Consider the following 72,089-nt stretch of genomic DNA (forward strand, 5'->3'; position numbering starts at 1 on the left):
AGAAAAAACTTGGAGGTGTCACAATTGCAGACTTCAAATTATATTACAAAGCTGTAGTAATCAAAACAAAATGGTACTGGCATAAAAAGAGACATGTAGATCAATAGAACAGAATAGAAAACTCAGAAGTAAACCCACAATTATATGGTCAATTAATCTTTGACAAAGGAGGAATAAATACACAATGGGAAAAAGACAGTCTTTTCAAAAAATGGTGTTGGGAAAACTGGACAGCCATATGCAAAATAATGAAACTGGACCACTTTCTTACACCGTACACAAAAATAAACTCAAAATGGATTGACGACCTAAGTGTGAGACCTGAAACCATAAAAATCCTAGAGGAGAGTGCAGGCAATAATTTCTTTGACATTGGCCAGAGCAATATTCTTCTAGATACTCTCCTGAGGCAAGGGAAACAAAAGCAAAAAACTTTAGGGACTATATGAAAATAAAAAACTTCTGCACAGCAAAGGTTACAGTCAACAAAACTAAAAGGCAGTCTACTGAATGGAAGAAGATATTTGCAAATGACATATCCAATAAAGGGTTAGTATCTAAAACATATAAAGAACTGATACAATTCAACAACCAAAAACCAAGCAAACCAATTTAAAAATGGGCAGAAGACATGAATAGATGTTTTTCAAAAGAAGACATACAGGTGGCCAACAGACACATGAAAATATGCTCAACAGCACTCATCATCAGGAAAATGCAAATCAAAATTCTAATGATAATGAATCGTTGAACATTACATCAAAAACATGATATACTGTATGTTGGCTGATTGAACATAATAAAAAAATAAAATACATAAGTATTTAAATAATAAAAAGAACTCTAATGAGATACCACTTCATACCATATGTCAGAAAGGCAAAAATCAAAAACACAAGAAACAAGTGTTGGTGAGGATATGGAAAAAAAGGAACCCTCATGTTCTATTGGTGGGAATGCAAACTGGTGCAGCCACTCTGGAAGACAGTATTGAGGTTCCTCAAAAAGTTAAAAACAGAACTATACTATCATCCAGTAATGGCACTACTGGGTATTTACCCCCAAAATACAAAAACATTAATTCAAAGAATACATGCACCCCTATGTTTATTGAAGCATTATTTACAATAACCAAATTATGGAAGCAGCCCAAGTGTCCATTGATAGGTGAATGGATAAATAAGATGTGGGGTGTGTGTGTGTGTGTGTGTGTGTGTGTGTGTGTGTAATGGAATATTATTCAGCCTAAAACAAAGAATAAATCTTGCCATTTCAACAACATGAATGGAGCTAGAGGGTATAATGCTAAGCGAAATAAGTCAGAGGAAGACAAATACCATATAATTTCACTCATGTAGAATTTAAGAGACAAAACAAATGAGCAAAGGAAACAAAAGAGAGAGATAAACCAAGAAATAGACTCTTTAACTATAGAGAACAAACTGATGGTTACCAGATGGGAAGTGGTAGGGGGAATCGCTGAAATAGATGATGAATATTAAAGACTACTCATATCTCGTGAGCACTGAGAAATGCATAGAAGTGTTGAATCACTATATTGTACACCTGAAACTAATGTAACACTTTATGTTAATTATACTGAAATTAAAATAAAAAGTATTAAAAATAGGCAATGTCATGTCAGAAATGTTTCAGGAAGTAGTTAGGAAAGGAAAAATGTGCAGAATAGTTTGAAGCATCAGAGGGAAATGTGAAAGATGGTAAAACTTTGTTAAATCAGGCAGTTTTGCAGCAGATCAAATGGAGGCATTGGATAATGCCTTACAAGTGTCTAGCCACTGGGTGAGTCTGTATACATGCATAGCACTCAGAATAGTACCTGGCATAGTGTAAGTGCTCAAAAAAGGTTGAAATGTTTTGTTTCAAGTAACAAAACAAAATAAAAATTAATTCCCTTAGAAGTTACCTTGAAAATAAGTGTTTTCTCCTTGTATTTTGACATTTGAAACAAGCCTTTATTATATTCACATGCCTTTAATGGCATGAAACATTACAGATTAAACACAAATGCACATCTGCCACCTTTTAGCCAAACGGTCCACAAACTGATGATGAGAACATAATGAGATAGATAGATAGATAGATAGATAGATAGATAGGTAGATGTATGTGTGTGTGTGTATATATATTTTTTTTCAAGATTTATTTATTTTAGAGAGAGAGTGTATGTGAGTGCATGGGCATGGGAGCAGGTAGAAGGGCAAAGGGAGAGGGAGAGAGAATCCCTGTTGAGGCCAAAATCAAGTCAGACACTCAACCGACTGAGCCACCCAGGTGCCCCTACAGTGATATTTTCTGTTCTCTCTCTTCATTCTTCTCCTTCTTCATGTTTAGCATTTTGACAGTTACTCTTTGTGGGAAACTCTGCCATGACCATGGAAGATAAGTAGATGTAAACTTGCCCTGCCCTCTTAGTGTTGAGACTCTGGTGTTTGCTAACCAGACAGGCAAGAATGTCATGAAGGACAAATGAGTAACAGAGCAATCATTTCTAAAAAAAGAGAAATTGTAAGAAATGGGAGGAGTGTTTCATTTTAAGTAATCTTTCTCATGTACAATTAAAAATTAATTTGGGAGGTGTGGTGGACAGAAACCTGGTTGGGAGTCAGTTGTTTGCTTTCTAAATAAGAATGTAGTGGATTGACATTGTTCTTAGCCCTCTGTTGGAACACTGTACTTTATCTCTGTAGATTAATCTGATGGTAGCTCAAAGGCATCTTGGGTTTGGGGAAGACTGTATTCTGCTTTTGCCCCTTTGGATACCTAGAACCATATCTGTGACCACATTCAGCCATTGTTTACATCCTATTCTGTTTATTTTCAGTTCTCTTGTCTTACATCTGTAAATTACGTTAAATCCTTATTTATGAGATGTAGGCTGAATGACTAACTAATGAAGACTATAAGGAAGTCATTTATCTTCCCCACCTCTCAGTTTTCTCAATTATAAAATGGAAGGCTTGAATTAAGTTAAACTGAGCTTATTTTTTTCCTGATATTAATGCTTAAGATTACATGAATGAAGGCAAGACTTTCCAGGAATGAAGAATAGATTTATTTAGTCAATACTTAAAAGCACTTAACATGGAGACTTCCAATGTAAGAGCATAAATAACTTGATTTAAAACCATGAGCAGGGCGCCAGGGTGCCCTTCACCCTGCTTGTGATCTCTCTCACTCACTCTCTCTCTCAAATAAATAAATAAAATCTTAAAAAAAAAAAAATCATGAGCAAAGTCAGTATTTTACAGGGTCTCAATTGTAAATGCTTCCCACATGCTGGAAATCCCCAAATAAGACATTTATTCAACTCTAAGGATGGTTGGAGCATATAAATGCATAAATAAAGAAAGGCATTTAAATAAATACATTTTAAAAGTACATATATCATCATCAAATTTATCATTAGCATTATGGGACATCAAATTAATAATTTCAGTTGGAGAAACTTTTTAAAAAATATTTATTTATTTGATAAAGAGCGAGAGAGAGCATGATGGGAGGAGGCAGATGGAGAGGAAGAGGCAGACTCCCTGCTAAGCAGGGATCCTGATGTAGGGCTCGATTCTGGGACCTGGGATCATGACCTGAGCTGAAGGCAGACACTTAACCTACTGAGCCACCCATGTGCCCGTAAATTGGAGAAACTTTAAAAAAATACCCAGTAATTTTTAAGGTTTTATAGACTGTATCAAACATATATTCTTAGAGAAAAAAAATGAAGAATGTATTTTTCTTCCTTACCTGAAACAAACAAGCAAAACCCTAAGGAGTGCACCAGTCTTACATGGTTCTCTATTGTCATTTGGTAGTCAAAACCAACAGGGAAAACTTCACAAAAAGAAGCATTTGGTTTTTCTTGGGGATGGTAGGGAAGAGAAATGTAAGGTGACAAGTATGAAGAGGCAAGATTTCATCTAATGGTTGATAACAATAATAATAGATATTGTTAAGCAATTACTAGACTGGACTGGACGGCAGAAGCAATAAGTTTCTGAGCTGTTCTCATAACAACCTTACTGTAGATTCTGGATGAAGTACATTTCTGGGCTTTTATCAGTTTAATTCAGTTAAATTTAGTCTGATGATCTCTAAATATAAGACTAAACAAATCTAAACGAATATTGGAGTACAAATGCAGAATTGCTAAAAAATAGAGAACCATAAATTAAAGGTAATTGGGAGGCAGAGAAAAAAAAATAGAAGTTTTACTCTGACATCTAACTCCAGCTTGATGTTATTTTATAAATGATTCGGGTAAGCATGTTCTTAGCACAAAATTAAATTTACAGTGTAGTATAATCACAACTGAAATTTAAAATAAACAAAGGAAGTTTGCTTCTAAGCAATGAGTATGGAATATATTCCTCTAGGAATTAACTAATTTAATCATTGCAGATACAATTATCAAGCACCTCTATGTCTCATAGTTCCAAATGCTTCACTTCCATAAAACAAAAAGGTGATAAAATGTTTGAGACAGAAAAGAATCTATAATTACTTTGGGTAGAAGCTCTGATCTGAGATTTTGGTAGATCAGTAAAAAGAATCATCTTTCTGGGTAGGAACATCACAGAGAAGAAGCATAACCTTAACTGCATCAACATTCACGTTCAAAGGGGGCTGAATTTGGAGAGTATGATAGATGTTTCCATAGCTGTGGTTCTTGAGAATAAATGAAAACACTATTAAGCTACGTCAGTGGGGAAAAGAGCAATGAAGGTATTCGACAACTCTAGTTATCTTTGGCTCTGGAACTTATTTGTGTGTGTGTGTGTGTGTGTGTGTGTTTTCTTTTCCCTAGTAAAATTGTCTTTTGTTCAATCTAATACTTAAACTTGTTGCAAGCCTCAATGAGTAGTGCGTATATGGTGGGTTTCCAGAATTAAGCTAAGGGGCAAAATGCAGGCAGACTGGTATTGCTAGATAGCATATCTGTAGGTGGTAACTAATTCAATACGCTGGATTTCAACCGTGTACTGAGTATTGGATACAACCAAGGTGGGAGGACACGTATGTGTTTTAAGGTCAAAACTCTGGTTGGTCCTCATTTCATCTCCAATGATACCACCAATCTAAGAGATAATTCAAATTAGGAATTATTTCCTTCCTCTGTATGGCCAAAAGTCTGTAATCAAAAATCCAGAGAAGTAAGATCATTCTTCCAAAGACTCCCATTTTCTGGTAATCCCTCTGAAATTTTCTCTCCTGGACAGTTGGAGATTCTGCTAAAATAAATCATTTGAACCACCTGTGGGTAAATGGCGAGCGACAGCCAAGATGAAGTACCTGTTTTCTAAACTAACCCCTTTTTCTAAGTCATACCACTTATGCCCATTTCCCAGTGGCCTGAAATATGGAGTGTTCATGTGAATGTCTCTTTGCTACTGAGAAATCAGGGAGGTACGAAGGGCGTCATACATTCTGACATTCTTCTAGCAAGATGAAAACAAGCCAGCCCCCTAGTCATAGTGGACCACCCAGACCCACGGGGAAGGGAGGCTGCTTTGCTTGAAAAAAGTCACCGTTTCCTGGAGGTTAAAGGCGGGAATTTCTTCTAAAATTCCCTTGCTGGCTCAGCAGCAAAGGCAATAAAAGTCAGTAGTGGTGCTTGGCTCCTTTTATTCTGTCCCTTTGTTTACTTTTGATTAGCATTTTACATTCTTTTATTTATTTTGGACTGATTTAAAAAAGAAAATAGAACCATCAGCTCCCACCCTAGAGGCTGAGGGGGAAGTAGCAGTGGGGATTTTTGATTGGATATATCTTTGTTCAGGGATTGGCAAACCAGCGCATTGCTAGGGGGTTTTCAGAAAGGTCTTGTATCTTCCAAGTTAAAAATGGGTCACCATCTCCTATGACTAAGTGAATTAGAGGCTACATAGATTTTAACTCATGTCTAGGCTTTGATGTAAAAGGGAAACCATGGTCTTCACCTTGAAGGGGTCTTCAGGCTAGTGGACAGACTTCTTGTTTCCTTTGTTGCCTTGCTTCGATCTTATTTGCCATACAGAAATGCTTTTCGGCCCTGCCACTTCTCTGCTTAACCTTCCCACATCTCCTCCACCCAGTGGCTTCCCATCTATTGGGAAATAAAATCTGCACCTGATGTTAGCCTCTCAGACTCTATGTGACCTGACCCTTGCCTACATCTCTCACATATACCCAGTCCATCCAGCTCAATCCCACCTTAAGGCCTCGGACTTATAGTTTCTTTTGTTTTGGAATATTCTTTCCCCTGATCTTTGAAAACCACAGCTCCAAAGTCACCTTTTTGGTGATGGTTTTTTGTCCCCATCCCTCCTATCTAAACCATCCAGACGATCACAGCACCTGTTCTATTTCCTTTCCAGAATTTATACTGTCATTTTCTTATTTATTTGTTGTCTCCCTCAACAAGCAGAATATAAACTTCAAGATAGCAGGAATATCTCATATAAATAGCTATATCTTTGGTTCTTGAAACACTTCCTGGCACAAAGTCATCACTCAGAAAAGATCTGTTGAATGAAAGAGCAAGTGAAATATTACTATCATATCATTCACACAATTTAGACAGAACGAATGGCGTCAAATAACCTTTTTTTTATAAATAAATTCTGTTCTCTTTGCTTGTAGTATTGTCCCTCACTCCCTGCTATGCCCTCACCTATGCGTACTTTGTCCACCTTGCCCTTCAAAACTCCATTTACATATCATCATCATCATCCCTCTTGGCCATCCCAGAAAGGATGTAGTGCTTCCCCTACTCTTTTTCAGGTTAGAGCACTAGTTACACTGGGTAATCATGTCTCCTGGAAGAGATGCAGTTCTGTTTCTTTCAGTATGTAGAGTGTCGAGGGAAGGGCTCTCCTCAGGAGTCTTAATGCCTATTTGTTGGATACGGAATGTGTAATCAGAATGTTTTCAAATATATCAACTTTATTATCTTTCCATGTTGTGCATAAAATGCCCATGATACCTATTTGTTGAATACCTGCATGTGTAATGAGAATCATAGAATGCTTTGAAATATGTCAACTTTATTACCTTTCCACATTGCCTTTCCAGATGCCCATGATGTTCCACAGGAAAGGCAGAAGTCATCAGCCTCTTTTTTTATCTCCTTGTTTAACCTAGTAATTAACACCTTTAGAGCACTTATGTTTGGTCAGGCTGCAGCTGAGGCCTTGGCCTGGCTAATCTCCCTCACAACTACTCCAGAAGGTAGGAGGTGTTGGAACTGCTACCATATACTTTATAAAATCTAAAGCCGAATTGCCTGGCATCACACAGTCTGCAAATGCTGGGTGCAGAATTTGAACCCAACTAGTCGCTGGTGGCAGAGACCTCACTGTTAGCCTTAGAGCAAGTTTGATATAAATGCTGCCAGCATCTTTTTCTCCCCTTATAGACTCAGTATGGTTGCCAGTATTTTATTTAAAAATCTGATTATGTTACTTCTTTAAAAAAAATCTCTGTGACTTCATGAAGACCATTATTCTCAGCCCCCTGTTGTAGCAGTCAGGCCCTTCTCCCCTGCATACTTTCCCCACCATTCCTCAACATAAGCAGCTCCTCTCCCGCAGCTACTCACAGCCTTTTGCTGGTCACTAAACACACTTTGATTCTTTCTGTTGTTGCTTATTCATCTTTTCTGCTGGGTTCTACTCATCCCTTTAGCACCAGCTCACATATCCTTTATCACCTCCTCTGAGGAGCTGGTTGTGCCCCCCTTGATGCATCCACTGCATTTGGTAGTACCTTTATTATATCTCTCACTACTGTGAATTGCATGTGTTGTTTTCTTTCTCTCTCTTATAAGGCAGATTTCTAAGATCCAGGTCTGGCTCTTTGCATGTCTCCCAGTGCTTAGGACATGCTTTGGAACATGCTATGTTCTCAAAAACAAACAAAAACTTGCTAAAAAGAAAAGAATGCACACGCCAGAACAGCTAACACGTAAAGATGAAAAAACACCAGTGTATAAGCTCTTCGGAGGACTGGCCATATTTACTCATGCTGAACAAGCCATGTGACTCAGCGGTTCTACTCCTCAGTATATACACTAAAGAAATAGGTGTTTATGATCACCCAAAGACTTGTTCAAGAAGATTTAAAATAATACTACTTGCAATAGGTCAGCACTGGAAATCACTCAAATACCCATTAGAAGTAGAATGCGTAAATTGTGGTATGTGCATACAAAGGAGTACTACTCAGCAACGAGACTAAAAGAACCAGAACTTGAATATCACAGCTGAACGCCGTGGGTGAATATTGCAAACGCTGAGCAGCACCAAGATGCCAGACACAAGAGGACATCTATGTAAGTCCATTTATGTAGTGCGTAACGACTGGCAAAATGAATCTATGGAGTGAGAAGTCTGGAGAGTAGTTACCATTAGTGGAAGTAGTAGTGCCTGGAAGGGGACACAAGGAGTCTTCTTGGGTGCCGGTAATGTTTTGTTCCTAACCTGGGATCTGGCTATACAAGTGTGTTTAACGAGCAAAAATTAGTCAAGCCGTGATACTTTTTCTCTGTCCGTTATGTGCTTCCGTAGAAAGCAGAGACCATATGAGGAAGGGAAGAGAGAGGAATGAGGGAAGGAAAGAGAGAAGGGGAAATTTTATGAATCAATGAAGTTGTCAATCAAATGAAATGAATTTTTTAAAAAAGCTCTGCATTTTTATGAAATCCCAAGCCCTACAATTTACTTCAGCTTTTTATTCAATAGACTCATAAGAACTACACCCAAGTTGGCACAAAATCCTATTTAGTTAGCTGGGGAATTTTACCAAGCTTTATTTTATATTTAAAATTATATCCAAGTGAATTCCCCATGTTTGTAAAGCCCAGTGCGGCACCTCTGAGAATGGATGTATCCTTTTAAGCATTCACGTAGCCACTAGGGAGCAAATGAGCAATTCTAACTCATTCAGCTTAAAACATACTTTTATTTAGCTTGCCAGGGGATTCCTGACTGTCAATTATACTTGAAGGAAGTGGGCACGATTAGGTATAGACATTTCTCCCTTTGCAGATGGTGGAAATGATGGGTGCACACATCTCCTGCTAATTTGCAGTGACTGGATTTTATTCACAAGCCAGTAGTTCAGTCTGACAATATTCACATGGCAATGGCCACATTCAGACTTTTTCTTTAGGAAGTCCCGAGGTTCTGTTTCTTCCCCATGTCACATAAGTGCAATTGATCTGTGTGTGTTGGCCGGGGGTAGACACGTGAAGATCAAACATGAGCTTTGTCAAACAGATGGTAGTCCTCCGCTGAGGAAAATGACTTTTTTCCCCTTTTCCTAAGGCAAGTAAGTGAGGATTGTAGGAGTTATGATAGTGTTGAATTTCAGATCAGGTAAACCGACAAAGAGCCCTGCTTGTGATTCAGAGTGTTTCATTTTGTAAGTTTTGGCAGCTCCTTGAAAGCAGAAAATAAGCCTCAGACTGTCAGCTGTTGTGTTTGATATTCCTTGATGTTGATACTGGATATGAAAGAACGTTGTGCATTTGATTTGAAAGGGGTGTGTGTGTGTGTGTGTGTGTGTGTGTGTGTGGTGTCACTACATTAGAAATAACTTGAGGACAAACAACCACTAAGAGAATCACAGGTCATAAGTCAGCAAGTAAAAATACTTGAATGACATCCCCTAGCTGCTAACCTTTTCTAGAAAGGTACACACCTTTACTTTTATAGACAGTTAAAAGCAATTGTGTCTGTCCTATATGCTTATAAGATTTATAATTGTCTTTGGTGTGCATATGAGGCTATGTGTTCACATATAAATTCAATTGTCAGAGCCTCATCTATGAGATGAAAACATTCAGCAATGTTTTATTAGTGGAATGCTCATTAGTTGACCTGACGCTTTTCCCTTACTACTTTGATTAAAATTTCCCCCCTAAGGTATTTGGAATGATTTGGATTCCTTATAAGTATAGAATCTTTCTCTTCTGTTTTGTGCTTCAATACCACTTCAAGTAAAAAAACGTTCCTAGGAATTATTTGCCCTTAGTTGTTATCAGTTAGAGTGCATAAATTTAAGATTCTTTCTTATAGATTGGTTTTAACTGCAAGGGAGTAGTAGTGATAGGCTTGTGGGAGGAGTGAACTGTAAGGAGGAAGGGAGAAGGAGATTTTCAAAAGAGTTAAAAAGTGTGTTAACATATTCTTAATCATTTGTGAAGAGTCACCGTCTCCTTTTAGAATCTGAGTAAGACTGTGGATCCCTTCCTCAGAAAAATAACACATGCATGTATGTAAATACAAATATTGATAACTGTGTTAGTTTGGATTCCTCCAGAATTAAACCTAAGGCAAGAATTCGAGGGCAAGAAGTTTATTTGGACAGAACAATTAACTGAGCTGAAGTGCCCGGAAGGGTTGACACGAGGAGGCGAATAGGCAGGCATTACATGATGTGTTATTAAGGTACTTTCCACAAAGGTGACTGAAGCTTAAGTCCATGGAGAAACTCTGAAAAATGGTGCAAAACAGATACGTTAGTGTTTTCCCAGCCAAAAGACCCCAACACTCATCAGTCCTTGGTTAGGGTGGCCCTTGGTAGAACGTGAAGTCATATGTACATCTATTGGCAGTGTGTAGGGCAAAGTGGGTTCTGGCAGCCCAAGGACAGTCCTGTGACAGAGATGCAGCTGTTAGCCATGGGATATCAGGCTGGTGTGCACAGAAATGGTGAAAAAGAATGAGGAGAGTATAGATAGATATAAGCCTTCCTGGACTGGTTTCTTAATTCTGATTGTGAGGAAAGGACACCTAACGGTAAGATGGCCAATTTGGAGATGACTTTACCTATTCACATCTTTGAGAAGGGCCAAGTTATATGCTCAGCAGTATTTTTAAATTGTAAAATTATTCTAGAAGAAGATTCAGTGAGTCAGTGGATACCTTCAGAAAGATTGTGAGGAGTCCTGGGGACTCTTTAAACTCCTCTGACTCACTGTGTCTCATAAGGGTCAGTCACATGACTTCTCTTTATGAGAAAGTCTCCATCTAGGGAATGGTATAACAATGGCCTTTATCATTCTGAAGACGAAGTGTGCCCAGGCCCATGATGCCATGAGACTAGTAGCTTCTGCATCCCTGTGTGATGCTCTTCCTATTTGTAATCTCCTTTCCCCCAAGCAATGAATTGAATCAACAGGGCAATCCTATCTCAGACTTTAGGAAACTGAATCTGGAACATCAAGATGATGTACCAGAATCACCCAGTGAGTCACTGTCACAGTAGGAATTAGACACTGGAACATCTATATTCTAGGGCATTCTTCAACTCCCCAGGCCTCACCATCTCCTCCTGGAAATGGGTGTTAATAATAGCCTTGGTCCTCCCATGAGCCAGAATGACTTATTCACAACCTGAGGACAGAGTCATCCAGGGGAGGTGAGTTAACTCTTTCAGGCCATCATTCCATGGCAAAGGCCAGTCGAAAAGCCCTGGAAAATGGTGGTGGTACATACATGCATTATTCCTGTGTTCCCTGGACTGAGACTATGAATTGTCTGATGTATTTTATACTCATGTCACTGGCATTTTGCTCCCCATAATGTTTTTGGCATTAATGGACAGGATCAGGGACCCTGCTTAGGTCTTTTGAAATGTTTAGAGGAATGAAGAATTGGCAAATTATCTTTGGAAATGTTTGGCAATTTCTTATAACCTCTTATATATTTGTACCCTTACCGTATGACCCATAAATCCTGATCCTGGGTATTTATGGAAGAGACATGAAAATTTAAGTCCACACAAAAAGCTGTATACAACTGTTTATAGCAACTTTACTTATAATTGCTAAAATCTAGCAACAGTGAATCCCCGGTATACCAGTAATATACTGTGGCCTACCCAATAGATAGGCTACTGCTCAGAATTTTTAAAAAATAACAAACCACTGATACATGCAATAACATGGGTCAATCTCTAATAAATTATGTTACATGAAAGAACCAGACACAAAGGGCTATATACCATATAATTCTGTTTATATGATATTCTAAAAAAAGCAAAACTATAAGGATAGAAAACAGATCAGTGGTTGCCAGGGCCTGGGGATTAGGGAAGAAGTTGACACAAGGGAGCAGTAGGAGAGGTTTTTGGGTAAGGGAACTGTTCTGTATCTTGACTATGGTGACGTTACATGACTGTATGAATTTGTCAAAATTCAGAGAATTATACTCTAAAAAAGGTAAACAAATTATAAACTCAGTAAATCTGGCCTGCTCCCCTCCCCAATGGGAAGAAATGGTAAATCCATGCTAGGACATGAAGGTTGTGGTGACATAGGGGAGGGGATTAGAAATAGAGGAGAAGTGTCCTAAGACCCAGAGAGAGCTTTGACGGTAATATAATAATATGTCATGGTATCTCTTTCAGAGCCAAAAACCATATACAGCAAGAGCCCAGGAGCTTAGAAGCCTTGGGCTCGACCCATTCTGGCAATTATTATAATATTATATTTTCTCAAAAGCCAAGCCTCCTTCTCTCTCTCTCTTTTTCACACACACACACACACACACACACACACACACACACACTTACACACTCTCACACACTCACACACACAGAGCATAACAAGCTTTGCAAAGTGCAAACATTTCCATTGCTGCCAAAGGTCAGGCTGAGGATGAAGCTCGAAACCTCGAATTTGTCCAGCTGTCATCTCCCAGCTCCGTCAATACTGTGAATGTCCAGTTCTATCCCGAACATACCTACAAATACATCTACGTGGAAAATACTGGCACATAAATTTAGAGAGGTTTAAAGTGGGAATGAATACCTCAACCTACGGAGTGGAAAAAACCTGTGCCCTGCTCCTTGTGGGCAACCCAACCTGTTTGAACTGCTAAAAACACTCAGGGCAAAACAAGGAGAGCTGAAAAAAATAAGCTTTTAAGAAAACAGTTCTCTCAATATTCCTAAGTTTAATGGCTCAATATTTAGCATGTGTTTCATAACTCCAGCTTTTTTTGGGCGGAGGTAGGTAGGGGAAATGGGAATATAGTAAAGGGTTTTCAAAACACTTGCTATTTGTAAGGCTTCTTTTTTTATGTACCATAACGCACGCAGCCTTCTCAGGCCTGGGGTCAGGATGTTTCCTTGCAGTGGAATGGAACACGAAGGAGGAAGAGTGGGAAACTGGGTTATAGGCTACCATGGAAAATATGAAGAGTCCTGGAAGATGTCAGCCCAGGGTCTGACAGCAGTTCCAGGGTTATTGGAAGAACTCCTTTTCCCTCTTTCCTCCAAGTACCTATCAGGATCCCGGGGCTAACAATGAATTATCAATGGGCCCTGCACCCAAGAAGCTTACAATCCAGTGGGACAGATAAGACAGGCAGATCGATAAACAGGGAGACCAAATGTCACAACAAAGTGAAAGGAGGGCTGCTGCAGAGGCAGCTGATTATAGCAGAGGCAGACTGTGTCTCTGTTTATCTTTAGTTCTGTTACTTCCTGGCTGTGTGGCTTTGGACAAGCTACTAAGCCTCTCTGAGCCTCAAGTTTTTCATCTGTCAAGTGGAGATAATGGCACCATTCAAAAATGTGTTGGAGGTTTAATGAGAAATTTATGCAAAGCACTTTGAACAGTGCCCAACATGTACTAATTGGTCATAAGTGTTAGCCATGACAGTGATTTCACAGGAAGGGAGGGGGCTGGGTGGAGTCTTTACAGCAGCAGGAGTATTTCAGCTGAGTCTTCAAGAAAAAGTAAGCACAATGCAGATAGACACAGAGTACCTGCTTGTTGGACTAGAAGGATGATTCAAACAGGGGAAGAAAGATATGAAAAGGGTTATAGGTGGGGAGGAGCCAGATATGTTCAGGGTAAGACCAGAGGAAGACGTTTTGGGGACCTAAAAGAGTGGTGGGACCACAGTGTGTAACCCTTCCCAAACATAATGTGAAATTAGTGTTAAACCGTAAAGCAAGTATGAGCGATGTTTCTGATTGACCTTTAACAACTAGGTTAGATGCTTTATTTGAAATGCTAAACCTGAAGTTTCTTCAAGAGATAGTTGCTTTTGTTGTTGCTAAGAGGGCTGAATCTCCCTATAGGGTCCTCCAGGGACCTCATCATTAGCCGTGGATGGAGTGGTTGGGGATTTGGGAAGATGAAGATTGAAGTGTCGGCAGAGGCCAAATTGTGAAGAGTTGGTCTTTGGAAGCTTTAGAAGAGGTGGGCAGAGAACATTTGGTAAAAAATTTCATGTTGGTGGAGTGACATGTACAGGGAACTGTGGTGGCCTTGTGAGTAATGAGTTTCAGTGGCAGGTCCCATTGGGAATGAGGTATTTGGTGGGAGAGCAAAACTGCCTGAGAAGCCTTTTACAAATACATAGTAACCTTTGACTCTTAGGATGACAGGGTTGGGGATGGGTTGGGAAATCCAGTGAGGAGCTAGAATGAAAAGAATCCTGAGACAGAGATTGTTAGGAGGCTATTAAAATATCACTTTGTTAACCTTCTTATTTCCCCCTCACACATTTCTGTCAGGTCTAATTTCACCCTGTTCCACTAAGATAAATAATATAATAAATTTCAGAATGTGTACAAGGTTCTGAATGGCTGTTTTACACTTACATCAACTCATACATACCTTCTCTGATCAAAAACCAGAGAAGCTAATCTCCTTTTCATTCTGTGTGGAATCCAGAATTGACAGAATATCCAGGTGAGGGGGAGAGACTTCCCATTCTTCACATGCATCTTAGTGCTGTGGGACCTTCAAGCCAGCCTTCTGGTCCCACATGTGCCCAGTAAGAAAGCTGCAATCTCATGTTAGTGTGAAGTCAAATCTCTGCTGGGTTTTGGTGTCTAGAATTTCAACTTGTTTTCACCCCATGTTTGTTTAGTCAGTCAGACACACACCCACTCGTGAGCATGTGCACACGCGCACACACGCACACGCTCACACACACTCTCTCTCTCTTACAAAGCAGGAGTGAGATCAGATTCAAGGGAGTGTGGCCACCCAGAATTTCAGGGCTGGGTAAAAGCTAACAGCAATGTATTGTATCTGTGATTGGGTGTGTGGTTGTCACTTTTCCTTTTTGACATGAAGCAATACGTGGTATTGCTGTTTCATGTTTAATGATTCTCAATTGAACAACCTTGGATTTTTAATGGAATTATGGTTTAATCAGTGAATGTTTTTCAAGAGCCAGGAGCATATTTTTGGTACCCTCAGAACTTGATCCAAGACCTGCTTCAGATACCAGACATCCTATCACATTCTATGACAGCTCTCTTTGAAATTCATATTGCTTTTTTTTTCTGAACTTTTGTTTGCTTTGTGTTAATTTTTTGTGAGTTTTAATAGCTTGCCTTCTCATTTTCATCATTATTGATAAATATTTATTTAGTATCTGCTACATACAAAACATCATATAAGTGTTCTGTGTGTGTGTGTTCCATTTGGAAGCTTCTTTTTAATTCAGAAAAACACAAGAGAATAGTATAACAAAGACCCATAGAGTAAGGCTCCAGAATTAACATATGTTAACATTTTATCATATTTTCTCAAAATAAATAATGTATATGTCAAAATAAATAAACATTGCTGATAGAATTAAATTCCTTTCACTTCCTGTGTTTTTATAGGTGGGTCATAGTTGAAGTTTTTTGAGAGACAGATTCAAGACCTAACATGACTTCCAAAAAAAAAATGTATAAGTTTGTGTCTTTTTAGGCAAGTTACTCTTCCTAGGCCTCAGTTCATCTGTAAAATGGGAATAAAAATTGCATCTGTCTCATAGGGTTGTTGAGGGACTCAACTCAGCTCATACACATGCCTGATGTCTAATAAGATCTGAATAAATGTTGGCTAGTATTATTTCTTTTTTGTTGTTATTGTTGCTTTTAATTAACACACTTCCTCACGGGTTCACAGTCCAGTGCAGAAGCAAACAGAAATCTTTACAACATAATGATAAGTGCTGCAGTAGAAGTTAGTGCGAAGAAATGTAGATAAGAGAGTGAACAGGGAGGTGAGGAAGGCTCACAGAGAGGAGGGGTGAACTTTGATCCATTTCCTGGAGAAGAAATCTTGTTTCATTAGGTGAAGAGAGGAGAAGTCATACAGGCAGAAGGAATAGCCAGTGCAAAAGACAACTACATAGAAATGGGCTGATGATGGTGTGCCCGTGGGGTCCAGTGTGTGGTGTAGAGAGGGGCAAGAGATGTGGGCCGGGTTGGGTGGGGGCACGTAAGTTTCCATGGAAAGCATCGTAGACCACAGAATGTACATTTCTGTGTGTTTGTGGCTATCTCAGCCTGTTTCTTTCTGGGAACTTAACATTTCAAAGTTGAAGGTTATTACATTATTTATGAAAAGACTTACATGTCTTGCCCCTCCACCCCCGTATGTCCATTCCCATAACATTGGTAACTTGCTGATATGCCTACAGGGGAAAGACCCTCAGATGCAGTCAGGCTACTATGAGTTGTGATGCCATGAACACTGACAACCGGGCCACTGAGCACTGGCCATGAATTTAGGTTTCTGCCATCTGCAATGGCTGTATTATAGTCCAGGAGATACAGTGTTGCTTCTTAGGCATCTACTATCCAGCTTGACCTAGTGAGAAGTTGCAAGGTCTCTGGACTCAGGGTCTCTGGACTCTTGGCTCCACTCTGCTTCTTTTGGTCCCCTGGTCCATTCTCTCTTCTTTTCCGCCCTGCTCTTGCATCAGGAGTTTGAACCCTGGGGACTGTGCTCCAGTCCCCTTGACCTTCTGGCTCTTGTTGGGTTCAGGCAACCAGAGGGTCTCACAGGAAGTCAGAAGGCAAGAAGAGACTGAGAGGTTGGGATATTTATTCCTCTCCCTCCGTCCAAGCTTCTCTCTAGTTCTGGTGGTGGCTGTGCTCCTCATGGCTAGAGCTCCTGCCAGGTGGCCCCTCTCTTCTGCTCCTGCCCTCACCAGGCTCCATTGACATCCATTTCTGCCACTGCCCCCTTAACCCTCCACTCTTGCCACTTCCAGGCCCTGGCCATCCGTGGCAGTTCCTTTAGCTCTGCCCACACTGCTGTAAAGAGCACCTTTAATAAATTCTTCTCAGTGAAACTCTTTTGAACGTGTCACCTCTTTTCTGCTGAGGCCTTGACCAAATCAACTCTATACTGGTTGTGCAGGACTTTTACCTTTTGGACTCTCCGATTCTGCATGTGCAAAATCAGGATAGTGATGTGCTCTACTTTGTGAGGTTGTTTGGAGGAAATGAGGAGATTGTATGTTTTGATAATAATATTTTTAAAACCTCAACGTGGTGCCTGACACACAGAAGGCCCTCCATGAATATTATATACAATTGTCATTGTGGTTATTACTAAGATTGCTATTACTATTTTTCACTTAGAATCGAAGGATGTCAGATCAAGAAAATACCTGAGACATTGTCAAGGACAACCCCCTCATTTTATATTTGAGGAAACTGAGGCCCAGAATGCTTGGGTAAATCCACACAGCTAATTAGTGGTAGTACTAAGGATAGTAGCAGCCTACATTGAAAGAAGGCCAGCTGTGTTTATATCAATTCTGTTTAACTTAATGAAGGTGTTGATTCCTTCAGTGACGTCGTCCACTTGTTTTAGAAATGAGTTACATAAGCCCGACTCCCTCCACTAACACTTTATTTGCTCCCTCTGAGAAGAGCATCATACTGTCCCAAAATAAGCAAGAATTCAAGAGAAAACCCCTGTTTCATTTGCTCCTGCTCTCCACTGCTGACTCATTCACTCCTGGGCCTCTGAGCTCCAGCACATCAATCATCCATCCTCAGAAGAGCACTGGTCAGCCTCACCAGCTCTGGCTCTCCTGGAGCTCAGCAGTGAGCTCTCCTGGGGGCTCTGCTGCCCCTCGGGGGAGGCCACTTTCAGCTTCTCCCTTTGGCACAGAGGGTGGTACCCAGCTAATGATCACAGCCAGCAGCTGCCCTTTCCCTTTTTAGAATCCCTGTCAGGCCATCCTGCTGGAGACAGAACCCAAGCAGATATGCCTTTTAACCACATACTTTTGAAACACTAGATAAACAGTGAACTTTGGCTTCGTCATCCTATTACTAGGCATTCAGGTCTTTCTAAATTTTCAACAGATAACACAAATTTCCATATGTTTCAGGATGATGATGTCTACTCCCAGGGTGAGTAAAGAATTCTCTTCCCAAGCTCAAATAATACATGCTTAATTGCCTCCCCCCCTCCAAAACAGTAATAAACTTTAAATTACCTTCTTCTCATTACTCCCCAAACACGCCTTTGCTCATTCTGTGTGTGTCTGTCAGTGCCGAGCTGACATTACCTGATCCTGTTGCACAGAAAGCCTGTGTTTGCAAGATGCCCAAATAAGTGGTTGATTCAGGGAAAAAAAATATTAGTCAAACCATTTGTTTCGCTGAATTAATGAATCAGTTCAGGTAAAGCAGGCGAGCTTGTAGCCCAGAGTAGGCAAAGCTTCGTGTCCCGGGATGATCTCTCCTGTCTGCATTACAGGGAGGGCTGGGCTCTCGGGGCAATCCCAAAGGAACTGCTTTGGGCTCAGGGTAACATGCTCTCTCAGCAGCTTGTTCTTTACCATTTCCAGTGGACATTTGAACCCCTTCCCACACCACCTTCAACCTAGCCGCAAGCACTTCTCACCTTATCATGCTTGAATGTCAAAAGAGAAAGCTAAGGCCTGAGTTCTCTCTTGTTTCTTTCCTGATTTGCAATGTGATCTTTTAAAACAACCCCTCCTCCCAAAAAAGGTAGGGGGACGTTTGCTGTGGCATCTAAATGGCAGGGATGAAGAGAAAGCTAAAAAGTAACAAAGGAATATTGAAAAAAATGGTGTGAAAATTTCAAAAGTAGAGGAAGGAAACTACTCCATGTAACATGCCTACTATGTGTCAGGCATGTTCACATGGATTATCTCATTTAATTCTTATAGTAACCCTGCAAGGTCTGTGGTACCAGAGCACCTGCATGCGGTGGTGTATGTTGTTCACTGCACAAGAGGTACTGGGAGGAGTGAGGGGCCTTGGAACCTAGCCTGAGCTCTGCCCAGCATGCTGTGGATCAGCCTGGAGGATGGTCTGTATTTTTCTAATTTGTGCAAAGGCATAGTATTAGTTTGGGTTCCTCAAAAACAGGCTGCGAGCAAGGATTTGGTTGAGGCAGTTAATTGGGAGGTGATTCCTGGAAGCACAGTGGGGAAGTGAGGTAAGAAAGGAAAGGAAGATAGGCCAAAAAAGGGTGAGTGGATGAGTGGTTACTCTCATGAGCAAGAGGGTTAATCTCATTTTGGACCCTCTGAGACACTATGTGGAGCATGCCTCAGAATTGTTCTAATGGGAAGCAAAGAACCTGGGGTACTTCTTAACCCACTCCCATCCCTCATGAGGTAGTAAGGGTTGTTCCTGGGGCGTTAATGCCTTGGCACATGGGTCAAGCACAGTCCTGAGGCCAGAGACCAGCCTCAGGGAGAGAGACATACAGGAGGCCATCTGTGTGTTTGGGAACTGCCTGTAGGTGACCCCGGGTGGGCCAAAGGGCTCTAGATGGGCTTAACAGCCAGAATACACAGAGAAGCAGGTGATCTGCATAGAGACATGTTTTGGTCCACTGAACATCTGTCTTTCAGACGTTCCTCTTATAGTGACTAAAATGATCATAACAATATCAATTATCCTGCCTTTGAAGGGAGGATAAATGGCAAAAGATTATCCAGAAGGCTGGGTATCTGACCACATTCCAGACATGGGGTCATCATTTTATATCATTTACATGAATTCTCAATAATGAATAGTTCCATGTTAGAATATGAATAGACCGAACTTCCCCTGCATATAAAAGTTTTACCAACATTTTCCATCCCCCTGAATGTGTTCCGTGTGAAAAAGATTGCCTAGTGGTTAAGGGAAGACAAGAACTTAAAGAGATTCTGGCACATCTCAAAGCTTCCATGCCACCCTGTTTGTTTTGTTGTATTTATGAATCACAACATGGCACACACTGATCACTCTAAAGAAACGTGTCCAGAAATGTTGCACAGATTTAGTGTGTGGTGATGTGTGTGTGTGTGTGTGTGTGTATACACGCATGTCTGTGTTTATGCATTTGATCCTTCCACCATCTGCCCACTAGCACTGCGTGGATTGCCAGCGCTGCCAACCCTCTGGAAGCCGCCTTGTGCTGCATGAAACATTGAGGCCGGGGCAGTGCTGCCCATGGTGGGATCCAGCAGCCATGTAGTAGCTCCTGCTGGGACTCAGCAACCAGGAACTCGCCGTGTCTCCTGAATGGCAACTTAGAAGCTTTCACACTGTGGTGCTGTTTTGTTGTTTCATGGTAATGTGCCCTAAGCATTTCATATTCAAAGAGGGAAAAGAAGACAGAGAAGAAATCAAGTCCAGTTTCAGGAAGGCACAGTGTGAGCAGTGTCACACCATGATACTAAGGCTAAGAATGATGAGTATTTAAGTGACAGTGTCTTCTGGTTATGTCACCTGTCCCATTTTAGGGTAAAGAAACAAGGCCCAGCCAACTGAAGTGGCTCATTCAAGGCCACAGAAATGGATCTCTTCTGTGCTAGGAGGCCTGTGTTCTCTCTCAGGCTGTGTCAGAGGAAGTTAATCTGTGAGCTTGGGAGTCACCTCCTGTGTTGGTTATTCTCTGTGTATCTCCTCAGAGGTATCTTCTGCCCCTGCTTGCCCTGCTCTGTGTCCAGGAAGCTGGGACCACCCCCTCTACCACTGAGCTTCCAGCCGATGCCAGAGAAAGGTTGGGGTATTTATCCTCCGCACTCCTTCAGGTCAAGCTTTGGTTTTCATAGTAGCTCTGGAATGGCCATGACTCCAAGTCAGGTGGCCTCCGTCCCACGACTGCAGTTCTTACAGGATTCCAGTCACACTTCGTCCTCCCTTTTGCTGTAGGTCTGAGGGTGGCAAAGGCTCCCCACTGTTGCTACCCCCTGGATGGGTCACCCGGCTCCATACCTTCATCCTACCCATCTATCTGTTATGCATTCCTTTCCTTACAGTCTTTACAAGTGAACTATCTGAGTAGGTGGGGGGCTTCCTGGCCAGAGGATACACTTAGGGAAGAGTTTTTCCATTAACAAATGGAGATAAAAACTGTCATACTCAGGGTGGAATAGGTTAAGGAGATTAAGAAGTACAACTTTCCAGTTATAAAGACGTGAGGATGAAAAGCACAGCATAAGGAATATACTCAGTAATATTGTAATGACATTGTATGGTGAGAGATGGTGACTACAATGATCATGGTGGGCAATGAGCACTGGATAGACTTGTCAAATCACCATGCTGTGCCCTTACAACGAATATAACTTTGTATGGCTACTACACTTCAATAATAAAATTTTAAAAACCTGTCTACTTAGGTTTTGGTGAGGGTCAAATAAGGTCATGTGTAAACATGATACACCTGGCCTAAATGTTTTCACCAGAGATTTTCACCCAACCACATGCCTTAACTAGTGTTCATATGGACATATGATGGTAGCACCTCAACCATCCTTCTCCATCTCTCAGGTCACCTAAATTGATACCTCACGGCAGAGTCTTTCAGTTTTCATTTTGAAGGCAGTGAAATTGCAAACCAAATCCTTGATCTTGATGTAAGAGTGAGACATCCTGCATTTTGGGTTTACACGAGACATCCACTCCCATTGATCTGCAAAGGATGCCCTGCATCTCCTGCCTCCACTTTTTATTTGAAAGCCAAACCAGAGTGACTCACTGATGGCCTAATGCAACAAAGAAGGGAAACGAGTTCTCGGCAAGTGGGGTGTCTCCAACAATACTCCACTTAAGAGTTGTGAGCACAGGATCCAGGACCAGCCTTGGGGAAAAGACAGATGGGGGATGTCTGCTCTAAGGTCCCCCCCATTCCATAGACCTCACCCCACTCTGCCAATTCTCTCTCCCTGGTCCCCACTCCCACTCACCTCATCTCCAGAATACTGACTCACAGTTCTGACAAATTCACCAAAGATTAAGCCATGCTCCTTCAATCCTAGTCAGTAAAATTCTACTAAGAGCTGTGAATACCTACAGCATGCAGGTAATATCTTAGGTGTAGGGAAGACAAAAATGATCAAGACATGCTATTTCATCTGTGCCAACAAATACCATTGTGATTATCTGTGAAATTACCTAATTAATTAAGATAAACATTCCAAACAACCGCTAATCAGAGGGGGCCCTTCTAGTTCGTTCTGGCTGTGCTTTGTTAGTCATTAAGGTTGTGAATTTTGGAGCCAGTTTGCCCTCTTTTCCAAATTCTGCTCTGCCATGTACTTGCTCTGTGACTTTTTTTAAAAAAAAGATTTTATTTATTTATTTGACAGAGAGAGAGACAGCTAGCGGGAGAGGGAACACAAGCAGGGGGAGTGGGAGAGGGAAAAGCAGGCTCCCAGCAGACCAGGGAGCCTGATGCGGGGCTCGATCCCAAGACTCTAGGATCACGCCCTGAGCCAAAGGCAGACGCTTAACAACTGAGCCACCCAGGCACCCCTGCTCTGTGACTTTGAGGCCATAATATAACTTCCCTGTCCAGCGTGTGCTGGAGCCAACTTGAGAAACCCAAATGTGCAGAGTTCTTTCCATCCCTGCATTCATGGACATCACATTGGTAGTTTAAAATCTTTCGTGACACAGTGCAGGTTTAGCAATAGAAATTGGTGAATGTTACACTGGGGCTCTTTCTGCCTAGAGAGTCAGTAGTTAATGTTTCTCAGCACACCACTGCCTTTTTCCTTATATTTCTTTGCCTCTAGAATGGAACTAAACAGTATCTAGTTCATTGGATCGCTGTGAGGATTAAATGATATTGAAGACATACATGTTGTGTGGTGTTTGCTAAATATAGATGCCCTGCCATTGTGACTATTTTCATAGTCAATGGAGCTTCTCTTTGGGACTTTATTTGGCTATAGATGCTACAAACAGATATACTAGAAATTGCAGGCTGTGTTGGCCAAGAGGGAGAAGCTCCTTCTAAATCCCTATCTAGACTACTCTAAGACTCCGTTTTCTAAAACAAAGCAAAATAGAAAAGTAACTCCTTGCCTGGGAATGACTCAGCTTCCTTTTAGGGAAACACGACTCTGCTTCCCAGGAATCAACAGTGATTAGTGATAGAAGGAATAACCCTCTTGACCCTGTGTGATCATCAGACCGCTGGGGAAGGAAGGAGCTTGTTGATTAAGTGCTGACCTGCAAAAACCACCCGCACAGGTGTCCAACAATTTCACCCTTGAGAAGCTGGAGTTGAGTTTCTGGGGTTGCTTGGGAGGTTCAGGACATACTGCAAGGTAATAGGAAGGACATGGGGTGAGAAAAAGGTTCCTGCCAAGTTACTAGGAGACACATGATAGCTCAACTGGGAATGGAGAGTCAGGTTTAATATTGTTTCTGCTCCACACTTAATAATTGAGGTCAATGGTTTATCAAGTCGTCACTGAGGGCCACGGGGAGGCCAGGCTTCTAAGTGCAGAGAGGCAGCAGTGAAGGCTAAGGCTGTGAGAAATATAATCAGAGCTTAGAGCACTAACCCTTCACCTGTTGATATGTTTGGGAGACATTCAAAAGATCTTTGGACCTTGACTTCTCTCTGTGTCAAAATTCCCACTATTACATTAGGTCTTGAAGAACCTTTGAAAACTTGTGCTTCCTCCCTCCCCACACTTAAGGCAAAGTTGCCTTAAAGACAAGTATCATATTCTAACGCATATGCTCCTATCTGATCTGTTACCATCTGGGAATCCCATACCTGGAAGCAGGATCTAGAAACTGCACACTGGATAGTCACACTCTCTTTAGATGAGATGTGTGAGTAATGAAAAATGGAAAAACACTTGGTTTAAGGGATGCTTTTGGTCTAATGGGAAGCCACATACGACTGTGGGAAGCCAGAGGGTATGTCTTCTCTTGGAGAATAGGGCGCTGGGTACAAGGAAGGCTGAATGAAGCAGGGAGCCTGGCCAATATGCGAGATGGGAGCTTGAGGTCAGGGATGGGGCCCACAGGAAGCACAAGGGACGCAGCTGCTTGCCGGACCTTTCTGTTGTGCTAACTGATGAGTTAGAAGGCTCAACAGGAAAGAAGCTTCTGATAGCAAGCGGGGTTAAAAAGGGGAAGGGCACTCAGAGGGCAGTAACCATGGTGGGGCTCCATGGCCTTCTTGGCAGAAGGAAGAGTGTATTTTTGAACTGTGGATCTCGTGAGCAGAGAGAAATCAGGAAAGGGAAGCTGAGCATTTAATCCTACATAGATCATGGGCTAATCACACCCTATTTAGTGCTTGTAAGTGAGAAGTTGTCAAGGCTTTTCAACAGGCTTGAAACCACAGGCATTAGTAGATGGCCTGAGCCCAGTGGGCGTCACGTCCATCACCCAACTCTGCTTTAACATGCTCCCAAGTCATTCATACTCCAAAATTAAGCAAAATGTTCATAACAGTGCTCTAATTTAGCCTATATGCACCCCCTTCCCTCCCATCCTCTCCCTCTCCCTTGTGTCCCCCTCTTTCTTGTCCTGAGGGCCATCGGCCATTAAGAGCAGAGGTTTTGAATCTTCCAGAAATCACTTGAGCATGCAGGAGAGAGACAGTCTTTCCTCCATCCAGTCAATATATATTGAACACACTAAATGCCAGACATATGCCTCACACTGGGATGTAAGAGTGAGGGGTGAGGCCCAGAGGCATTCCTTGTCCTTCTTTCTGTATTACCATTTGTCTGGCCTTTTCAGCAGGCTTCAGAGCTGGTTATCTCAACATCCTGGACTCACCATCTTCTCTTTTCACTTGGACTCTGGGAAGCAAAGTAAATTCAAATCCAAGGTGCTGAGTGTAGGAATTTCTTTTCTAAGGATTCAAACATCAGTTTTTGGTCTCTAAATTTGGCCTATAACCCACTCCACTTTGAATCAACATCCAGGAAACATTATCTGTAAAATGATGAAACAGTTTTTGGTCTCTAAATTTGGCCTATAACCCACTCCACTTTGAATCAACATCCAGGAAACATTATCTGTAAAATGATGAAAACACATGAACCATGCCCAGTGAGAGCATGTGAGGAGTCAATGAAACAATGAATATAAAGTACTCATATAGTGCCTGATGCTTAGTGTTGTTGCTGGTGTCAGTATTATTTAAAATTGACCAAAACTGTATTGGGTATTGGTCCCTGGACTATGATTTAACATAGTCATGGACTGAGTTGATATGCATGTGGTTGAATGTCTGAAGAAAGGCAAACTCTAGGGGACGCCTGGGTGGCTCAGTCGGTTAAGTGTCTGCCTTAGGGTTAGGTCATGATCCTGGGATCAAGCCCCACGTCATGCTCCCTGCTCAGTGGAGAGCCTGCTTCTCCCTCTGCCTGCCTCTCTGCCTACTTGTGCTCTCTTTCTCTCTCTGTGTGTGTCAAATAAATAAATAAACTCTTTAAAAAAAGGCGAACTCTTTATAGGAAGATTTGCTTATTCTTGGTAGACAGGCCTATTCATGCTTCAGACTAGATTTCTGAAGCACTTGTGTGTCTACTCAGTTCTTTGTTTTATCATAGATGGACCACACATGCCTGTAGTAGGTGAAGATGGTGCGGTGTTTTGCTTTGAGATAAAGAAGGAAAAGAGTAAGAATGTACGAATAAATGGATTTATTTTGGTGAGCGACATTTTCTCTTAGCCTTAAGATACTGGCAAAATTGTTATGGTTGACCCTTGAACAACACAGAGGTTGGTGCACCGATCCCACATTGCCCAAAATCCGTGTATCACTTTCGACTTCCCAGAAACCTAACTACTAATAGCCTGCTGTTGACCAGAAGCCTTACCAATGACATAAACCATCAATAATGTACTTGGTATGTTGTGTATATAATATACCATACTGTACAATAAAGGAAGCTAGAGAAAAGAAAATGTTATTAAGAAAATCGTAAGGAGAAGAAAATACATTTATGCTACTGTACCGTAGTTACTGGAAAAAGTCCTCCTATGCATGGACCCACTCAGTTCAAATCCATGTTGTTCAAGGGTCAAGTGTATTTCGTTCTAGAATTTTCGGGTTTTTTTTTCTTTTTAAAGTGCACCTGCTGAGGAAACAAATCTTTCTATTGACATTGAAAATGAGTCGTAAGTGTTGCTGCTTTCCTTTTGAGGGATTTTTTAGTTTTTCTTTTTCCATTAAGTTTCAGCAACAGGAAAATATGGACTTTCAGCATCCACAGGGATATGATAAAATGGAAACATACGTCCCTTGTTTGTGCATTACTACAAACCCATGAGAAAACTCACGAATCACTCATAGACTTTTTAGAAAGGCTGATTGTCAAATAGCCTCCTGCTGCCTTTATTTTTCTAAAACCAAACAGGTATTAGTGTTTCAAAAAAAGTGGAGTTGATAAAAAGCAGCTGATGGAAGTCCCAAATTGCATGTGGGTCAGTTATTTTTATTGCAGGAACACTGGAGGGTGGATGAGAGATGAAGCCGTATGCGCAGAAGCCTGTCTGCACCTCCATGCGCTTCTTGGCCTTACTGCCAAGGAGGCCAGTGTATCCGCAAGTGATTGAGAGGCCCTCCTTGCCTTTTGTTCAACCATGGCCACATTTGGGCAAATGCAAATGAAGGATGGAGCATAGGCAATAACATGAGTTAAAGATATTTTACACATTGCTGAGAATGCTCCATAGGGACTCATTTTTGAATCAGCCAACGCATAGAAAGGGCATATCTAAACTTCTGGACATATTTTGACAAAACCAAATATTCCTTCCTGTATCCTCAGCACCTGTAGCATTGCCTGATGTTGAGTAGGGAAGGACATGGCACACATTTGTGGGCTGGAAGGACTCCATCAGCAACAAAGGCACCCAGTTAATTTTTTAATGACCCTGATTAAGATGTTCAAGCATCATGGACAAGATGCCTGCTTTCAGTTAAAGTACTTGTACCCCAAGGAAGTGAAATAATTATAAACCTCCATTTCTCCCTCTTCAAACAACAGGATTGGACTTTATCTGGTTATTTCCAGTTTCGTGAAGGAAAGAGGTCAAATTCACTGTATGTAGTTAAGGGATTTCATTTGTTCCATGTGAGATACCTGGTTTTTAGGTTACTTTCCCTTCTTTTTAATTTTTCTCCTGTTCTTTCTACTTTCTGCTTCCTCCTCCTGCGTTCCCAGTATTTTCTCTCTACGGTCACCTACCAGGAAATATGCAAAGGCAGGGGGAAAACACATCTCATGCCCTAATTCCATTCTCTAGTGTATCCCCAAAAGACCTCATCATAGAAGCGCTGTTAGGATGCTGTGTTCCCTGTGAATTTCTATTTGTATTGTTCTCTCTGACTTATATTTTCCTGTTTATTGCACCTTTGGCTGTAATTTCTATCCAGGTAAGGTAAAGGATGATACTAATACATGTTCTTGTAGCTGGGCATTAGTAAAAACCACCCAATTTTCCTTGAGACGTCTTGCTCCAGCCACCTGGCAGTGTGGCTATTTTAAATACTTCATGTGATGATTAATCATGTGCCTAAAGTAAATAGATAAACCTTGAGATACAGTTCAGCTCAGCAAATGTTTATTCATCATCTCCCATGTGCCTGGCTCAGGAGCTAGGCGTATAGTGGGTACAAAGATGAGTGTGTCCGAGCCTATGATGAAGGAGGCAAGAGAAACTGAGTGAGAATTTACTCATGTGAGTTTACTTATGTATCATAAGAAAGACCCAGAGTGCTTAGAGGATAAAAGCAAGGAAGAGATTACATACATTTGTTGGGCTGGGGGTAGGGGGGAATTGTGTTTGGCAAAACCTTTGGGGTGTGACAGGGTGCTCAGGTATGGAGTTCAAACCTTCCTGTCTTGGCAGTGGGGTGTTGTGGAAGGCTTTTACACCAGGAAACCATGATCCCACTGGCGCTTGGGAAGCTAAATCTGGCAGGAGTGTTTGGAGGAGTTGGGGGATGGGGATTGGGGGTGGGGGGGCCCTGGAAGGAGCCTTCTCTGTGTCTTGCTCCTGGTTGTAATATTTCTTTGCCAGTCTCCACTCCAGTGGTTGGAGCAGCTCACAGCTATAAAAATGTGTTGACCCAGGAGGTTTAATATTAACCAAAGTTATAGTCAAAGTCAATTTGGAGGATTCAAGAAAAAATCTGATGCTAATAGAGAAATAGAAGTCAATATTTGTAATGTGAGTCACAGGCTCAAAATAGAAAAGTAAAACACATCACTGCAACAGCTCCCAGAGGGCTGTGGGTTACACAGTGCAGCAGATCTGTGAACCAGGCCTGACCACCCTCCAGGGCTATTTTAAAATTTCCTCTGGCCCCTTCCTCTAATTCCTAAATTCCAGAGCATGATATTCTAGTGGAACTTACCAGATATCCAGGCCTGATGAAGTCATGGCTTGTTTTGAGTGGGTCAGTGGAAAAAGACTTTTTTTCCTCCCCGTTGTGTGTAAGCTTTCTCTCTAGTGACGTGACATGGAACTAACTTATCATGATTTTATTTTGTAATACACGCTTCTTTCCACAGTGGCTATCACTGTTTAAGTCCTAATCTCTTGTTGTTGCCTATTTTGGAGAAGGCAAGGAAGAGGTACAGGAGATAGAAATATCCAGAATGACATATATTTTTTTGTTTCATCTGAGGTTTGATATATTAATACCAAAAGGGGGAATGTTGTCTACTGAGGAGCTTTGACAGGTCGAAGAGCTTCTGGAATTTTCCTCGGTAAGATGGTCCATGTGAGCATTGACGTGGCTTTGTTCTGGCTCTGATGTTAAGTCTGGACTGAAGCTTGAGTGTTGTTTTACTGAGAAAGTTTGGGAAACTAGAGAATTAATGAGGATAAAGGAGAAAAAAAGGGCAAAGTGTAGGGAGGACACTTCTGAATGGATGTTACTTTCTTAACACAATGCCTTACTCAGTTGATGGTGTGGAATATGCAACAATAAAGGCTAAAATTAGCTTCACTTTATCCGATGTATTGGAACATCATGGAGCCAGATAACATCTTATCGTTAGTGCCCACAGGAAGAGCAACTCATTCAAAAAGGAGTCTTCAAGGGCTCCAGTGGGTTTGATTCCAATCTGATGCTTTTAGTTCAGACTGTCCTTAAATTAAATCCTCTGGAAGGCCTGAGAAATGGGTTAAACTCAGTTTTCCCATTTGGTTTGCAGGAAGCTCAGCTTATGTAGCTCAGCTTGGACAATGCCTGCTTCTGTGGAGTGCTTGTAATACCTGGTGATGAGGACTAGAGATGACCAGACAAGGAAGAAACAGGGAGTAGTAATTGAGGGGGGGGGGGCAGGGCTTGACTGGCAAGTGATGGAGGATGTTGGGCAAATAGTTTGAATGCTCTGTCTTAGGCTATTTTTCCTAATCTAGACCTGGTCAAGGTCGGGTGGTTTATCATAAGTCACCCATCCCTGACCTAGCATCTGCTTCCTCATCAGCACGATGGTCATAACCACATCTCCCTCCTAGCATGTTTAGAGAAGTAATTAATGCTTATGAGGTGTTTTGAGATCACTGATAAAAGACACTCTACCTGCCCAGAGTATCATTACATTATTTTATTTTCCTCCTTATAGCCAGGATCAAGCCAGTGATAATTTAGAAATGGGACAGATTTGTCAAAGGTGTAGAGTGAAGGCCACCTCACCAATTGGATTTGTATTGGATGGGCATTGCACTTGAGCTATGTCATAAGAAGAGGTGCTAAGCTTGCTTGGGAAATCTCAATTGCTTTCAGATTCGACTGTCAGGTTACATTTCGTGACTCTACTTAGACTTCCTTAGAAATGATAAATTATTAAGAGCAGAGCATCTGCACACATTACCCATCAAACAGACTTAGTACCTGGCTTCAGAAATCCCCCAACTACACATGACCTTTTGCAGATTTGTTTCTGTTCCTCTAGAAGATTGTGTATCTTTTTGGACAATAGACAGGATGTATAGTAACTGGTAATTTCAGTTTATTATGCTCATATGAAAATTGGATAGTCACCAAACCCTTCAGGATAGGATCCTCCTCTTACAAAACTCAGAACTATGATGCATGTGAGGCACAGATTAAGAGGGCCTTTTTTTTTTTTTCTCCTCAAGGAAGGGGCACTGGCCTGAAAGCTTGCATGGTTATTACAGGATACTTCCATCAGATCTTTCGAAAGAAAGGTGGAGATGACCAAAGGGCAGGAGGTCACCTACGTAATAAGATCCACGTGAGACGTTAATTAAAATGGAATGCTGAAGGAGGATACCTGTGTCCTGACCACATAATTCCCAATAAAATTACTCCAAGTTGATCTTCGTTTTCCTTGAGATTTTTCCAAAAGGCCACATCCCATTCCATCTTATTTATAAGAAGTTCATGGATGATAAAACTCAGGGGATTGGCAAATGTCTTGAAATGAATGCAAATGTTATGCACTTGCGCATTTTTTTTCCTGGGAAGATAATTTATTCACCTCTTACATTATTTCTAACATGGTCTGTGACCCTTAGGAACCACTGTGCATGCAAACTAGTACAGAGGAATCATGTGTATTTGAGCAAAAATGTGGGTGAAATTTAAATGCAGGATAGATTTGTCTCTACATGCAGATTAGGCACATTATTTTTGGACAATATTTAATTGTATTTTCCTTGACGCCACATCTTGATTTTTTATTGTACTGTAATCCTCATCCAATCACAACTGCTCAACCAAAGTCTGAAGTTGCATACAAAGTATGTGACCTTTTATCCACTCGTATGTACAAAAAAGCATCCTAGGGGTGTGTCAATCACAGCCCTTCTCAACAGAGAGCAAAGATCATCTCTTGGAATTTAGCCTAAGGTTGAAGGGGGAGGAGGGTGGGACAAAGGGTCAGTGTCAAGGTGCGGCTGAACCCATACATTCTAATCAGTTTCCATTTCCCTTTCTCCACCCCATGCAACATGCCACATAGGTGTTTTAAGCAAGAGACAGACTTCGGGGAAAGGACACGTAGTACAGGCTAACTGTAGATCCAGGAACAGGGCAGGGACATACCAAGAAGAAAAAAGGATATTAAATTCTGAGTTGAGAGAGGAAGTTTGGGGACTACTGTGGCCCATGTCATTCAAATGTCTACAGGGTTGCCCAGACTGAAGATCAGGGCTGGAGGTAGGGAGAGAGAAAGGGAATCACTCCAATGTTTTTGAATGGCATAAGCTCTAAGCTCCCCTTCCACCACATGAACAGTGGATGTGCCATGTACATCCAGGGCATGCCCCAGCCCCTGTCTTTAGTGGGCTAGGGTTAGCTAGGGCATATTAGGCACCTGGTCTGGTGAAGAGTGAAACTGAGTTTGTGCAGGGCAAGAATTTAGGGGCTACTTTACATATCAGCCTGGCTACAGAGAGCAGAGGTTCCCAGCAGTCTAAACCACAGGGTCTATGAGAGATTGCTTACAGAGATGACATCCCACAACTTCCGAAGTTGGCACATATATGCTGCTCCCCTCATCAACAGGGAGAATCTGTTTCCTTACCTCTTGAATATGGGCTGACCTAGGGATTTACTCTGACCACTTGAATGCTCAGGAAGGAGACATTCTGGGATTTCCAAACTCAGGATTTAAGAGACCTTATAACTTCTGCTTTAACCCCTTGTAACTCTGCAATACCACGTGAAAAATCCCCGGCTATCCTGCTGGAGATAGAGGCCCTGGAGGATGAGAGACCATTTGGTGGTCTCTTGAGGAGACGCCATGAGGAGAAGAACTGGTGTGTGCCCACAGACAGCCAGCACAGGGGCCATCTTGCATCCTCTAGCTCAGCCTAGCCCAGCTGACAGCTGAGTGAAGCCATATGAATGAGTCCTACTATCCCCAGGTGAAACAGAGACAAGCTGTCCCACTCAGCCCTGCCCAAATTCCTGACCCACAGAATCATGAGCAATAAAAAGATGGTTCTTTTAAGCCACTATGTACCAAGGTGATACGTAACACACAACTATAGATGATTGCAACGGTGTCAAAATAGTCCTGGGAAACTCAGGCAGGATTCAAGATCAGATCCTCTCAGATGTGCTAAGTGAGGTTTGGAAGTAGGAGATTTAGGCAGAGAAGTGCCAGCATTGTGATCTTTCTGGTTTAGAAGGAAACTCCAGAGTTCCCACAGAGTTCCCACAGCACAGCTCTCTGCGGGGAAGAGTGGTAAAATTAAGAGAGTAAAGTCAGAAGCCCTCAATGCAGACTGCATAGTGCTCAAGGAGGCCAATCCATTCATCCCACCCCCGCTCTGCTGCTGCTGAAACTTCTAATAGGCTATCTGTCTTAGTTGGAACTGGTGTGGATGGCTCTGTGTACTGGATGCTGGAGTGTCTCCTGAGGTTACTTCAGCCAGCTGGAGCTGCTCTTACCACAAGCTCATGTGCCCACCGCCCAGTGGAAAGCAGAAGAGGAGCCCATCCCTGCCAACCGGATACTAAGGGATGTTTTGTGTCAGACATTTGGTTTTCACCTTAAAAGAGACAGAAAGTTAAATAAGACATAGTTTCTATTTGCAAAAAGACCTCCATCTTGGATTGTACTTTATTATTTGTCTTCCTTTCAAATCTGCCCTTGGTATTAATTTTAATCGGATCTCCCCTAGCCAAAGCATGCCGGGAGATAGAAATCTCCTAGGAGAGCAATCTCTGCTGGCCTCTGGGACAGGAACTCAAGCCTGAGTACAGACTCCACGGCTGTTTCTCGGCACAAGAGGGCACAGAGCTACACGGTTTTGTATGTAATTCTGATACCCACACATTTTTTTTTTTTTACAAGCAGATTTATTTTCAGTGACTCAGTGGATAAGGAAATACTTAAAAATTCAGCGAGAGAGTATTGCATCTATTTTATTTGAGCTAAAAACTGAGCCAAATAGAGAAGTCTTCTTGACGTATTTGCCTGGGCCATAGTCTGGTAGTTCTTCATTTGCTGTTACCAGTGTTTGTGCTATATCTCAAAGGTTTTTGTATTTCCGTGTTTTGTATTGAATTTCTAGAAGTATGGAGAAGTTGAGGCAAGGGTTAAAATTTATATCAGTTCAATCCCTCAAATACAGGAGTTTGGTAAGAGAGGAGAGGAAAGTGGGGGGGGGGGGGGATAGATTATCTACAAACTAATCCCTCCTGCTACTCTTTAACTGAAACCATGAAGGATGAACCCAAGCTTAACACACTTTCATGTCCTGTATTGTATGTTTGTGCACGTGAGTTATAAAGGTGCTAGCATTGCATGCACCATTGTTCCTTTCAGAGTCCTAGTGCAATTCCATTAGGCCCTGATTTAGCCCAGCAAACAGTGCCATAGACGTGGAACAATTTGCCTGCCTGGTCTAACTGGGACAGACTTTACTTAGATTAAAAAGGGTTAAAGTTCCGAAGGAATCACTAACTCTCTTTTGTTGGGAAAAATCCTCCTAATCTGACGTTTCCTCACATTCCAGCCATACCTTATGCTGGAGGAACTAGATTTCCGGGTCCGTGGTGTATGATTTAATGATTTGTGGAAGGCAAGAATGTTAACTTAGTTGATTACTCAAAACGGGCTGATAAGGTATCAGACAGGTTAATTTGCTACTTTTCTAACCTCTCCCAGAGAACTTGAACCGAAGCCTCCATTTGCATAGATCATCCTTATTGCACTCCACCTGAAAGGCTAAGAATTTATGAAGGAAACAAGCATTTTATTCCTTTTGCTTCCATGTGTGCCATTATTTCATTCCAGGGCAATAAGGCTTTATTTGTGATAACCTAATCTTTTCCTTGACAATCAATGGTGATGTCACAATTGGAATATTTTTACTTCAGATAGAAAAAGCACGCTGGCAGATACACCCTGTTTACATTGAGAATAGGGTCTAGCAATAGGGGTAAAGAGGCATTCTAGATTTAATTCCAACACCAAGTGTTATCAGAGTGTTATCCCAGAAACAAACATCCAGGGATCTTGTGATACAAGCAGTTTCTTTTCCCTTTTGTCCCCATTCCTTGCAACCATCATCTCCATTGCATCCTAGAGCCCCAGATATGGGAGTCACCTCCAAATAGCAGCTAGCTGGACCTACCCTTTGCCTACAGAAGTTTATGAATTCTTCGCTTGACGTAGTCTTAGGAGCCCCTTTATATGTAGTCTTGAGAAGGTGATAACTCTCTGAAATGAGCTAATAAAAGGAGTTGTTGCTTTACACACCTTTATCTCAGAACATGAGAAGGTTAAAGTCAAAAGGTTTAAAAGTGAATTATAAATTGAGATTATCTCAACTGCATCCTAGAAGTACTTGGCATTTAACAAACCAAAGAATGTTTCTAAATGATAAAATAGCCCTTTGGCAGGGTGCCTGGGTGGCTCAGTTGGTAAAGTGTCTGCCTTCGGCTCAGGTCTTAGTCTTCGGGTCCTGGGATAGAGCTCCCTGCCCAGCAGGGCATCTCCTTCTCCCTCTCCTCTTCCCCTTACCCCCTCACCTCACCTATGCTTTCTGCTCTCTCTCTCATACTCTCTCTCTCAAATAAATAAATAAAAATCTTTTTTTTAAAAATAGCCCTTTGGGAGTTCACATACAATTCCATAATATGATTCAATATCAGAGATTTTAAAAATTCTATCAATAATAACATATAAATGTTTATGATAGTACCTACAGAAGATACATTCAAGAGTAACTTAACCTAATGTAAACGTTCAGACATTTCCAAAATAATCTCTACTTCATCTTTTCTGCTAAGGTTTTGTCACTATTAAATCCCACATGTACATGCATGCTTTTACTTATTTATTAACTGCACAGATTTTTTTTTTCAATTTAAATGGGTGATATACTTGTGAGGAGTGTAGGCTTCATGTGTGGGTTGAGTGGGAAGTAAAATTCAGATTTAAGTATTATCACCTGAAGCATTATGTTGTTAACATTACAACAGGCACAATAATGCCTCAACTTTGAAGACCAAGGAAGGACAGTTTGGAAAGAGTGGTGGTCCTAAAAAAGGAAATGTTAAATATTTAGCATCAAGTCATGTAGGCTCTTGTAAGAATTGTATTGTAATTCTCTTCATTAAGCAAATATTACTCAATTTAACTGACGGTGAGAAAAATGAGAATCATCTGGTAATCCCTTGATTAAGTTTTTTTTTTAACCCAATTGGGGTTAAATCCTCCTAGTTTCAGAGTCTAGAAATAGGCTATGTGTATGACAACTTCTGCAGATACATGGATAAAGTAAGCCATGCACTTGTCACCAGGTAAAGAAAATTTTGATTCCCCTTGCCTTATACATGCATGGAGAACTTTCTAACAGGGTGATACATGTGGGGCTTCTGATCCCCTGGAATTTCTAATCAGCCCTACTCCTGGGTTTTCATTCATTCCCTGTTAAAGGTGAATATGCAGAACTTATTCTGCACTAGAGTGTTGCTCCTGACAAAGGAAGAAAAGAAATGACCAGGTTAAGTTCAATGTTTCCAGCTCTCCAAAACTGCATTATAGTGAAAACAACCCATAGAATGCCACTCTCCTAATTATCTAAGGCAAATAGTGTTAAATAGCACTTCATTGCTTAGTCATTATTAAGACATGAATTCTCGCAACCCTTGGGCTTCTTTGAAGCAGTTATTACATGTGTAGATCAGATGGACGGCTATAGAACAGAACGTCACAGACATCACAGTCTTGGTGCTCTGAGATGGGTGGAGGGAGGAGGGTGCTCAAATGGCAGAAGCAAGTCAGGCCAAGGAAAAGCAATGCATGTGACAAGGGAAGAAGAGAGACCAGGGACAAGGAAAGCAGCCAGGGGCTAGAAGGGAAGTAATATGTGGTGTTTAGGGCATGAATCTTTCTGCCAGCCTGGCCGAGTTTCATATGGTTCCGAGTTGGAACCATAAAGGCTCTGTAACCTCCTGGTTATGTGACATTGGGTATGTTACTTAACCTGATTCTCAGATCCTCACCTCTAGAATTATGCTAATAGTATTACCTTCAGAGGGCAGTCATAAGGATTTAATGGCATAATGTATGTGAATCATTTAACATAGTTCCCAAAACAAAATACGTAGTTCGTGTTGTGTCAAAAATTGTATTATTATTATTATTATTATTATTATTATTATTATTATTATTACTATTATTAGTGTGAGCTTTGAAAGTTCCTGCCATAAAATGCATGCCCCCAAAAAAGTCTGTGAAATGAAGCCATTTGGAACTAAGGTAATATGTATGCTAATTAATATGTTTACTTTATGAGGAATTCCAATTCATTAATTCACTCATTTAACCACATTTATCAACCACATTATTCCAGGAACTGTTCCAGTCATTTAGAATACAAAAATGAATAAAACAAGAGTTCCTGCCCTCAAGGAGCATCTAGTCTGTAAGGGAGATGGCCGCATAAATAATTATGATAAAATAAAGGAAATAAAATAGGTTGCTATGGTAACCTTAAGGTATGAATGGCAAACTGGAAGCAAGGTGACTGACTCAGATTGGAAAGTCATGATGGACTACTTGGAGGTGGCACCCAAGTTGAGTCTTATGAGTAGAAGTTTTCCAGACCGTGAAACAGAGAAAGAGTATTTCAGTTAATGGCACAGTTTCAGCAAAATTAACAAACGGCAAAGTGTGTCAAAGAAAGACACCACCAGAATGTGTCGGGCAGGGAATTGTGGGAGATGAAGCTGTAGAATTACCTAAGAAATAACAGAATTTCATACAAGTTGCAGGGGTGGGAAAGGAGGCAGGAGGGAGGTGGCGTTTGAAGATGAAGAAGCTGGTGGGAATAACTGATGCAAGCCTGAAAGAAATAGGATGAGACATCAGGAGTGGTCAATGCACAGGTGATTGGGTCTGTCCTGCACAGAAAGAGAGATACCTCATCATCTGAGAATGTGGACGAAGAAGGAAGTAAAGATGGGTGTGGGTGAAGATAAGTTTATAGATAGTGGAAGATAGCAGTTCACCTAGGAGAGCTTCTCTCATTTTAATATAACAGAAACAAGGCTACTGATTGAGATTAGGAGCGTGGGCTTGGGCTGATTGGAGATTTGAGGAGGGGGAGGAATTCTGGAAGAATAGCCCAAGGAACTAAGCAACTGTGAATAAATAAATTGTCGAGTTGTGCAAGGGCCCCGTGGAGGCTAAGACAATGTGTTTGTGTGGCACCAGTTGGCACAGCGGGTGATTTTCTCTAGTCATGTTCAGTTTCTCAGGTTTAGGAAAAATGAGGACAAATGATGGAATTGCTCTGGGTACAGCATGAAAAAAAAAGAAGAAGAACACAAGGAAATTGAGCGTGCTTGTCAGAAAAGAGTTGGGATGATCATATAGAAGACCAGGTAACATAGGCAAGGACAAGAGATCAGGTGACAGTCAAGATATCAGGGATGGAAGCATTGAAAGATCAAGGATCACTATAGAGAGAGCAGAAGAGACCTGGAAGGATTGGAACTCAGGGAGTGGGATGTCAGGGTTTAACTTCTCTGATACATAGTAGTTCTGGGTAGTGGCCAAGTCTAGAGTGTGGCTCTTTGAATGGGTAGCAGCAATGGAGTGGAAGTAAAGTTAGTTTTAAAAAATAAATAAGGAAACTGGGAAGGCTGGTATTGGATGGGCTAGCTATATCGATATTGTAGATGGATCGCAAGAGATAGATTGGAGATGATGGTTATGATTCAGGTGCCAATCTCCACCAAAAAATGGGATAAATCAGATCACAAATGACAATGACAAGGGCAGGGAGGTGGTGGTACAGTCACGTGGCTTGGACTTAAAGAGGTGTGAGCTTTTTGATGCAAAGGCAGAAAAGAAATTTTGGAACCATGAAAGAGCTACCCATCATGATGACACAGCACAGGGATCTGAGACAATGGAACATAGGATCATTAAGTTTTGATGGAGAATGTAGAGAAAAGAAGAACTAGCCAAAGAACACAGTCCAGATGTGGTGTGGAAGGAAACACTGGGGGGCTGGAGAGTTCTTGAACACCTGGCCACTCTAAGTGTGATCTAAGACTAGCAGCATTGGCACTGCCTGGGAGCTTGTTAGAAATGCAAGATCTTAGGCCCCAGCCCCAACCTATGGAATCAAGATCATCGTATTAACAAGATCCCTAAGTGATTTGTGTGTCAATTAAAATTCTAGAAGCACTACTCTAAACGTAAGCAGGATGATTACTGGTAGGAAAGGTAAGAGTGAAAATAAATTGTTCCTGATGATCCTAGCTCTTTGTCTCTGCTCACATGAGAAATTAAACTTCTCCAAGGAATAATAAAATGGTACTCTCAACTCAGGATGTCAAAGCACATTAAAATATCAGTTTTAATTCCTTGTAGGCTCAATGAATCAGTTCCTATCTTACATTCATTTATGTGAGAAGAAAGCATGTCAGTGACCAATAGGTTTCTAACCTTGACTTCAGAGAGAGGGGTGGGGGAGCAGAGAGAGAAAACAACAAGAAGAGTTTCCTAAGGGGTACATTGCTTTCAGAACAGTATTGGTGGGGGAGCCAGGAGACAGAGCCAGGGCTCAGACTTCTCCACCACTGTGTGTTCTAAGCATCGAACCACACTTCCTCCTCAGCCAGTCAGTCCCTCCTGGCCAAAAAGCCAAGAAGAAACGATGCCAGGGAACCGGTAATTGTATAGCTTTTCCAGTGTACTGCTCCAGATCCACGTAACGGACATGTCAAAGCCTACTCTCCCCTCTGAACATTCAGCAGTGACCAAATGGGCTGGAGGAAGTGGGAAAAATACCGTGAAAAATCCTGGGCTGCACCTCAGAGACTAATAAATAATTACTAATGGGAAAGAAAACAGAGGAAAGAGAAAAAGCAAAGTAGCAAGCAAGACAGGCAGAATGGATTCTGGCCTGCAGAAGGGGAACAGACTGGGGGTTAAGTGCAATCGAAAAAATCTAACACACTGAGAGCAGTGACCCAAAGACAGCAAAAGACAGAGAGTAAAGCTAGTTGGGGAAACTTTCTGTTCTCACATTTGATTCCTCTGTTCACAACATTTCAGTGACTTATGCAAGCTTGGGATTGGACTGTTAAATCATTCAGCGTATAAGATTTGTCCCAAGTTAAATGGATCACTTCCCCTTGTAGGTTTTTGGACACTGGCTTATTTTTAGGGAGAGAATTGGAGGGACTCTGCTAAATTATTGATGCAAGGGAGACTTGAACCCAGGCAGCAGAAATGACCGAATGGAGAAGCATGGGCAAGTGCCATATTGTAATTTGTCCATCTCTTAAATTATGTAGCATATGTATCACAATATATTGAATTTAAAACCTGAAGTATGACATTCAGTGAATAATTCATACTGGCTCTTTCATTAAGTGTGAGCTGAGGCTTAGGGTGATGATATCAGATTTTAGCTAGTGCCTCATTTAAATACAGATGTGGAAAAGGGAATTGCTTTAGCATTGCTATAGACAAGGTATTCATGGCTGTGTAGAAAACTGGAACTGAATCACACACACACACACACACACACACACACACACACACACCTTCCCCAGGAATGGCCCAGAATAAAAATAGATAATGCATTACTTTTCAAGAAAACATATTTCATTCATCCTTCACCTGCCTAACAGTTTCTTTAAAAATATATAATTTAAATATGATTATCTCACTAGGAATATTATTTTCTTCTCACAGAACATTGTAATCCTGAGAAACATGCCTGGGATTTTAGGGATGACTGAATCATAGAAGAAATGTCTATAGGGGCGCCTGGGTGGCACAGCGGTTAAGCGTCTGCCTTCGGCTCAGGGCGTGATCCCGGCGTTATGGGATCGAGCCCCACATCAGGCTCCTCCGCTATGAGCCTGCTTCTTCCTCTCCCGCTCTTCCTGCTTGTGTTCCCTCTCTCGCTGGCTGTCTCTATCTCTGTCAAATAAATAAATAAAATCTTAAAAAAAAAAAAAAAAAAAAAAGAAGAAATGTCTATAAAACACCTCCTCTAAATCTTCCTTCTCTGGATCTTATGGGGAACCCACAGCCCAGAGATAAATCTCTGGTGATCTAGTTCTGGGAGCCTGTGCATACACATTTGAAAATTGAACTACCACGCGCAATAACTGTGCATGCAACATTTCAGGCAATGTGCATCTTGGCTTCCGGTGACTGGTACTACTAAAATGTGTTCTGTGATTTTGTAGAAAGGAAGGAAGTTGGGGCTGATGTGGTTACAAACATCTGAACTGGAAAACTTGGGTGGAAGTTAATGCCCCTTCACTCACTCCTTCTTACATCTGCTTACATTTGCTATCATATTGCTCTTTCTAACATCTTTTCTTCATAGACTGACCAACCATTGTGCTAGCATAATACTTTTAAAATTTTATGGAACTTTTGGAGAATATGCTCAAGAGGTATGATTCCTTCCTTTTCCCCATCCTTCCCATGTCATGTTTGAGATAAAGACATAAGCAAGGTCAACTGATATATCTTTCAATAAGAATGAATAGGAAAAGATGGCCATTTGTCTGTAAATCCCCAAGGCAAGCTATTTTTAAGTTTAGTGCACCCAAAGACATGATTTTTTTACCTTGATCTTGATTAATGTAATCATTTAGTACATATTTGTATATACAGAGGATATGAAATGGCACAAAGTGCTTCAGTGTTGTAACAGGAAATGAATCCCTCAGGTAAAATAATCATTGTGCATGAACCTGTGCAAGGTGTGTTGTCAACTTTATACTATAATAGGGGTTGAGAGACAGGAAAGGCCACTTCTGGCTGAAGTAATTAGAAAAGGTTTATGGAAGAAGGGTTTTTTTTTTTTTGAGTCTTAAGGCAATTATTAATTAGACACTGGAAGCAGGTGACATGTACAAAGGCACAAAATCTTAGAGAGACAAGGAACATCTGTAATTGTGAAGCTAGAGTATGGACTTTGCATGGAGCAGTGGAGGGAGAAAAAGACTAGAAATGTAGGTGGAGGTTGATTTCAAGGGGTCTTTGAAGCCAGATTGGGGAGGTGAAACGTATTGGGTGAGTAGTGGAGAGACTTGGAAAGGTGTGAAGTGGCGAGAGATGTAATCAGAATGCACATTCAGAAGATTATTCCAACATGGAGTATAAAATTTGTTGGGGTGGGGTGGGGCAGTGATTAGGTGAGTCTGTTAGAAGGCTACTGCCATGAAGTTTAGGTACAAGATAAGAGTACCTGAAGTAACATGGTGATAAGGGGAGATTCCTATCTCCACCTTCTTGCCTCTAAGTCAGTTCTCAACCTACTGTCATCTGGCTTCCTCTACTCAACATACCCCAAACTCAGTTTATTGTCTTCTTCATAAACATGCTCTTTCCCTTAGAGTCCACATCTCACTTATGACACCATCTACAGTGCCAACCAAACCAGAAACTTTCAGATTAACTCTGATTCCTTCCTCTGCTGAGCCCTTCTTCAACCAATCAACCTCAAGTCCTCCTTATCTAACCACATAAATATTTCCTAAATCTAACCCTTGTGACATCCCCACTATCCCTACCTGCTCATCTAACATCTTGCAGTCACCTTCTATTTGGTCTCTCCACATCCAGTCATATGAAATAATATAATGGTTCAACATTTGGACTTTGATGCCAAGTTGTCTGGGCTTTCATATTTCTTAGCTCTGTGGTCAGGAATAAATTTCTTCATTTCTTTCTGCCTTCCTTGCTTCATATATAAAATGGTAAATAACAATAATTCATTTCTACTAAAGCTGTTAGGAGAATTAAATGAGCGCCTAGAACGGCATCTGGCATGAAATAGTTTCTATACAATGTTCTCTGTTTTAACTGAAATAAAGAATAATCTACCCTCTACGCTAGGAAGGTAAGATCCGACCATGCCTCTCTTCCCAAACTCTATAGGATGAACTCTAAGCTGTGTGACATGGTGTACAAACTTTTTCATGGCCTAGACACTGCTTAATTCTTCCACCTCACCTCTTACCACACTTCACCTCATAATTTAAGCCCAGATATTGAACCATATGTAGCTATCCAAATCCACCCCATCAGTAATGTCTTCCTGGTTCTTCTCAGAATTGTCTGTCTGCCTGCCATGTGCCCATCCCCCTTTCCTCGATACTGCTTACTCATTCCTGAAATGCCAGCTCAGGCGTCATTTCCCCCAGGCAGCCTTCTGTGAATGCCCAGGTTGGGCTAAAAGCCTCTCTTCTCCACCTACAAGATAATTTTATCACGGCATGAATTGTATAGTGCTGAAGTCATCTTTATGATTCTATTTCCAGACCAGACTGAAGACTTCTTGAGGGCAGGAGCTGTGCCTTATTTATTTTTAAATCCCATAGAGACAAGAACCATGCTAGATCTACAGTAGGTTTTCATAAATAGTTCTTGAAATAAAGGAAAAAATTCAACAGGCTTGGCAGTTAACTAAATGTGGAAGTAGTGAGAAAGAGATTGGAAGCTGATTCCAAGGTTTGAAGTCCAAGTTACCACAAGGATCAAGGTCATATTTATAGAAATAGGGAAGTCAGAAGGAGGAACTTCTTTGAGGGAAAAGAAAAAAAAAAAGAAGCAAAACCCTGATGAGTTAATTTTTAAACAACCTAGGTTTGAGATGCCAGCAAAATAGAGTAAGAAATATAGGCTGTGTGGTACTGGAAAGAAGTTATGGTGGATTTAAGAGTGACTGTGTTTGTCATATTTCGCTAGATTATGCTGCATAACAAACATCCCCCAAATATCATTGCCTTATAACAACAGGAGTCTATTATTTCTTGCATAGCATGTCACCTATAAGTCAGCTGCAGTTCTGTGGTTCTGCTGCTCTCTTCCAGGCTACATATGGATCTGGTGCCTACTGTTCTCATGGTGAAAATTCAGACTAAGAGTGGGCACAGAGCCAACAACACAAGCACATTTAAAGCCTATGCTCAGATGTGACATATATAATATCCACTCACATTCCATTGGCCAAAGCAAGTCACATGGCCAAGTCTGAAGTCAACAGCGTGGGGAAGCATGGCAAGGGCATGGGAGGGAATAAGATAAATAATGCACTCTATCTAGCACAGTGGGAATAGTTATGGCTATGTATGTAGATCAGATCAGGCACTCAATTTCTAATTCAGGGGGAAGGAGAAACCAAAGAAGAAAGAAAAGAAGTAGCTTAAAGGCAGTCAGAGAGAGATAAAGAGGAGAACCCGAATAATCCGTTATCATGCAGGTCAAAGGAGAAGACAGTCCAAGGAGAGGAGGACACTTTGTCTAATACTGCAGATGTTAACATAAATGAAAACATGTGACTCTGAGGAGATTTGAGAGAAGGGATTCATTAACAATGCTGAGCCCATTTCTGTACAGACTTTTGGTCAGGTTGTATTTGGCTAATCTAGGTTTAGGGTGGAACTCACAGGAGATTACCTCAAGTGATTTGGGATACTACATCCCACAGAAGCTGAGTTGTATAGACCAGAAGATAGGAAACTAAGGGCACATAACATAGCACTCCTATTCTTATCAAATGTTAGGGAGATTATCATGGGTGGGAGGGTTGGGGTTGGCACCTCCAGGCCTTGAGCTAGTCTAGAGAGCAAGATTCCTGACAAGTAGCTGGATGATCCTAGGAGGCAGAATTTTTCTCAATTAGAAAAGAACCTTCTACAACCTAGAAGTGCAACAGTGGAGTGATAGCCTCCATGAAACCAACAACTCTCAGTACCACTGGAGTTTTCAAGACGAATGTAGGTGACCACAAAGCAAATATGCTCTGGAAAAGTGCATGCACTGGATCAAAAGTTAGGCCAATAGATCTTCACTGTCCTTTTAAAGTATAAACTGTATTGTTTTATGATCATCACATGAAATATGTTGGCTAGTGTATATCCACTATTTATTATTTTCTGCTTCTCTAGCTCTTTGCCAATGCTCTCAGCTTTAAATTCCCTATTGAATAGGTGTTTTCAGGTGTCTGAATGCTGTGGTTTGAATTGATTGCCCTAGAATATTATATTGAAATCCTAATCCCCAGGACCTTGGAATGTGATCTTATTTGGTAAAAGGGTTTTTGCAGATGTAGTTAAGATGAGGTTGTACTGGAGTGACATTGGCCCTTAATCCAACATGACCTGCATCCTTAGAAGAAGAGAAGAGATACACAGGGAAGGCCATGTGATGATGGAGGCAGAGATTAGAGTGCTGTAGCCACAAGCCAAGGAATGCCAAGGATTGCTGGCAACTACCAGAAGCTGGGGAGAAATGGAGGATTCCCCCATACAGGTTTCAGAGGTAGCATGGCCTGCTGACATCTTGATTTCAGACCTCTAGCTCCAAAACCATGAGAGAATAAATTCCTGGTGTCTTAAGCCACCCAGTTTGTGGTACCTTGTTAGAGCAGTGCCGGGAAACTCACACTCAAATACCTGTTGAAAAGCAGCAAAGTAGCTTTTTGAAATGTCTTCTGATAACCTTGTTGTAAGTAATTTTAATTAGAGTAGTATTCTTTTTCCTGAAGCTGCAAATCTCCATCAGCATGAGAGACTGATAGAAATCTACCACCTATAAGGTTGCAAGAAGGGAATGTGTATTCAGTAGAGTCATATCTGCCTTCCTGTCACTTGTCACGAATGAAGGAACATTCCTCTTGGTAAAACTTACTTTTAATAATTGTCCTTGCAAGACTTGTTTACACTGCAAAGCTGACTTGTTTTAAAGATCTGAGCTTCAATTTGAGGTAAATACTTCTCGAAATTCTAAGGAAACTCCCTTGAGATATTTAGTAGTTGTAACTGCTTAAGGAGAGAGGAAAAATACAGATTCTCATTTGATTAATTAAAATACTTACGCTGGTTGTGTTAAATGCAGCTGCAGTGGACACTTTATATTCCATTTTCTGAATTTTCCTGGGAATTGGTAGGCTTCTGGAAGTTACAAAGCAAAGGACATTAGGATTTTCATCTAACTGACAGTGTCTGTCTCTGGGACAGGTGGTGAGTGCCGCAGAATGTGTACTTGGCGGCTATGGTGGAACGCTCCCACAAGTACGTATATGGGCACGGACTCGAAGACAAAGATACAGTGATGTCTGGAAGCAGAGTAACCCTGGCAGCCATTAAGGCTTAATACCTTTATCTTACAGGGAAGGCCCAGAGATGGGCCCAAGGCCAACCAGACCAAGCATCTGATTTCTACTAACCTCATCAAGTGCTTTTTAAGTACCCACTATGTGCATCTGTTGGCCAGTCACCTGAAGGTTACACATGATCAGTGCATAGCATTTGAGCACATAAATGTTATTCTCACAGATTTCTAGGTAAGATAAGCAAGTCCAAGAGAGTTACTGTTACCTTTCTACCATCATATAAAAAGTAAATGGCGGAAAGGGGTCTGGGACCCAAGTCTCCTCCTTCCTAATGATTTGCACTTAACTTACACTCAAAAAAATTATGAACATCATGGTTCATTTTCATATACATTTGTGTAAAAGACACATCAATGTGTACAGCTTGTACCCCCTCACTCTCATAGAAATAATCCTCAACCCAGATTTCAGTCTGCTAAAGATGTTCTCATCAGCAGCTTTGTTTTATTTTAAGCCAAGACTTTCCTTCCACTTTGAAATGCCACCAACAATTATATGACTAGAAGGAAAATCCATTCCAGTTCAACTGTTGTCATAAAACCTTAATCATTTCGGCAAGTAGCCATTTCCAAACTGCCTACATTCTGCATTGATACTTCCTTTAGAAACATAGCAAGACCTGTGTATCCATAGAGAATACAGAAGTTTGCAAACATTTTGAGAGTTTGGAGGCAAATCACGGCTGAGTCATAAGAAAGTTCCCTTCCTTGCCCTGATGCCAAGTGTCCTGCCATTTAAAAGGAAATCTCATTGCTGCTGTATCCTGATACCATGGAGATCCATGGATTTCCCTTGGGTCTTTCAGTTTTACCCAGGAGCCCAGTACCAGAGCCAGAAACCCACATAGTTGGATTCATGGTCACAAGAGCACCCTAAAGGGAGAATTTTGCCTAGAAAAAAAGCCAAGATGAGCACTAACTAGCTATAGATGTAATCAACAATAATAAAAAGAAAGGTTACTGGGTTTGGACACCTATTATATGCCAGGAACATTCTATGTATTATTGTTACCCTACAAACTAGGGCTGCTTCTCAACATTTTTCAGAAATTGATGTTGTAAGTTTTATAACTTACTCTAAATCACCCAGCTAGAAGTTGGCACAGCTGAAACTGAAAGACAGGAGTGTCCAACTATAAAATTCTGTTGTTGTTGTTCTTTAAATACCATGTTGCTGCTCTGTAAAAACCAGCTTCCACATATAGAGTGTTATCAGAATAGATAGTGCTCAGTACTGTCTTTGCAGCACTGTACTCATACGCTCTTGCTCACAGGCAGGCATGACCATTTTGCAAATGGAGATGAGGCTGGAGAGATCCCTTTCATGGTAGTAAGCGAGGATGCTAGCATGCAGAGCCAGGTTTCTAGCCACAAATCCTGACCTCCTGGTTGTCTCTCAATGGAACAATGGAAGGGAAGCTCCACACACTAACGACTGAAATTTCAGTAGCTAGGGTTCAGCTACTGGCCTGAAACAATGATCTGCTCTTGTAAGACCAAGATTCCTTTTAGACATACCCTCTCTCCACTCTGATTTCCCTGAGCCCCACAAGAATAGGTGTTGATACCCACAAGTTGGCACTGTCACCAGATTCCCTACAAGGCCATGGAGACCAATGCCCTGTGAAATCATCCACATCCTAGACCATTCATCTAAATATTCAATTAGTAAGTTTTAATAAAGTGATAAATTTCATGCTTGGCACTTGAAGGCTCATTATAATTATTCAATCATCCTATTCATAACAGCATTTCTGTACAGAATTACCTACTGCCATGTCAAATCTTCATGTTTCTTTTTCTCTCACCTCTTTCTTTAAAAATGCTATCTGGTAAGTGTGCAAAGTTAACACTAGTAAAAAGACAGCATCACAATGTACCCTCTGACTGGATGCACTGAGGAGGGCCTGGCATTGTTTTGGGATATTTTTAACAAAAATTCATAACTTCAATCTAATCATGAGAAAAGACACCCAGACAAACCCAAATGGAAAGACACTCTACAAAATACTGAGCAGTACTCTTCAAAAGTGAAAATATGAAAGACAAGAGAGACCGAAGAACTGTCATAGATTGGGGGAGGGTAAGGAGACAACGACTAAATACCACGTGGGATCCTAGATTAAGATCCTGGAATATAAAGGGGACATTATTGGGAAAATGAGTGAAATTTTAAAATATCTGTAGTTAATATTTTACCAATGTTCATTCCCCTGTTTTAATCATTGTATCATTGATGACATTGTATCGGTGTCATAAAGAGTTGACATTAGGGGTAGGTGGGTGAAGGATATACAGGAACACTTTGTACTATTTTTGAAACTTCTCTGTAAACTTATGTCAAGATGAAAGATTTTTTTTTTTTTTTAAGTTCTGTTTGTTAAATAGCGGAGGGCTCAAAATCAGACTAAGGAGTTGAGACTGGAGTGGTTGATCTGGAATCCCAGCTCTACCACTTCCAAACTGTGTGGCTTCAGACAATTCTCCAGTCCTCTCTAAGCCTGGGATTCTGATAACCACTGCATAGGTTTGTTATAAGCATGGTGTAGATAATACATTTATTTTTTTTAATTAAAAAAATTTTTTTTCTTTATTTGAGAGAGAGAGAGTACGAGCGGGGGGAGAGGCAGAGGGAGAGGGATTAGCAGACTCTCCGCTGAGCAGGGAGCCCGATGCAGGACTCCATCCCAGGACCCTGAGATCATGACCTGAGCTGAAGGCAGACGCTTAACCAACTGAGCCACCCAGGCGCCCCTAGGTAATACATTTAAATTGTGTAGCACAGTGCTTGACATATAGTAAGTACTCACACCTGGAAGCTCTTGTCATTATCTTTTAATCAGTATAGATCTTTTCTTCCTCTTAGCTGAGTGCCTAATAACCACACCTGCAATAAGACATTGATGACTAGTAGTAATTTATCATAATACCTTTCCACAAATATTTGCATTTTAATGAAATTATATTAAAGATGCTGTGAGAGAACTCAGTGGCAGGTTGTATTCTCTAAAGATGACACCAACAATGTCTCTCATCCCAAATGCATTTCTAGCACCGTGTCACTTTCCATCAAGAGGTAGAGTCTATGTACCGTTGTATCTGAGCAGCTTTTGTAAGTGCCGTGACCCAAAGAGTATGGAGGAAGTAATGCTACGTGATCTCCAAAGACAGGTCTGAAGAATGCTGTGTGCTGAAAAATGCCCGTTCTCTTAGGATGCTCACTCGTTGAACTTGGGTAACGTGTTGTGTCGGAATCTAAGCAGCTCATGGAAAGGTTCATGTGGAAAGGAACAAAGGTCTGTAGCCCATATCTCCAACCGAGCTCCCTGCTGACAGCCAGCAGCAACTTGCCAACCATAAGAGTGAATGGAGCACCTTGAAAGCACATCTTCCACCCCTAGTCAAGCCACTCAGCTGAAACCACATGGAGAGGAGATGGCCCGCACCCACCAAGCCCTGGCTAAATTACACATTTGTAAGAAAAACAAAAAAACAAAAACAAAAACAAAAAACCACATTACTGTTATTTTAAGCCACTAAACTTTGGGGTGGTTTATTATACAGCTATAGATAACATATTTTGATGGCAGGAACTTCTACTAGAGTAGGGACAGGAATAGAAACAAGACTTTTTAAAATGTGGGCATAGTTGAGAACTGGAGCTGGAAGAGAGCGTGCATAGACATGAGGAACATTCAGTGAATTTGATATGTGTTCATCTTTCCACAATGTAAGGAAACCAAAAAATAGTGTTTATCCAACAGACTAGGAGATGGAACAAAGAGAACATTTAAGACTGGACTGATAATGTGGATCAAAGCCTTGCATAGGTTCTCAGGAAGATGATGCCCACCTTCAGAGTGGCTCTCAGGCAGTCCCTAGAGCTGGTCTGCTGTAGTAGATGAAGTTTGAGGTGTAGGGTGTGCATTAGTCATGCGTCTCTTTTTCTCTTGCCCTAATCCAACTGAAAACAGAGCCCAGTGACAAGAACTCAATCCACTTTCAGAGTTTTGACCTCCAAATGGAGGATTTCTGATATTTTGTGTCTGAGAAAGCTATGTCTTAGGCCTAAAGTCAGAGGGGAGCTGTCCATTTGCTCTCACACCCCCTCATCTAGAACTTGCCTGCAGGAAAGTCTGGGTTCATGGAGCACACACCAGCTGGGCAGATGCAGTGGTGGTTGCTGTATGTCTGGCTTACATCCCAGGGAGGAGCCCCAGAATTTCTAGACCTGTCTGTAAATGGCCATCCTCCCCTGACCTGCACCAGATGTGCTTGCTATAAGAAAGCAAAACAAATTCAATGAGTAGTTGTGAGTAGGGAACCTTCAGAAACAGAGCCAAGAGCTTAATCTGCACAGAGAACTGACTACCCCATCCCACCATCAACTAAGTCATTCCCCACCCCCAATGGAGGAATTAGGGAGGATCCAGGAGAGAAAGACAGAAGCTTTCTTCCTAGACTTTCTGAAAAGGCAAAATATTCTAGTTAGGGTCTGAGACAAGACCTTGGGAGATGAGAGTAATTAGAAAATTACTGGGTGGCTCAGTCAGTTAAGCATCTACCTTGGGCTCAGGTCATGATCCCAGAGTTCTGGGATCAAGTCCCGCGTCGAGCTCCCTGCTGAGTGGGGGAGTCTGCTTCTCTCTCTCTCTCTGCCCTTCCCCTCGCTCGTGTTCTCTCTGTCTCTCTCAAATAAATAAACAAATATAATCTTAAAAAAAAACCAGGCATGTGTCTGAGAAATACAATGGCTCTCAAATTTGATAGAGAATCAGACTCACCTGGGGGGCTTGTTAAAAACAGATTCTTGGGCCCTACCACCCGAGTTTCCAATTCAGTAGGTCTGGGATGGAGCCGAGAAATTGCATTCCTAACAAATCCCAGGTAATGGTGCTATTGCTGGTGCAGAGGTCGCACTTTGAGAGCCCTGATGCAGTACATTTTTCAGTTCAGAAAACACCTGTACACAGCTAATCTCATTTCCGTTGTTCCTCATAGACAGATGGTGAGGGCACTACAGTGGGCAGGGATGGAGGATCTTCTCTAAGCGCACACCACACTAGCCTAAGACCAAGCTTTCCAATCCAAGTCTTTTGATGCTAACTCGAGGATTCTTTTCACTGAGCTGTAGCTGTTTACAGGAGTAGAAGCAACACAGGAAGACCCAGGAATCCTTCCCGTATTTAAGAATCAGGTGGGTATTTTGTATATTCATTGTTAAATATTTTTGTAATTTCTTTAATTTTATAGCTCCTTAGGAAATATTTTGATGTATCTTGCCTATATTGAGGGGGAAAAAAGACCAGAAAAAGTTGTGTTTTTGTTTTATATGCACCTAGGCCAGCAGAGAGAGGTAGGAGAGTTGAATATGCCTCTAGAAACAACCGTGGTTGTGGTAACAGCTGTCATCTGGCCTGGAGACTAAGGAAAGTGGGGGGCCTTTGGAATAAGGAGGGGGAATATGGGCAAGTTATGACTGGTAATTCTTTTAAAAAATGAACCATCTTTTTACAGACGAAAAGCCTTAACCAAAGTGAATTAATTGACAATAGTGCTATTTTAGACAATATTTAGAGCGGTATTTTAATGAAGGAGTACTTTACATCACCCTTCATATTGTTCCATCTGGCTTACAAACATGACTGCAAACTCTGTTAGTTCTCCTGACACCCCCCTCACTTAATTAACTTTTTGAAAAACCAGGACCAACAACCAACTGGTGTGAGGAATTAATGGAGATCACGAGCTGATGGGTTCAATTGCCACTCCTTTTTCATGCTGCTTAAAGGAACCCTCTTGGACATTTCCAAAGATTCACACCAAGTTTTATGATACATGAGTATTTAGTTATCATAAGTATCTTCACTTACAAGTAGGTCTTGATGCCTTATCTAGCATACCTCAGTCTACTGTCACAATTATTTTGGCCTCCTTGACAATGACTTGGACTGCTAGGCACGTGCTCCTGCCCCATGACCCCATTTTATGAATTGCAGTTGGCAGCATTCCTAGCCAACAATTTCTCAGTTCCTGTGATATATGTGTGCACATTTGTGTGTGTATGTGTGTTTGTGAGGGTGGAGGATTGAAAATATAAAAGCTTTCCTACTTTTTGATACTCTTTACTGAATAACATACAGAAAAAATGCACACAATATTAAGTGCAGATTTTGATAAGTTTTTACAAGCTAACACACCCGAGTTAACCAGATCAATAAACAGAACATTACCAGCCCAATGAAAATTCCTGTTCTATGTCCTCTCTTCCTGCCACTACGCTTACCAAGGGCAACCGCAATCCTAACTTCTTTTTTTTTTTTTTAAGATTTTATTTATTTATTTGACAGAGACAGAGACAGCCAGCAAGAGAGGGAACACAAGCAGGGGGAGTGGGAGAGGAAGAAGCAGGCTCATAGCAGAGGAGCCTGATGTGGGGCTCGATCCCAGAACGCCGGGATCACGCCCTGAGCCGAAGGCAGACGCTTAACCGCTGTGCCACCCAGGCGCCCCGCAATCCTAACTTCTAACACTATACATGAGGCTTAGAAATGTATATAAATGGATCATATTGTATATACTCTTTTGATCTAGTTTCTTTGGCTTAACATAAGTTTATGAAATATCCATATTTTATGTGTTGTGTGTCTTGTTATATGTGTAATGTTCACTCCCATTGCTGTGTAGTAGTCTACGTTGTAAGTTTACCACAATGCATTTATCTACTCTACTACTGATGGATACTTAGATAATTTCTGTTCAGGGTTATTTTGAATAGTGCTGCTGTGAACATTTTAGTACATGTCCCTTGGTGCGCATTCATATATGTTTCCACTGTGCATAAACTTGTAAGTGGAATTTCCAGATCACAGATTTGGGTGTATTATCTTTCAGTTCATACTCCCAGTTTTCAAAAATGATGGTTATCAACTATACTTCTCTAAGCACAGCGTTAGAGTTTGGTTTCTCTACATCCTTGGCAGTGCTAGGTATTGTGAGTGTTTTTCGTTTCAGCCATTCTAGTAAGGGTATGATGGTAACTCATTTTAGTTTTAATTTGCAGGTGTTGCACTTCTGAAGTGCCAGTTTAAGTCTTTTACCTGTATTTCTATAACTGGCTTAACTTAACCTCTCCTGCCTTCTTGATCCCCTTTACTGTGTCTCATTAAAAAAATGCCAGTGTCCAACAGCAGGTAAATGGATAAGTACACCGTGGCAGACTCAGACACTGAAATACTACGCAACAACAAAAATAAATGATATCCTAATACCCATAACATCAATGAAACTCAAAAACATCATCGGAAGCAAAAGAAGCCAGATACAAAAGAATATATACTGTATGATTCTGCTTGCATGACATTCTAGAAGTGGCAAAACTAATTTATAGTGACAGAAAACAGATCAGTGGTTTCTTGGGGTTGGAAGACAGTATCAACTGAAAAGGGGCATGAAGGAATGTTTTAGGGTGATGGGAATGCCCCGTCTTGATTTCAGTAGTGGTTACGTGGATGTGTACATTTATCAAAACGCTTTGAACTGTACACTTAAAAATGCGTAATTTACTTGATTAAATTATACTTCCATAAAATTGATTAAAAAGAAAATTTCACTGAGCCCTTAGGATATGGTCAAATTAGGGCTTTTCCTTGGCCACAGTGATCGGTGGAGATGCCCAAAGACCCACAGGTACCCACATGTACTCCACTGGAGAGTCGCATCTCCCTAGAAGGAAATGCAGAGTCGCCAACATCTTTTGAAATAACTGTTTTGATTGAAGACATCACAAAAGCCTGGGTCTGGCTACTTTGGCCACCTCATACCCCACAAATGGTTTAGTTTCCGCTCACTTACGGCTGCCTGCCAGTCACCCAGCAATCCAGCCAGCACACTTAACAAGCTGGCCCATCACCACGTTTAAAATATACAAGGAGAACACAGGCATGTCCAACCCTGGGCTGGGGAGAGAAAACTCCCCAGCTAGTTTCCCCAACACTTTACCTGGCAGGAGCCAAACTGCAGTCATTTTTTCCTTTGACTCTCAAGGGAAACCTGACAGGGACCACGTTTCAGAAAGCTCCTCTTCCATAGAGCACCAGAGCTGTGGTATTTTAATAGCCTCTCTCAGCCCCTCCCCTGGGAACATATTATTATGTGATCATTAGTGATGGGCAAACCTCACTGGGTTTCCAGGTTTGAGCCTATGCCAGAAGTTGGGAGTTTCTCCTTTCTGACAACTCCACATCCCCCCCATTTCCCCCCTATTTATTTATATTTATTTTCGTCTTCTTTACTTGGTTTGTTCTTATTGACCTAAGCATGTTCTCCAACCCTTACCTACTTCACCACAGAAAGAGGAAAGGGAAGGAGATAGGGCAGGGGGCATGAGTTCTTTGATGGTCTCTCACCTGACAAGCATGTCACCTCTCTCTGTTGAAATGCCCTATACCAAACAGAATTGTAATCAGGCCCCAATTATTGGCGTAGCCAGAAAAGAATGACTGTAAACTCCTTGTGTGCCCATGACCACACTGAGGGTACCCAGTGAATTGTGGGCAAAGAATGAGGTCTATCCTTAAGAAGCCCAATAGATGTAATTGACAGAGGCATGCCAATATCATTCTAAAATAATCCCCTTATGCCTAAGTAATCAAGGCTATTGGAAGGCAGAGAAGGAAGCTGTAAGAAGTTGTGAGACATATATGCACATTCTTCATTTGAAGCAACAATTTCTGTTCCTGGAATATGAGAATAAATGCCTTAAATGTATTATATTTAAATGCAAGAACTTGTATCAAAGATTCCTCTCAATATTTTTCTCCTTTAGAAAACAGGAGTGTTAATATTTATTTCATGAGCTATTTTGTTGGTTAAGGAGCTGAGTGGAATGCTGAATTTATAATTAGGGATTATATTTAATTCAGGTCCATACAGCTTATATCACAGAGCTGGCGGTCAAAGCACCTGTGCTTGTAAACTGGACCCACCAGCCAGGGACTCTTAGGGTCATGGGGGCAGTGGGGACATGAAATTTCAAGCCCTCCCCATCTTCCGTTAGAAGAATCTCAGAATACAGCATGTCCCGTGACCTTGTAGAAGGCTGGGAATGTCCAGGTCAGAGGCAGCAGCTGGCCTAGGAGGGCTGCCAGAATTTCCAGGACACTGATGCATTCAGAATAGGAGAAAAGGGAACATGGGAGGGGGTGCCTGATGGTAGAGGGAGGGGGGAAGGAAAGCATAGGGAGCCCTGAACTGAAAAGTTCTGATTCGCTGAAATCAGTCTGAAAACACAGATGAGTCACTTATGCTAATATGTATTTTCTTTTTAACACATTTCCCCCAGTTCGTCTGAAGCTATAGTGTGTCTACTATGAGTAATTTCACACAGTCACAACACAAAATTTGCTTTTCTGCCCAAAGGGCAGCCACTTGTTTTTTTGGACTAGAGCCCCCCAGTGTGTAGCTAAATCAGGGAGACCATTTCTGCCACAGTTAAAGTCCTCCCACTGCTTTCTGTGAAGCTACAGTGAACATACCTATTCTTTAAGGAATTTTTCTAACAGTCCAAGGAGATCTGTGCCCTATTAATTGTCTTGGTCCTCTTTAATCAGTAATTTTGATTCCCCTTGGGCATTTGTTTATCTTATTATATTGCCATCTCTGGATAGTCTCAGGTCCAAAAAAAATGGAATGTATGTTCAGATTATTATCTGTTTTCTAATTTTCCTTTTATGATTGCATTGATTTTAAAACTGGTTTTACAAACTGGAAATGGACAGAAAGTAGAATATTTATGGAGCAAATGATCAGAAATGCACGGGCAAGCAAGCTAACTAGTGATCATCTCAGGCAGCAACTTCATCGAACCAGGAACCCTGAGGACACTTCTAGGCTTAGCGAGAAAGAGGGCTGGGAGTTGATGGTAATGTCTGCCATGGTAGTGCATTCTTGGTTAGTGGGGATGAAAATGATTAGTGGAACTTCAACATAGACATTATGTATTTGCCATTTCTGGTCTTGGCAAAATGTTCATTCAAGCAACTCCTACATCAAGTGGAGTTCTATAGTAATTTATTAAATTGAGTAGAGGCCTGAGCACTTCATTTTCAGTCTGTAGCTGGATCAAAATACATCTAACGGCTAACCCAAAGATTCCTTATCTATGTAATCATATTTTTACCCAGACACAGAAATAAAAGACCTGACGACTGTCTTCTAGTTTAAGTCATAAACAGTGGAAACACATTTATAACTTGCTTCAGTAATTGTAAGCCCTTTTAATGTAAATACATTCAATGTAGTCCCTACCCTCCTTCAGCCTTGTTTCTAGCTCCATGTTTCTTGTGTGTCTCAAACAGAAGTTGTGTGACTGTTGCTCAAGAAAGAGACAGACATGTAAATGGGAAGTGATGGTGTCATTATTTTTTTAAACTTTGATTTGTTTCTCTTGTTTACCTAGAAACCGGATAGAGAATTGAGCAGAAATTTTTGTTCTTAGGACTGAGAAACCAAGTCTAATTAATGAGTCAAAAGAGAAATGGTGGCCCTCTTTTGCAGTACATAATCCATGAGTGCATGACCTATAGGAAAAGTCCTTGGATAAGTCTTTAATCTTTAAATATAGGCACCTGGGTGGCTCAGTCCATAAAGTGTCCAACTCTTGATTTCAGCTCAGGTCATGATCTCAGGGTTATGAGATCGAACCCTACAACGGGCTCTGCACTGGGCATGGAGGGCATGGAGCCTGCTTGGGATTCTCTTTCTCCCTCTGCCCCTCCCCACTCATTCTCTTTAAACTTGGTTGTTGGTGTGAAGAAAATGAATTACAGTTTTTTAGTGTTAAAAGTAACTTTTTTTCCCTCACATATGATATGATTTCTTCAGTTTTGCTAGCTAGAGAGGACGTAGGTTACCCTTTGGGCTAAATCAGGGATTATTTACTCATGGGCTCAAAAATAATAATATGCTGTATTAAATGTTCATAATAGGCACTCAAAAAGTACAGATATATACAATTGTGCTAAATAGCAAAATATTTGCTTTTCAGCACTGTATTATTAGTCAGCTCTTGCCACAATAAAGCTATGTTAAAAAACACTGTAAATCTCAGGGGCTTACAACACTGTTAATGTTTCTTACTTATGGGCCTGTAGGTCAGCTGAAACTGTTCTGCTTCAGGCTGGGGTTGACTAAGCTTGTCTTGGGCCTTGGGTTGGGTTCAAATCTACTCCACGCGTCACATTTTGGGTCTCAGGCTGATGAGGCAGTTGCTACCAGGGTAGTACTTTTCTCATTGTGATCACAGCAGTGGAAGGGGGGTAAGGGAGACAGCCTTTTTTGGGAACTGGCATATAGTCATTTCCACCCACATTTCATTGATTAAATTTAGTCAAAGAGCCAACTTTACCATCAATGGATGCAGAAATTGACTCCACCTCCAGGGAGATGAAATGCAAAGTTAAATGGCAAAGTGTGTGAATATATAATTCTAAAACAGGAAGGACATGGGAATTGAGAACAATGAACCAATTTACCAAAAATACTATTAAGTTCTGTCTAAAACATTGAGTAGGGAAGTAGTATAATGAGTAAAAAAAATATGTATACATATATATCAGGCTTTAGAGCCAGGGAGATCTGAGTTTGAATCTTGGCTCCATTCTTTTCTGACTATGTGACTTCACCAACAGGCAGGTCTTGCAAATGCTAGAACTGGGCAAGTGCTCTTCAGCAGGATTTTGTGGATATCTCTCCCTTGCCCTACTGTGAATGGGACTCCATTTCTTTTTACTTGTCTGTTTCTCCACGTGCCTACCTGCTTTCCATATTTGGCTGTTCAAATTCCTGAAATATGGCGTCTGTTTGACTCAACTAAAAGTCATTGTGCCAGTTGGAGGATAGAGTTTTGCAGTGGGCCACATCTGGTCCAGTGGCCAGTCTGTGATCAGGGCAAATGCATAGCCTTGGTTCAATCCACCATGGCTGATGGAAAGTCATATATAACATAACTTCGTTTGGGAGGCATGGCTTGTTGTCCTCCAATGAGTCATGCTTTTAGAGCAAAGCTGCTATTAGGCTGGAAATTCTTTTCCTAGAGCGGTGCCACATTTTCAAGTCCTTCTTGAGTATAGGTTGAGCCATGTCACTAAGTTTTTCCAGTGGAATAGGAGCAGATTATGAATATCACTTCCAAACAAAGAGGTTAAGGTGCTGGTGCCCTTCCTACTATCTGTTTTCCCATTTGGTACTTAAGGGTGATGGGGCGCCTGGGTGGCACAGTGGTTGAGCGTCTGCCTTTGGCTCAGGGCGTGATCCCTGTGTTATGGGATCGAGCCCCACATCAGGCTCTTCTGCTATGAGCCTGCTTCTTTCTCTCCCACTCCCCCTGCTTGTGTTCCCTCTCTCGCTGGCTGTCTCTATCTCTGTCGAATTAAAAAAAAAAAAAAGGTGAGGACTGCGAGATCCCAAAAAAGGACAGAGCTACAAAATGGAAAGAGCCTAGGTCACTGATCATGTGGAAGCCTTCCTGTGAGTGAGGGATAAACATTTTAGGTTTTTTTTTTTTTTATCAGTTAACAAAGAGTGTCCATTCTGCCTGATTGGAAGAGAGTAAGTGTTCCTTAAAGGGACTGATGGCATGGTCCTTGCTGGGATTAGTGTGTAGAATGAAGCAAAGCATAAAAGGCTAATCAACTGAGCAAAGGCTTCAGCTAGAGAGGCCCAGTGTGCCCCTGTGACATGGCTTTGCTGATACTACACTCAGCTGAGAAGGTGGAATTCAGTAAGAAGTCAACTGTAACTGTCAAGGAACGTGGCCTTTGTGAAGGAGGAGTTCCAAATCCAAACAGTTGTCCACATTCAACTCACACTCATGGAAGAGCCTTCATTCAATGCAGGAGAGTAAGGATTTCCTTTGTGGGCTCTTGCTCCCCTGGACATGGTTTCTGAAATAGCTTTCTTAAGGACTAAACTTCTCTCTTTCCTTGAGGGGCTCTGTTCACCCGAATCAACCAGTTTTAACTAAATTTGAAAATCCATTGTCTCTCTGGGGAAGGCGCACTTCCCTCTTGGCCTCCAGTAGTAACCATTATGCTTACTTAAGTTCATTGAGGAGGAGGAGAAGCAGGGAGCTGTTCCCTCATTGCCAACCATACCTTGACCTTGATCGTAGGCTCAAGCTTGGCAGCTTGGTGGGGGAAGAGGGGATGATGATAGCCTGGGCCAGAAGATTCTGCTAGAGGAGGTCTACCTTTGACTGCAGGGTGTTCTAAGGCCAGACAGGAGTGAGGAGGAAGAAAGTCCAGTCTCTTGCAGTTCTCTCTCTCTCTCTGTCTCCTTCTCTCTGTCTCTCTTTGTCTTCCTGTCCTTCTTTTCTCTCTCTTTTTCCTGACACAAATCCAGTTATTCAGTTGCTGCCCGCATCCAGCTGGCACACCATGCACCGCAGTTGAATTCAGTCCATGCTCCAGCACTTTCTCTGTGAGCTGCACTACAACTGCTTCTGCTTCTCTGGTTAGAGAAGGGTCCTGTCTCCCCTTGCCGGATCTATACTGCTTGCCTCTCATTGATAGACTCTGACTTCAGCCTGGGTGTTGCCTCCACTCTACTTAGCCAGTTCCCTTCTTTCCTTTGTCAGAGACACCAGAGTGCTGTGGGACCAACTTCCTTTTGGGCCCAAAGGTCTGCTAGCTTGGTAGGTCCCAGAGACTCCCTTTTGGATCTCCATGGCACGGTCATAAGCAAGAACCCTGCAAGGTCAGTAGAGGAATGGTATCCATTTGGCTGCTCAAAACAAAGGTTTTAATTCGGAATCTCCCTTCCCCAACTGATAACCCATCTGTCACTGCCAGTGGCAAGGGTGGGGGGGGGGTAAGGCATGGAAAGAAGGGAGGGGGCACAGAGCCGCAAGCTTATTAACCTTTCCAAAAGGCTTGTGATTCAAGCTTGTGGAGCTTAACATTTTTTTTCTCTCCCAATTATTTTAATGATGCTGCAGAAAGTTCTAACTTCTGTACTGAGACTGTGTTGCTGCCACGGTCTGGGCTGATCACATGGTAACATTCCGACCCAGGCTGGGTCACCCTGTAAGGAAAATCAGCTTGGGAAAACCACTCCTCCCGCTGCGTGCAGCGCTCTTGTGTGGCTCCCCCCCCCCCCCTCTCTCTCTCTCTCTCTCTCTCTCTCTCTCTCGGGGCGGGGTGGGGGGGCCTCCTTTTTAAGACCTTTGAAGCTTAAATCTCAGATGTGAGCTTTGCCTCAGAGTTTATTAGTTATTTTTTATCCCCATTCACCACCCCCCTCAAAAAAGTTTATGTTCACTCAGAATGGCAATTATTTGACTCTAATTCAAACCATTTTTGTGTCATTTAGATCCAGGCACATTGCTTGATCTCAATAATAAGGGAACGTACCAAATATTTTAGTTTCTAAAGGAACTGTAGTCATATAAGCCAGTTCATCAATCATGTTTTTTTTTTCCTTCCCTTTCACAGTCTTAATGTATTCCTCATTTCATTTTGAGCAAGAAAATTAAGCCTATAACATAAACTTAAAAGCCAACTACTGTAGTCTGTACTTTGAACCCAGATACAAAAGCAAACATTCCTTCCTATTAGGTTCAGATCAAGATGTATTGATTTAGGAGGTTAACTAATATGTAGCAGGAGGCTGATTAGGGGCTGCCAGTGTGGGAGAAAGAAGGCAGGAGGAGTAGAAGAGGAAGTGACTTTTCTTCTTGTATATGCATGTGCACACTTTATCTGGAGGCATTGCTAAGTTTCAGCAACCCACCACGAACATCATCATGGCTGTGAGGTTTGCAAAGACAGAGAACATCTTTCTGCCAGGCTTCCCATTTAACAAGAACGACTAGCTACTGCTGGGGATTAAAGAGATATCCGTCCTAGTCTGGATTGTCACCTACATGTATATAAATTTTAAAACTTTTACTGACATATCATCTACATAGGAAGAATTGCACTTACCGTAAGTGTAGTTTGCTGAATTTTCACAAACTTAACACACCTGTGGAACAAACATCCAGATTAGTAAATGAAACAGTAGCCCTTAGAAGCCCTTCACTACACACCCACCCAGTCACTACCTCTCAAAGCGTAACCTAAATTCTGATATCAGAGGCAGTTTAATCTTTTTTTGAAATGTCTGTAAATGGAATCATATGGAATGTGTTCTTTTATGTCTAGCTGATTTCATTCAATATTATATTTGAGAGATTTACCCTTGTTTTTTGTATAGTTGTAGATTGTCTACATTCTTCGCTATTAATTTTCTATTGTGTGGGTACACCAAGAATTATAAATCCATTCTATTGATGAGGGGTGTTAGGATAAATTCCTGTTGGGCTATTATGAATAGTACTATTATGAGCATTCCAGTACCTATCTTTTGGTGATCATATGTCCACATCTTTTCTGGGTTTGTTCCTAGGAGAGGGATTGCTGTGTATAGGTGCTGCATGTGATTAGTTTTAGTAGAAACTGCCAAACAGTTTTCCAAAGTGTCTGTAACCAGTTGATACTTCCCCTGGCAGTGTACAAGGTTCTAGTTGCTCTTCGCCTTTGTCAGTATTTGCTTTTTTTCAGTGTTTATTTTAATTCTTCTGGAGGGTATGTGGTGATAATCACACTGTCACCTTACTGTGTGTGTCCTACATCCATTAACATTCATTTCTGTGCTTTGGTTAACTTCCTATCATCCCTTAAACTCACAAGAACCAACAGGACCATTGTCTTCCCTCTACAAAGACTATCTTTTCTGTACTGATATCCCCACATCACTTCCTCCACTCACCCACATGGACTTTTCCCTTTATTGAGCTTTTGTTGAACTTCTGCATGGAGCCGCACCATTTATACTTGATTAGCCCGTGAGAAGTAGTATGCTCCAAGTGTTTGTCCTGTGTTATTCTGTCTTCCAACTGAAGGATGAGCCCGTCGAGGATAGAATCCAGCTCAGTAGGCCAGGTGCACCCACATAAACCCACTAGGATGAGTTCAGATGGATGTGGGCTATGCTCCAGTTAGACTGGACTTTGCACTTTTTGCTCAGTCATTACAATGCCCATGAGCTTTAGCCTAGATGCTTGATATTGATGAAAACCACTCAAGACTCAAGAAGTTAAATAGGGCAGGAAGAGGAATAATGTGATAAAAAAAACTTAGGATTTGGAGACTCAGTTCCCACATGGACAGAGGGAGAAGAATAGAATTGTAGTAGTGAGAATTCAACAATAAAACATAGCAAAGTATCAGGCATGTTGTAGGTGCTGAAGAAGTCTATTTCTTTGGAGAGATCTCAATCTCTCAGTCTTTTAAAAAATTTCTTTTAAGATTTAGTTATTTATTTATTTTTGAGAGAGTGAGAGCACAGGCAGGAGGGGAAGAGGGAGAGGGAGAATCTCAACCAAACTCCGCCTTGAGAGCAAAATCTTCTCTGAGCCAAGGCAAGTTAACAGCTCCCTATGTAATGTTCATCTCTCTATCTACTCAACCGACTGTGTCTAGAGGGAGATGCCTTAAGTGCAGATCATGAAGGCAGCATCCATCTCTGCTCGTAAGTATGTGGTTTAAAGTTCAGACATCTCTGCTTCCAGAAGGGTGCTTAGAAAAGTGAATAAGGGAAAAGATTTGTCCTAGGGCTTTTTTGCCCATCCCTGGAGGTTTTCAGCAGCACTTTTCCTTGGGCAGGCAGCTCTGGAGTCACATACTGACTTTGCCCTGTGTAGTGACGCAGGGCTTGGAAGGGTGGCCTCTGTTTTTCTTCTTGAACACTACTGCTCTGTGCCAGGGTGGGTTGGTGTGGCCAAAACTAATTTGGCAGGTCATTCATTTGCTTCCTCTGATAGTGCTACACTGGAGGCAGGGTTACAAAACACTTTCCAGCTGGCTAGACTTCTGATAGGAGTATCTTAGAAAGGTTCCATGGCCTTTAGTTAGATTTAGTGGTCAGAGTTCTCATAGATGTACCTTTCTCTTTCCTTTTTAGTTTCCAGCCCATTTCAGTAGAACCACATTATAATATAGCTCAATATATTTTACAGAATTTTTAATACCACAGGTCAAACTATGAAGTAGGGATCTTGGATGTTAATCCTGTAGCCAAATTTGTATATAAAGTGATTCCCACATAGATGCCTGCTCTTTGTCCCCGCTAGGAGAGAAATGAATGGGAAAGTTAAGAGGAAAGACAGCGAAAATGCATTTCATGACTTGTCCCAAGGCCCTGTCATTTAATCATGTACCAAGAGGAAGTGGTATTATTTTCTCCATTTTGCAGAGATGAGAAAACACCTACTCAGAGTAGTTTAATATCTTGTTCAAGGTCACATAGCCCTTTGAAGTTGGGATCGGAATGTGGGGTTAGTCCCACTCCAAAGCCTGAACTCTTCTCTCTTTCTTCTCTCCTCTCCCATCTGGAATACATGTAACCTTGACACAAATCTTTCAATATTAGAGTTAAGCATGACCTAAGAGGTCAACCCAGGTCCTATCAAGTATAGGAATTCCCTCTACAAGGTCCCCAACAGCTCATTGAGCTTCTGGGAACCTACAATAATGATTACCTCATTCCTACCCAGAGCAACTGGTGGCCATGTCAGATGGCTCTTCCTCTTCTTTGGAGGAAATTCCCTTCTTTGAGACTTCCACCCAGGGGTACACTGGAGCAGGTCCATACTTATTCATGCCTGCTCAACATCTGAATGTGCACATCTGTTCCCAACTCCACACTTAGTGACCTCAAGTTGGCACCTTGAAATCAGCTATGGTAGGTGTGTTAATACCACAGAGATTGCCAAAAGCTACAAATCATGCATTATCCTGCCACCTCCCACACTAAGAGCCCATTCTTAAACATTTATCAGCACACAGCTATTTCTACCCTCTGGAGTTGAGTCTACCTTTTGTCCTTACATAGGAAAAGTCAAAATCTTCTTCCACAACAGCCCGTCGCGACTTTGGGACAACTCTTTTGTCCACTCTGTCTTTCTTTGATCACTTCAGAGAGACCTGAATTTGAGTCTCAGGTCAATTCCTTAGTTGCTATGGAATGCTGAAAAAATTAATCATTCTAAGTTTTAGTTTCCTTATAGGCAAAATTGGGTTGATACAAACAATATCTTACCTCTAGGGTGAATGTGAAGCTTAAATGAGACAATGAATATAAACTACACTGCCTGACCTACAGAAAGCTCTCAACTAATTTTGTTATCAGAATGATCATTATTATTGATCATAATGCTACAAACATTTAGAGAGTTACCCAGGACTTCCAGCAAATGAAATTATACCTGTCAAGATCCCGGCAGGAGCGGTAGCCCATACAAAGAGTTTGATTATAGAAAGTTTAACATCCAGACCATGTGCAGAAGAGCGAAGACAGTTAGATAGTTAAGGAAACTAATAAGGGTTAATGAGATGCCCAGGATTTACCAGAAGGAAGAGACAGTTCCCATCCCCATTTCTGAAGGCACAAGGGAAGGGACCAGTTACAGAGGAGCTGTAGCAAAGGTGCAGGAACATACTCCCAAACATGAGACCCAGCAGGAAGAGAGCAAGGGGAATAAATACTGTGACTTCATCTCTCTTCTGCCCTCCAACGTCCTGCCAGTGCGCCCCAGAAGCCAGAAGCCAGAGGACACAAGGGATGGGATGATTCCATCTGTAGATATCATCTCATGCAGCACAAAGCAAAGAGGAATGTAGATTGGAGGATAGGGTAGGCTGGGCATGGAAACAGGGAGTGACCAACCAGCGTTTGAATTTTTAATCTTATATTCAATCTCTTGGATCCACCTCTAACTTCTTTTTGCTGTAGAAGATCCAGACTAAGAAATTGTGCAGAAATATAGCTGTCAAGAGTGGGGGAAAGATCTCAGTATGAGGAAGTATGTTTGATTTTTGGGCTTAATTATACTTTAAATTTGATGTGATGCATTGACAAACTATCTAAACTATCTAACTATCTAAACTATCTAAACCTGCCTGTTATCTCGTGATTTTAGAGTCCCCCAAACCCTCCATGGGACCCATGAGAAGGGTCCCATGTTGCCTCATTGACTTATAATATCCCATTCACTGGTCTTATCCGGTGCTTGCCTTTATTTTCTTTCCCTTTGAAAATGTGTCTCTTGGTAGATGTCATTGCTATTGTCTGTGTATGTGTGTGTTTCATATTTTAGGGGTCTTTAATTGTTCCATTCTAATAGCATTTCCCTCCCCTTTGAACTACCTCTGTAGTCTATTAAAAAAAAAATCTGCAGGACCTGAAATGTATTAAAGTCCTCAGAGTTCCCCAGTACAATGTTTCCATCTGTTTTTAAAAAGAGACATTTTATAGCTCTGGGAGAGCCACTTAAAAACCTCATCTACTGAGGCAACACATACCCCCATGTACCGAGAAGTCTTAACTGACAAGAACAGCTTCCCCTCTCACCTGGATCTCTCTAAACCTGTCAGATTCTAGGAGGTCATTGACTTTTCCCTCTGCTCATTGACACAAAATCCTGTGGTCATTCATACAGTTCATTAAGGGTAGTATCAGTTAGCCTTTAAAAGCTATTTCACAGGAATCATTTCTTATGAAAATGCAAGAGGAGGTTTGATGGTTCAAATGAATCCCAATGATCTTAGCAGATAGATTCTTGAACTGCCTTGGAGGCTACATTTTTTTATGTTTATTTCCACATGGCTCTCCGCAGAACAATGACCGAAGTAACAACACTCTCCTGATTGTGTTTGTACCACGGATTGTCCACTGTCACACTCACTGTCATTTACACCCTTCTATTATAAGTAGGTTGCATTCAGACTAACTCAAGTGCCTACAGCAGCCTCACAGGTAACATACATGAGCAAAGTACAACAGGTGTAAAAAAAAAAAAAAACCCTCTCCTTGGCATGCACAGATGCTCTGTGCCTATTGCTGCTTCCTACATTTGATAAAGATGTTTGTACAAGACCTATTTTACTTTTATCTCATTCTATTTGAAGGAAAACAGTATCGGGAGTGTGATGTTAAGTGGCAAGAGAGACCAAGGAGATGACAGGGAGTGATGGTGTCTGTGGAAACCTGGAGGACACATATCCCATCTAGAGGGATACCTCACTGTTTTGGCCCAGCACACTAATGTTATGTGGGAATGAAGACTTGGTGGTGTCAAATCTTTGTCTTTCAAAAAGCTAGAATTCCAGGTTTTTTGGGAAAGTTTTCAAATTTTAGATATTGGTAACAAATATGAAAAAGTCAGAAAGTATTTCATAATCCAAATCTAATACTTTTAAAGCTAGAAATCGCCTACCAGCCACCAGAGAGCAGTTGCTGAACTTGAGTCCATGAATGGAAGGCCACTGGGCAGAATTTTACATGAAGTAAGAAGAGGGATGGTTGGTTGCTCCAATTTCCTTCTTTCCTTCTGTACTTGATGAAACTGCAGAAATTAGCATGTTCTAGAAGCCAGTAAGAAGGTACTCAACTGCTTCCAAGGCAACCCTGGCTCCTAATTGCCTTCTCCCTACTCCCGGAGTCACCTCTTCCCCATCACCCCCATGCATGATCCTCCACTCTTACACACACACATTTACACATTCAGCACGGTTATCTAAGAATGCCCCTATTTTGACATCCAGTGTGTGTTTGGATGACTTCCCTTCCTGTGCATTTTACTATTAGAGTGTGAAAATATCTCCATAACTATATTGCCAAACTCTAATTTATCCTTGATTCAAAGTCATCTAGGCACTGCCATGGAAAACCTCTGGCTCATATGATCTAGAAACATTTCCCCCGGGGCCTCTTTACTATCAGTATAAGTTACTTTGTCAGCACTCACCTGGATCTCAATGAGAACAGCACAATGTGTACTAAACACTAAGGAGAATGTTAGGATTGCACAATTCATTGATCTGGTAAGAAAACCCATCTAAATGATCATTTATGGGGCACTTGGGTGGTTCAGTCAGTTAAGCGTCTACTTTTGGCTCGGGTCACGATCTCAGCGTCCTGGGATCGAGCCCCGCATTGGGGTCCCTGGTCATTGGGGAGTCTGCTTCCCCCTTTCCCTCTGCCCTTCCCCCCCCGCTCGTGCTCTCTTTCATACTCTCTGTCTCTCTTTCTCAAATAACTAAATAAAATCTTCAAAAAAATAAATTGTTGTTTATCATTGCATGGATAAAGGCTCCTCAAACAAGGGATCAAGATAGAGAATTGGGGATGCCAGAAGACATCCTTCAGGACTTTTAAGACATTTTGGAGCAGCCCTGTGTCTCCTGCCCCCAAGAGAGGCATTTCACAACCATATGGTATCTGAGTGCCTTACAGAAGTGGGATAACTCTGAAGTTAGGCCAGGTTCAAGGGAAGAAGGAAACCCCTCCAGAGGCAGCCCTCCTCTGAGCATAGCTGTCTCCTGCCCCAGCCCACTTCCAGGCCATGAGCCAGTCTGCTGTCTCTGTCTCCTCCTCTACCTGTCTGCTTGGCGCTATTATGGTTCTGACATTGGCTTGGTGGCTGGGCTCACATCCTCTGGCTTTCTGAGATGATCTGTGTCCTGTTTGCTGCATCTGCTTTCCTCAGGTTCTGCTGTCAGTGTTTCCAACCAAAGTGCATTAACTTTGAACCCTTGACTCCTTTGCTAAGAGGATGCTGTCCTTGGCAGCATGGGGCCCATTTCCCACCCCCTCCAAGAGCATCTACCTCATGGAAGGATACACAAGCTCCTTCCCTTGACAACAACCCCTCTTGCCAGATGCCATGCCTTGGAGACCCTGCCTTATTTAAGCCTGAACATTGCCCATTGTTTGCACTGAGTTTCGTTGGCTGACTACTTGTGCACAGGACATACCAGAGTCACAGCATTGGAATTATTATTTTACGTCTTTCCCTCTAGTTTAAAAAAGAGATTTAAAAAAAACTGGTTCCATAATGAACAGAAAGCATGACGTTATTGACCTGAAAATAAAAAGGCAAATGCTTATTAAGGCGTGTTGGTCACTATGTGTTAGAGGACAGGAATTCCTGGTGATGCAATCTGCCTCATCCAGAAACTGAGCACAGAAAACCTTTTCATATGTGCTAAGTCTGCAGTTGCAATAAAGCCTCCGTGCAAACAGTCAGCTCTGACTGCAAATCCTAGCTTCTCTACTGAAGTTCATATCCCTGGGGGTGCAGTGGCATTCCTGATGGAGCCCAGCACACAAATTCTATATCCACATGCCCGACTTGATGCCATGCAAACAAATAAATAAAATGGTTTATGGGGAAGGATTCCTACTAGTTGTGGTGGTCCTGGGATCAATAAAAATGTTACTCGAGGAAGAGAATCATCAATGTTAAAGATTATCTGTTAAATCATAGTCATGAGAGTAGCTTTCCTACTGGGTGATGAGTTTTTGTGCACCACATGCCATGCATGAGTCTGACATCCTGCACACTAGATATGACAAAACAGAATGTGTAGTGAGGAGCCCATAGGGAGGTGAATTGAAGAGAATTTGATTACATCTGAGTAGACAGTTCACTCTCCTGAGCAACTCAACTCTCATGTCCTTTAAATGAGCAATTAGAATGAGTCCTGTGTATACCACACACAAAGCTCAGTTAGCTCAGGAAAAGAAAAATAAGCATGAGTGCCATAACATCCTTAACAGAGATAACTAGTCCAGTTTGTCTACAAAACAGGTCAATAAAATACTCTTCCTCCTGTCTAGTTTAGATCAGAAACAAACAAAATCTCCTTATGGGTATCTGTGAGGGTCCAGTCAGGAAAACTGGAATCACTGCAGGTGTTTCAAGCAGAAGGGATTTAACAGAGGGACTTGATGACAGAGATGAAGAAGGGTAAGGAGCCCTACAGGGGATGGTAATCCAGAGATTAGTAACAGCAAGAAAGAGATACCACCCCTCAGGTTAGCAGAAGGAATGTGGTTACCAAGACCAGAATATGGTTCATGTATCAGAAGCTACAACCATGTTGAGGTCTTCCCAGTGAATGTCAAAATCATAAAGATGATATAGTCTGAGGAAGAGAGAGTAGGGGAGAAATATCCTGGTCTCTCCCATCTTCCATCCCCCTCCCCCCAACCCCCATCTTCCCTCAGAGTCTGCTGAATCAACCAGGAAGCCAGGGTGCAAGAGAGCCTGGGAAATGTAGTTTCCATAGCGAGACATGGGAAGTATTGCAGACCGGCAAACGACCAGCACATTTGGCATCTCCGAAGACGTGTATATTTGTATATTTGCATTGGCTAATTGACCTCTATCTTAAGTGGACTTTAAACAAGCAATGGTTAGCTTCTTTTTTCATTTATTTTCATCTGAAAAATGAGTGAAGGAAAACCACAGACAATCAGACTGTGATGCATTTGACAGTAATTTACCCTGCGAGATATGTAGTTAGGTCTCTCTGTACCGATATATCTTCATTTTTCCTTAAATGTTCTTTGCCGTCTCCCCTGCTTCTTTTTTTATTTTAGCTTTGGGATTATCCAGTAAACAGGAATGATGATTTCATTCATTTTTATAACCTAATCCCTCACAGGGTGAGGCAAGCTGCGGAGTGGGGGAGTACATGCTGGTAACTATTTTAGACTTGTAAATTTTATAAGTTCAAATATCTTACTCAGTGCTAGAACATGAGTAGGAAAATGCCTGGTTCAATGATGTAAACACAGCAAACATCAGCCTAGAATGAAAGAAGTGAAATAGAAGCAAAAGAGGTTTTTCAGGAGCATCCCTGCTTTTTAGACATGAGCAATTTTTGGGGTCTGAATTTCTCAAATACGTCAGAGCTTTAAACGGCCTCTTTAGTTGCCATGAGGGGGCTCTGTTCTCTGACATAGAAAATTCAGGATGATGTTGAACTGTATTAAGTGCACTCTGCTCGTAAACCTGTGAACACAGCACCTGCATGCTGTATTTAACAAGTCCTTCCGTAGTGTGGCTCATTTGCCAGCCCTGTCCTAAGCTGCTAACACGTTGGCCCATTTAAACAACTGTATAAGGTATAGGGAAGACCTCAGGCGGTGTGCAGCAGACTACTGTTTCTCCTTATTTTGTAAATGAGGAAATCGAGGCACAGAAGGATGAAGTCACTGTCCCAAGGTTACTAGACAGCTGGTAGCTGGGAGAGTGAGGATTTGAACCCATGCAGTTGAGCTCTAGAGTCTGTTTTTAACCAGTAAGCTATGCTGTGGTCTTCAGTGTGGCAGCCTCAGGGTAGAGTTACTGCTAGGCAACTCTGGGCTCCACGAGGGAGTGTTTCAGTGAATAAAGTGGGAGCCACCTGGTCTTTCACGATGGGCCTCTTCCTCTGTGATCTCTTGGTGGAAGCAGTGACAATCCCATTCAGATCCAGGAGTGTGAGAGCAATGTCAAAGTGTCAAACAATTTGCGGCAGTGCTTTGAAGCCACCAAGTGAACAAAATACCAGCAGCAATAACCACAATATATGATACCTAGAATGGCGGATTGGTTTTTATTTGCTGAAATGACCTTATGGTTTCCTATATTTGGTCCTCATTTATCTACGGCAGGAAATGGAAGGAAATAGAGTCTTTCCTTAAGGCAGTTCTCTGTTCCAACTGGTATTCTTCTAATGCCTCCCTGAGCTCTGACAGCCTTCTAAATGGCATCGGACAAGACTTCCACAGACTCAAGTTTCATTGATGTAGTTGTACCCAAATAGAAAATGTTCTGTTGCCTATATTCAAAACACATTGCTAAGCCAATTTTCTTTAAATTCTCCTGAATTTCCTCCCCTGGGAGGATTATACAACTGCCAAGTTTGAATTTTAAACTTTCAGATACTTTTGAGTAATACTCAGTGGATAGGAAAAAAAAAAAAGTATTTTGGTAAGGTGGTGTGTGTGTGTGTGTGTGTGTGTGTGTGTGTGTGTGTACGCTGTCCTCAGAGAAAATTGCAGGTTTTCTACTTTAACTTAACTGTAAAATGCTGAACTAATTTAGCTCAAATCTTTTGAATACAGGTTCAATTTATGGGGCCAGTGACTATCAAAAAATTTAAGCTGAAAAATATTGAAAAACCACTCAACTCACCAGAATTCTGGTTTTGATTAAAATCTGAGTTTGTGACCAATGTTGCTTTTTAAAAAATAGCTCTGGTGAATGCCACAATTAGAGTATTCAATGACATTTCTTTATGATGTGTCCCGAGGGAACAATTTGATTGGTATACAGAGAAAAATTTCAAAAGAGGAACATTTCCTTCTGTGCCATGGTCTAAGACAGGCATTCCACATGCAGACAGGCGAATATGGGACTGATCGGGCTGGCTCATCTGTCATGCCTTCATGGCCAAGGTTAATTTCAATTATGTGGCTGGCTGCCAAATTTGCCCTCTTCTCTCTCACCAAAGCATAAGTAGACAAAAGATGGCTTCTGCAACATAACAGTCCACTGTTATATTTTCTGTGACAACCTCAAAATGTGCAAACAAAAGCATTAAACAGACTATCGATGAAATTGTTTTTATTGATTCAGGATGGGCCTGTATGAAATCAAATCATTCAATCAATTTAGCAAGAACTTGAATAGACCCAACTGTGAGGCTTGTATGTGTAGTATCTGAATGAATGAATGAATGAATGAATGGAGTTGATAGAGTTGACTTAATTAGAAAGCTACGTCAGCTTTCCTAGCGCAACCAAACTTCTTTTAAAGTCCACATGTACAATATAGAAAGCTTAATATTTTCTTGGACTGTGGTTTAAGCAGCATAAGGTTAGAGTTAAGACCACCACTTCTGGAATTGGACTTTCCAAGATTTGAATCCTGTTTCTACTACTTGGAGCTGAGTAGCTTTGGACAAATTACTTTACCACCCTGTGCTTTATGTTTACCCTCTATAAAATGGGGATAATAGAAGTGCATAGTTTATAGTGTTGTGAGGATCAAATGAGTTAATTTATGCTCAGGGTTTATTCTTTTTAAGATTTTGTTTATTTGAGAGAGAGAGAGAGCAGGAGCAGGGGAGGGGCACGGGAACAAGCGGATTCCCTGCTGAATGGGGAGACCGACAGGCTCAATCACAAGACCCTGAGATCATGGCTTGAGCTGAAGTCAGACGCTTGACTGATTGAGCCACCCACGCACCCCTATGCTCAGTGTTTAGAAGGGTAACTGGTGCATTTATGCTATTGTTTGATTCTGATATTCTTACCAATTTAACAGTATACTTCTCTGGCCATCACCACTGAGAAAGTAGGGTAAGTCCTACCTTCAGCATTATCATCTGGTGACTTGGAGAAGTCATTTATTGTCAATGAACCTTGTGGGATTATAAGGCTATTCTTGTATGGTGGCATCTGCTATTAAACCAAACTAGCTAAAACATGTGAAATAGAGCCCAGTAAATAGTTGATATCCATAGTCCAAAGTAAAATGGAAAAGTGAAACAGAATACATTTGTTTGTTTGTTTGTCTGTTTAAGGAAAAGAATGGAAAAGAAAGGGAAAGAAAGGAACATGATTCTAGGAATGAAAGAAAGGAAAGGCCACATTACTCAGATCAACACCTTTGAAATGTGTCAAGAGTCACAGAGAAACTGGAGACTTTGGTGTCTCTCATTTCCCAAATGCACCCCTAATTTCTACTCTACCTCAAACAGATGGAGGAAACTTTGCAAGGGGTCATCTATCTCCAACTTGACATGTGCATTCAGAGGTTATGAAAGCAACCCCAGATAAATGTGAAAAAAAGTTTTCATAAAGAACCTGACAAGTAATCCCAACAAATGGAGGGGAGAAGGGGATTAAAATATATAGTACAAGAAAGTAGTACATGAATGAAAATTATTTAAATTAAGGAATCTATTAAATGTGATATATAATGTATTCTAGAATGAACTAATAATTACAAACACAGATACATCCTGCTAAAACTTCAACTTCAAG

This window comes from Ursus arctos, unplaced genomic scaffold, assembly GCF_023065955.2.
Source record: "Ursus arctos isolate Adak ecotype North America unplaced genomic scaffold, UrsArc2.0 scaffold_16, whole genome shotgun sequence".
NCBI lineage: Eukaryota > Metazoa > Chordata > Mammalia > Carnivora > Ursidae > Ursus > Ursus arctos.